This window comes from Nothoprocta perdicaria, unplaced genomic scaffold (assembly GCF_003342845.1).
Source record: "Nothoprocta perdicaria isolate Ctin4 unplaced genomic scaffold, notPer1 scaffold_16, whole genome shotgun sequence".
Classification (NCBI taxonomy): domain Eukaryota; kingdom Metazoa; phylum Chordata; class Aves; order Tinamiformes; family Tinamidae; genus Nothoprocta; species Nothoprocta perdicaria.
This window is the reverse complement of record NW_020454760.1, coordinates 4,878,069-4,949,654: the sequence shown is the minus strand read 5'-3', so window position 1 is coordinate 4,949,654 and position 71,586 is coordinate 4,878,069. Positions and strand designations below refer to the sequence as shown.

General features: G+C 42.1%; 2 protein-coding genes across 4 annotated transcripts in view; one reads left to right on the top strand and one right to left on the bottom strand.

The window, feature by feature from the left end:
• Positions 1-19,527: 19,527 nt before the first annotated feature.
• On the top strand, positions 19,528-49,917 carry EMILIN2 (elastin microfibril interfacer 2). Its single transcript, XM_026035503.1, has 8 exons — positions 19,528-19,640; positions 19,721-19,843; positions 30,841-31,013; positions 33,486-35,420; positions 41,205-41,528; positions 42,055-42,093; positions 46,899-47,033; positions 47,955-49,917. The coding sequence occupies exons 1-8, from the start codon at positions 19,528-19,530 to the stop codon at positions 48,290-48,292; spliced, it is 3,180 nt and encodes a 1,059-aa protein (XP_025891288.1). The 3' UTR covers positions 48,293-49,917.
• An 8,476-nt stretch (positions 49,918-58,393) lies between these two features.
• Positions 58,394-71,586, bottom strand: part of LOC112944104 (phosphatidate phosphatase LPIN2-like) — a 115,961-nt gene continuing 102,768 nt past the window's right edge. For 2 of the 3 annotated variants that reach the window (XM_026035474.1, XM_026035473.1), the window contains exons 8-20: positions 71,320-71,419; positions 70,045-70,232; positions 69,458-69,551; positions 69,082-69,151; positions 68,888-68,977; positions 68,024-68,106; positions 66,352-66,496; positions 65,361-65,509; positions 64,777-64,863; positions 63,161-63,313; positions 62,037-62,151; positions 61,305-61,408; positions 59,743-60,979 (exon numbers count right to left, since the gene is read on the bottom strand). In XM_026035474.1, coding sequence (XP_025891259.1) covers positions 60,835-60,979; positions 61,305-61,408; positions 62,037-62,151; positions 63,161-63,313; positions 64,777-64,863; positions 65,361-65,509; positions 66,352-66,496; positions 68,024-68,106; positions 68,888-68,977; positions 69,082-69,151; positions 69,458-69,551; positions 70,045-70,232; positions 71,320-71,419 — 1,523 coding nt within the window. In that variant the 3' untranslated portion in view covers positions 59,743-60,834. Of the gene's footprint in view, positions 60,980-61,304; positions 61,409-62,036; positions 62,152-63,160; positions 63,314-64,776; positions 64,864-65,360; positions 65,510-66,351; positions 66,497-68,023; positions 68,107-68,887; positions 68,978-69,081; positions 69,152-69,457; positions 69,552-70,044; positions 70,233-71,319; positions 71,420-71,586 lie in introns of all 3 variants that reach the window. The other variant, XM_026035475.1, reaches the window with a different exon arrangement.

Below are 71,586 nucleotides of genomic sequence, written 5' to 3'. Positions count from 1 at the left end.
TAAATTCTGCTTCCAGTTGTCTTCATATTTAGGAAACAAAGCAGGGTAAGATTGAACTTCATAGCACAGAGCAAGTATGATCATTTTCCATGAGGCAACCACCACTGAACATTTTCTCACTTGGTTTGTTTTCACCTGAGAAGATTCAATACAGGATGGTAGAAACTCACATTAGTTTCAGTGCCCTCTTTTCAAAAGTCTATTGTATTTCCTCTCAGAACTGCAAATGCATTTTGCTTACGTAGCAGTAATGGTATCTTTCAGCATCAAGTAGCTATCACCTCCTATTTGGCCTGTTCCTAAAAAGGGTGTATCCAGTGATTTTGACATTCCTGTTACACCAGATCATCTCCCTGGGCAGCAACAGTGATCACTTCTGTTTCATTAAAAAAAAAGAAAAAAGAAAATATATGTAAAAATACACACTCAGAAAAAGATATATTTCAATGAATAATTTCTCTGTTGTAATATTGCCATACACAGGCTCTACCATATCTACCATGGCCATGTAGACCATGTGTAGAATTAGAGGGGAGCTTCTGTGACAACTGGACGTATTTTAGCTGCATCAACGCACTCTTTCTGCCTGTGTTGCCTGTCTTCCCTGCAATGCAATCGGTCCAAGGAACAGAGCGGTCTCAGCTCTAGCAAGCAGAAATTATTTATACATGTGGGCACACACAGTAGCTTTATTTTAAGTAATCTTATGCCTTTAACAGTAATTTTATTTTAAACTGACCTAGACCAATTTTTCAGATATTAGTGGCAATTAAACAAAAGCAAGTGGCCTAATCGAGCATGTTCCCTTGCCAAAAATATTTGTACCACTGGCTTTGGTGGTACGTGGTTTAGGTCTTTGGTTTGTGTTCTTAGAGTTTTCTCACTTTTTTATAGGACTGTCTGTTTACGGAGACTCCAGCGAAATCCATACTCATTATTAATTTGTGCATAGTTATTTTTTAACATGCCGCAATTAACTGTTTATGAGTACAATCTTTATAGTCCTATGTGCATGCACAAAATTAAGCATTCATGTAACATGCAACAGAACTGGGATGTAAAGACGAAGCTTCTTCCTTCGTTTACTAAAATTTCACATATTTTACTGTGCCAAACTATTTGTTTCCCAGCCCCACACAAGATCAGATTATGATTCATATTTTTCACATTTTTCTTTGTTTATGTAATAATGTAGTCCACTAATTCTTGCCCAAAATATATAATATTACCTTCTTTAGCAAGGGAAACTTACATTCTAGATATTTCAAGGACATTTAGTGAGCTCTCATTTCCTAACATCCACTTTCTCTTTATTACTCATCTTATAAATCTGTCAGGCCAAATAAACCATGTCATGCACAAACTGCTGCATTCAACTACTATTTCTAGAAAGGCAAATGACTCTTCCCCCCCCCCTTAACTTAAGAGTTTGGAAGCATAGTGAACTCATTAAGTGACTGTGGGAAACCTTTCACTCAACATTTGCCATAAGAATCTGCTCAAACATTTACTGAACAAGAAACTGGCTAATGGATTTTTAGTGAATTAAAATTTGCTGCTTCGTCTAATGAAAATGGAAATGGCTAAAACTTAGGTTTCTGTGGTAAATAGTTGAAGGTGGCTAGTGAAAACAAGCAACTCAAATTACACATGGCTCCTGCTTTTATCATGTTTTTGTGTTTGGATCCATGAAATGAGAGTACGAAGAAGTGAGATTACTAAAGATTAATCATAACACATATAAACATTCAGGGTGAAGCTGATGAACTGGCACTCTCCATCTTCGTCTTACTTCCAAGAACACGGCTTCTTAGCTCCAAGGATCTTAGCACGTGGCTCTGTCTGCATGGCTGTGCTTTCAGTTGGAAGATCTGGTCTGCTGGGGCTGGAGGAGGTGGTTGTGCAAGAGGAAGATACACACAGCAGAAGACTTTCTTCAGAAACAATGGGGTGAGCAAGTTGCTCAAGAGCTGCTTTTCTTCATCAGAGATGGTTGCAAGGCAGCGGACATCCTGTGAAAGTGAGAAGGGATGAGTAGAAGCCCTTGTAATGTTAGGGACTTTTGGCAAAGTCATGAGAGCAGTTTGAGTAATACTCACTCAGTGCCTGGAAATTAAAGCAGAGCTGCTGTTGAAGTGTACTGCAGACCAGTGCACAGGCAAGAACCCTCATCTGCTGAAATACAGCCTGTCTCTCTTGCAAGAGAGAGGCTTGACAGACAAACCGCCCATTGAGATCTGCCTTTAGCTATAGCAACTTTCTTATCTTCCTGAAGAGGCCTGAAGGGATATAGCACAGCTGATACAGACGCAAACTCCTGCAGCAGCATGGGAAAAATGGAGATGGGTTAGATCAGCTCCTAAGTAGTGGTAATACTAGAGGGTTGTTACATGGGCTTGTCCAAACTTGCAACTAATCATGTTCGCTGGTATTTTAACCACCATTTTGAAGTTTGCAATTACATTCCAAGTGGGGAGTCATCAGATGCCAGAGGCAATTCATTGTCATGCACAGCTTGAAAGAAGGGGAAAAATGTCCTTCTAGAAGTGGGTGGTCAAGCCTGGTCATGCAGCTGGATTCTGAGTAGAGAGATTTTATCTACCTGCAGAAGTCGAGCTAGTCAAGGAGTCGGTGTTAGGGGGTCTGACCCATATGATATCTGACTCTTCTTGTCCTATTTCTACTTCTGCAAATGCTGTGAGGCCACAGGAGTGCTGCGAGAGGGCTGTACTTGTCCAACTACATCAAGCCAAGAGATTTTTACTTTTCCCACTTATCAATCACTTGCAAAAGAGTTTATGATACTCTTATATATCAAACTTTGCCTGTCAGAGGTGCCAAGAGGAATCAAGCACCTATGGCACTGACAATTGGGTCTGAAGATTGGTCATTTGGCGTATTGATTGCTCCTTGAACGCTAGTGTTGCTGGACACTTCCAAGACTGAAGTAGCTTGGGGTTACCAATGAACCGGGCATGGATGCTCCTGACAAGCAGGAGTTCCCCAAGAGGCTCAGCTTTGTGACAGCAATGTCCTGGAATTAGATGATGAAAGCACAGAGAAACCAAAAAGGAAAACTGAAACTGCAGAAAGTAAAATCCCAGCTAATTGTACGGGAAGTGAAAGCTGAACTGAGAGATGGCCATAATCATCAATGAGACAATTACTGTGGTAGAGACATCTATAGACAGACCGTAAACTGTCTCCTCAAAGGGACTCTGACAGCGCAGCTCTGTTTCCCCATCCACAGATAGTCTTGAATTTGGGATTCTAGTGATCACAAGTTATAAAACAGTGGATGCAGTGGATTTTAAACTTATTTATGCTAAAAAACATGACCCAAAAAGTCTTTCATGTGCTACTTTTTTCCCCACTTGTAATCACACAACTTTCCTGAATAACTGAAGGGTCATAGTGGCAGAATCAATTAAAAATAAATGGTGGTGCAATAAGCAGATTTTATTTTGAGAAGGAAAACATTTTTTTAAAAAAATCATATCTCCCTTCTGTTCTTTTATTTATTTATTTATTTATTTGTTTGTTTGTTTATTGTCCCACCTGTCTCCCAGTGGCTCAACTGCCCTTCCCTGAATCACAGTGTGGAAATCTAAGCTCTAGAACATGGAAGCTGGAGTCAATTTTCATGTTGATAACAATATTTTTGAAGTGTGATCAGCAATTCCTAGAAAGAGCTAAATGGACTTGGAAGAAGGGAGATAACCACGAATACGTGCAGGTACATTTCATGCATTGCCCATACTAGCTGTCATATTCTGAAGAAGAATTGCTCCTTAAGTGTTGATGTGCTAATTCTTAAAGTTCTGTAAACACATTTAAAATGTTGATGGGTTGGATTTTTTCTCAAGTGATGCTCTGCTTTCTTTTAGCTTAGAACAGTAATATATGTGACTTGTAAACTGTGTAAAGAAGGATTGGAAACATTATTTTGACCAAATGTGTTGAAGTGCAAATAGTGCACGAACTTTTGAACTCTTTTGCATTCTCTGGGGGTCTGAAGGGTCTCTGCCAGATCTGGGGAAAGACTGAACACAAATGCTTTTGTTACAGTTTTGGCAAATAGCATTTTCTGGAATTAACAAGGTTTATTCATATTTGTTTATACTGCAGCTTTTACACTAGGGATGCTAGTAAGGAAATTCAAAGCTCATTCATACTTCATTACATTGAAACAAGAAGTATATTTTCACAAAGATTGTTTTATTCTTATTTTTGCTTTATTTGAGAGAACTTCTCAAGAGCAGAAACAAGTTTTAATGTGGTCTGCCTGAAACATTTTATATTTTATATCCTATTGCCCTGAACAGATATGAAAAGCAGCATAGCTATAAAACAAGGATATTTGTGACTTATTTGTTTTGGTGTTCATCTTAGCACTTCAAACTGGCTTTCTTGTGAATGGGAGTTCTCTGGTTTCTCTCCAAAAGTTTCCTCTCTGTAGGAGAATAACAGTGACCCTGTCACAACTGTGTGTATTATAGAAACAGGGGGATTTGGGGTCACAGAGTTTGCTGGTTAGCTCTGTTGCCGAGACTGACTGTTCCAGAGATTTTCAAAGAAATGCTGACACATCCACATCGTGAGTCAAGGAGCTGACTATATGGAACATTTTCCACAGTCCTACTTGAAATGTGAACTTTTCCTTCGTTGAAAAACCTTCCTGAATGTGCAGTGATTGCGTATGAAAAATAGTAATGAAAAATATGCCATCTTCCTGGGCAGTAAGAACTGGAAAGAAATCTGGACTTTTTTTTTTCTGAGCTGGCAAAGCAAAGCAAAGCTCAGTGTTCTGCATTATAATCATCTTTTGCCAAACATTTACAATGCAGTTAAAACTTTGGAAATCAGCAAGTTTATTATTTGTAGTTTGTTCTTTTGTTCTCAGCTTTCAGAGGAGTTGCGAATTCCCAAGTCAAAGCTATAACTTTTAAAGTCTGGTCTGCCTTTGGAGCCAATTTACCATCTCTTGTGAGCATGCGGACTGCATATATCTCTTCATTTACAGCAGCTCTTCTGACTCCTGGGAAAGAAGGAAATTTGTAAGAACATTCCTTGGGTTTTAAGCACAGCCCATTATTGCTCTTGGAACACTTTGTCTAAGCAACTACACAAAGAGAGATACAGAGGTAGTCAAGTCTAGTTAGCATTCATTTTGGTGAAAAATGAACAATACCATCTCCAAATCCATAATATCTAGGGCTTTCCATATGCATATTTTTTTTCTGTCAAAAGACCGTTTAAAAAATAAACTGTTTTCTAACTGTGTTTCTCTTCATGTATGTGTGTGTGTATATATATATATATATATATATATATATATATATATATATTACAGATTGACAGAGGCCTTCCTGAGCAGAAAATGCAGATTTCCTACTTAAAAGAAAAAAAGGGAAAAATACAATCTTTAAGATGAAAAAAGTTAAGTTTTATCTTAGGTTTTCATTAGGAAGAAAATTATTTTTCTTTCCCAAACTTGGAAGTTAATTCTGCTGGTATAAATTCTTTCAGGGTGAAAATTAAAAATGTATAAATAAGATTAATTCCTCTAGGTAATGATGCCATGGGCTGCTGTGAGACCTGCTGGTTATTCTGTACCATACTGAAAATCAAGCAACTAGATTTCCATTCTAAGAACATAGTAAGGAAACTGTCTTTTGGTACCTATTTTTGAATACATTATTAGTGATTACAAGTAGATTTGTCATCGACAGTTATAGCTGGAAAATCTGGCTGTTTTTGATGATTTAACTGTTGTTTAGTAAACTGTACTCAAACTTAAGATATTGAAACCTAATGCTCTTTCTCCTTTTTTTTTTTTTTTCCATTTAAAATGTCAGAGAAAGAATCAAGGCTCCAAAAATTGCTGAACAGCATGGGGAGGATTGTATCTTCTTGAATAGCCTCTACCACATAAATGCCTTGGCCAGAGGCTAAAATTACAGTTCATTTAATTTGAATATTCCAAAAGCCTTTATTTTCTTCAGCAGCAAGTCCACAGCGCCTTGTCACATGCTAGTTACTTCTTAAATCACAGCCTGCATCCAGGCTCCCCATCTGAAGTGACTCCCAGGATCTACCAGGCAATGCTGGGGCTGCCAGCAGGTTCTCGGCACAAACTGCCTCCCTGTTTTGCAGCATCAAATGCACTGACTGACTGGAAAAGCAAATAAAACATAGTCTGTGTTGATGTTTTTCTTATTTTCACGGCACCTGACCATTTGTCTCAATAGTAACCAATCCAGTCTGCTAGTGGTCCAGAACACAAAATGGTTATTCTCCATAGATGGATAAATCATGCATTTTCTCAACCATGACTATCTCAACTACAGCACTAACTGCACATGGACACAGCAACTTTTGTACATATTGTTTTTGCTCACTTTCATGGGCTAGGTATGCTTTGCATAGCATGGAAAGTCTAGAAACCCTGAGCCTCCAAAAGGCTCAAGACAGCCCTGTAACTGCAGTTAAGTTTAGTTAAGTTTGGAGTCAAGTTTTGGAGTTAAGTTTAATGAGTGTAACATTTTTTTTATAACCAGCTTTCGCCAATTGCAAAACAGGACCAGACCCTAGAGACAGGCTGCAGAAGAGGGTTGTTTTGTTTCCACCCCTGGATCTGCATCCAACCTATGTTGCAATGGTTGGCTGTGGCCTTTGGTCCTTTTTATTTTCTTTTTAACTATCTAAAAACAAAAGGATCCATGCAAAGGATCCAGGCTTGAATTTTAAGCCGAGTTCCTCACACTTAGAGTCACTAAAGCCTGGAAGCAATTACAAAGACTGAACTGTTACTTGTCTCAAAAAAGTTTCACAAGTCACCAAGAAATGACTCAGACATGATGTGTTGTCCGTAGACCTAAGGGGGGAGGTGAATATATAGAACCAGTTCCCATGGATGGAACTGAGGGGGAAAAAGATGGAAAAGTGTCTCTTATTATGTGTTACAGTAAATCCCTATTCTCTAAGTTATGGAGCCATAACTTGACCCAGATAAATGATGGATTACCTGAGAAAGTTTACACACAAGGAAAACGGAATAATGTCAGTGTATAGGAAGGCTGAATCATAAAACAGCAGAATAAAGAAGTTTGATTCCACAATGGGTTAAAGAATGGGTTCAGCGTGTATAAATACCTCAAGGGAGGCAGTGAGGAGGAGGGGGGCGGCCTCTTTTCAGTGGTGAGCAGGGATAGGACTAGAGGAAATGGCTTCAAACTAGGACTAGAGGAAATGGCTTCAAACTGAAGCATCGGAAGTTCCACAGGAACTTAAGGAAGCATTTCTTCACTGTGAGGGTGACAAAGCACTGGAACAGGCTGCCCAGAGAGGTTGTGGAGTCTCCTTCTTTGGAGATCTTTAAAACCCGCTTGGATGCAGCCCTGTGCCACGTGCTCTAGGTGACCCTGCTTGAGCAGGGGGGTTGGACTCGATGACCTCTGAGGTCCCTTCCAACCTTCGGCATTCTATGATTCTATGATTCTATGATTCTATGAAGGCCACTGTAGTGGGCCCACTACAGTGGATAGTATCTCCCATAGCAAACAGTGTTTTAAGGAGATGTATATTGCCAGCTCCAGCACAGCAACTCCAAAAGACCACTGAAAGTCAGCAGTAGGTGGATAAAGACACTAGGTTACTGCACAGCTTTATCACAGAAACACAGAATCACAGATTGGTTGAGGTTGGAAGAGGCCTCCCTCTAGAGATCATCTAGTCCAACCCCCTGCTCCAGCAGGGACACCCAGAGCACGGGGCACAGGGCGGCATCCAGGTGGGTTTGGAAGATCTCCAGAGAAGGAGACTCCACAACCTCCCTGGGCAGCCTGTGCCAGGGCTCTGTCACCCTCACAATGAAGAAGTTCTTCCTCATATGGAGGTGGAATTTCCTGTGTTTCAATTTGTCCCCATTACCCCTTGTCCTATCACTGGCCATCACTGAAAAGAGTTTGGCCCCTTCCTCCCTACATTATCCCCTCAGGTATTTATACATATTAATCAGATCTCCTCTCAGCCTTTTCTGCTCTAAGCTAAATAGTCCCAGCTCGCTTAGTCTTTCCTCCTAAGACAGATGCTCCATTCCCTTAATCATCTTTGTCACTCTACACTGGACCCTCTCTAGAAGCTCCGCATCCCTCTTACACTGGGGAGCCCAGAAATGAACCCAATTCTCCAGGTGCGGCCTCACTAGAGCTGATTAGAGGGGCAGGATACCCTTCCTTGACCTGATGGCAACACTCATCTGATGCAGCCAGGATCCCATTGGGCTTCTTGGCCACGAAGGCACTGCTGGCTCATGTTAACTTGGTGTCAACCAGGACTTCCAGGTCCCCATCAGCAGAGCTGGTTTCCAGCAGGTCAGCCTCTAATCTGTGCTCATGATAGGGTTTATTCCTCCGCAGATGCAGGACTCTGTTTGAACCCTTTTGAACCTCATGAGGTTCCTCTCTGCCCAGCTCTCCAATCTGTCTTGGTCCCTCTGAATGGCAGCACAGCCCTTTGAATATATCAATTCAAAAATCAGGAATTGGATGAAAAGTTAAGAGACTGAGAATATATATATTTATTTGTACTTGCCTTTTTCCTTTCTGTGTCTGTAGAATGGTTCTGAATCGGGTTTTGGGTCACTCTCTGCAAATGAATGCCAGAAATAGCTGCCTTCCTTATAAAATGATCTAAAGTCCTCAAATAATACTGGAATTCCAGGAACTGGAGCTTTAACGAAGAAGAAAAGTGCATGAGACTCGGCAATACCAAAATAATGTAGAGAGAAATGAAACAGAGAAGTTGTAGAGATCATTTTTTCTGTCTTTCTTTTTTTTTTCTTTTTTTTTGGAAAGGAAGATTGATGAAACAAAATGCATGCCAAAATCTGTAAAAATGATAAAGCATTCTTATATTTAGCACATCAGGATTTCACTGTTATATCTGTAAAGTCTCTTGATCTGATCAGACCTCACTAAAAATAAATGTTTTTCAGAGCAAAAAAGACAACCTGTGCATGAGGCAGTGAAGTTTTGGCTGAACCCGGATGGAGTCAGTGAAGTGGCTCCTCAAAGTTTTTATTGAAAACTAATCTAAACATCTTCAGCTCTACATGATTGATATTCCCAGACATTTGGCATACTTGATACGTGCTAGATACAGATGTGCTTTTACATGAAAGAGGAGTACTGGTGCTAATCTTCTGCAGATAACTATTTGCAGCAAAATTCCATTGTAATTATTTGCAGCAACGTCCTTGACCTCCGATTAGGAAACATCCTAATGGACTTGAAACAATTTATTTTCCACCAGCCAATGAGGCAGTTTAAAAACATCACTTGAGCTATAGCATCTATGATGTTATTAATGTTCCCTTATTAATATATGTTAATGACAAATTTCAGGGAAACAATAGGAAGGAGCTGGTGTGATTGATGAACGGAATGTCTGTCTTCAAGGGACTTATTGTCAGCAACACTGGGAAGTTCTTCCAAACTGAAGGTTTCCAAACTGAAGGTTTTTAAGAAGCAATGAAGTAATGCAATGTCTTACATCAGAGATTGTCTCATATCTCTTCACTTAATTTTGAAAGGAGAGAAAGGATAACTTTTAAAATAGCAATGACAATTGCAAGCTTTTAATTTCTTTTCAAAAGTTTGGGGGGAGAAAGAGCAAACTTCCTACCCTTTCTCTCCTGCTTCTTTCCCACTGCTTTCTTTTACATCCAAGTCACAACAATGTATGTGCTACTGTGTTGAAATACTGGGGGGTTCTGCTGGCACAGTCTAACCACTGCCCAAACTGCAACAGGCCATACTGGTTTATGTACATTAACCATAACTTTATCTACTTTTTTATTTTTCTGACTTTTTTAACGCTATAATTTTGTCACAAAAACTTTTTATAGAACCCAGGCCTTGGCACAAACCTTGAGGCTGTGCAACACTGAAGAAAACAGAGCTCTGACTCTGTCAAGGTCTTTTGACACCACTGTGGAGTACATCACAAGTGACAGGATTCTTTCCTCAATCATTTCTCATTCTAGACCCCACCATATGATTCTGTAAATTAGGAAAGGGAATAAATGGAAGGCCTAACACCAACAAGCAGATAATTAACAATCCCTGACAGAGTTCATCCTAAAGTTTGGTTTAAATTTTAACTGTCATAAAAACACTTTAAATAAAACACTTTACAGGCCTGAAATTCTGCATTCCTAAAAGTAAAAGCGAGTGTTGTAAATAATGCCAGATGCCCTGAACTGAGTCCACAGCTGAGTTCATTCTTGGACACATGCTGCTGTACATAAATTCTTCACATCTTATGTTCTCTGAAGTCAATTCTAAAATCATGAGTTTGCTTCACCACTACTACATGTAGTCCTGTTGTTTACTGAAAATATTATAATCACTTGACCCACCACTTTTCAGGCCATCACACAGCAAACACTGCTCATGCAAAACAATATAAGAGAGACAGTCTCTCTCTTTTTTTTTCTTTTTTTTTTTTTTTTCCAGTGGAAATAGCCTTTTAGGAATAGAAGACAAAATAAAGAGGATAAAAGCCCATGACTGATGAAGACGGCAGCTGGAAGGGTGTTCAGGGAAAAGAATGCGAGGAAATGACATCGCCGTGTGGTTTTGATCTGGGGTGGGAAAAAGAAATTCAGACCTGAGCTGGACTTGAAGCTCTTGTGCCGTCCTATGCAACTTACAGATGGGACGGAGATCTCTGAGGTGCTCTGTACCCTGTTGATCTATTTATCAATATCAATAAATGTTCACTCAGCTAAGCTAGGTTTTTAAGATGCTGAATGGAGTCTGCAGTGGTTATATATGAGATGGTTTAAATATATCAAGCTATTCCTCATTTTCTACTAGCTATGACTATTTATAAGTATATTGCTTGTTAAGAGACGTGTGTAAAGTTCTCTGTCTGCTTCTCCCAGTACTAGAAAGACTCAATAAAGCCATTGACCCATGTACAATTTATTATGTACTTTGGTGACCAAATCATGCCATACTTTTAACCTACCAGATCTGAAGAGAAGTATACACAATGCTATTTAATGAAGCTATCACTGGGATTTTCAAGAGAAGGTAAAAGAGCAAGGCACACAGAGTCTGCAGAGAAAACAGATGTGATGGATGGATCTAAAAGAGATCCGATTGAGACAAATCTCTGGTGCTTAATTTCCAGTTGTCAAAGAGATACAGGCTTTTATCTCCCATGAAAATTGGTTAGAGAGAAGTTCTCACCCACTCTAAAGATGTTATCCCTAGTACACTTAAATTTTTTAGCTGACTAAAACAGGGCACTGTTATCCTCAGCACACTTAGATGCAGCACTGGGAAGCCCAAAGTAGATGGTTTATACAGCTGGATTGACCGACAGACACAAAATTATGATAGAATTTTTTCTCTAGAAAAATTTTGATTAAGCGCAACTTTTGGCAAACACTGTCAAATACAAGAAGATGCAAACTTAGCTTTTCCCAGCTTAATACTTCTGATATATTTGTCTTTGAAGATGCAGGTCACTGCAGTATATACACAGGGTCCGGTACTGGAGCACTCACAGCCACCCATGCCCCAACACACCAGAGGCTTGAGGAACATCAAGCACTTCCTTTTCAGCCCAAACTAATAAAAAGCCATGTTAGAAAGTTTGATGCCATAAGGCAAGTTTGTGAACAACATTTCAAAGGATTTGAGCACATGTTCAAAGCAAGATCCTGCCCTTTCTTGCACTGCTGTACCTGCTACCTCCTCCTTCCACACTTTCCTGCCTCCAGCACCTTTATGTGTCTTTTCCCCATTCTGCTTTCATGAAGCTTGTGTTCATTGCGTTTCCTTCCTTTCTGTCTTCCATTTCTTTTTATTTACATTGCCACATCCTTTGAATCTTTCCAGTGATAAACAGTGAAGGGCAAGCGACTGCAAAGAACCATCAGATACCTCCCGTGGCATTTGATATTATATTAAAACACAGCATGATTTGGCACATATTGGAGCTTCCAGGTTTGTGGAGAAGCTGGCAGCATGTCATTTGCTGCCTGAGTGTGGTTTAGCTGTACTCTCATTCCTTCAGGGAGTAGCTGTATGTGTATTTTACAGATTGGACTACGATAGCCTCACTTGTACATGGGAAGTCCTGCTTATTCAGTGAGCTATTTCCACATAAAAGTATAACAGACTCATCCTATACTTGTAGGGATTTGACAGTGCCATTCCACAGGAAAGTGTCTCTTGGGGACTGAGCAGGGAGAGCAAAACTGTCTCAGTGCCTCACAGGAGGCGAGAAAGGTCCATTGAAAGGACTTGTCCTCCCCCAGGCCACTCTGAAATCTTACACTTTTCATGAGCAAATCACTGTCTGCAGACATGGGAGGTCTCAAAACATCATTTTGCTGTGTTCAACAGCAGCTGCAGATGTTCCATGAGTTGTAGTTTTTGAGATTAAGGACAGCCACATATAATCATCAATGAAAATATAGGACTGGAGGTCACAGATAGAAAGGGGAGTTCTTTTCTTGTCTTCTTTGTATTGATTTTTGCATGTGAGAGTTGCTTTAACTCTAATGGGGGTTTACTGGACAAATAATGAGCAGTATGTGGTACAGGATGGTATGAGCTGGGAAACAGAGAGAAACTAGGGGAGCTGAAGAAATTTGCTCAGTGTCCAAATGGCTGAATGAGAAAAAATGACTTAGCCTACATGAAACCTCTTCTAAAAACATGATGTGAACGTAGAAAGGCATGATGTATTTCAGTTGATGGTCTTCACCTAAGGGTATTTTATTTAAAATATTCCTGGCCTTTTTGTGTTTGGTTAGCTCATTCTTTAAACACATTCTTCTCAGAATGCTAAATCTCCTTTGCAGTTTGTAAGCTGAACAGAAGCTAAATTTGAGCTTGATTTTGAATGTGAAGTAGGTAAGATTTAGAGGAAACATATAGAATGCCTCCTTAAAGCTAGTAGTCACTCTTTTGGCTGGAATATAATTATTTTGCTGGGAGTTACGTTTTCCAAGGAAATTTCAACTGCATGTGAGGAAGAACTTTTACAGTGAGAGTGACAGAGCCCTGGAACAGGCTGCTCAGGGAGGTTGTGGAGTCTCCTTCTCTGGAGGTCTTCAAAACCTGCCAGGATGGGACCCTGTGCCCTGTGCTCTGGGTGTCCCTGCTGGAGCAGGGAGGCTGGACTAGATGAGCTCTAGAGGTGCCTTCCAATCTCAACCATTCTGTGATTCTGTGAAAAAGAGATGTTTTAGATCTCAACTTCATCAAGAATTTCTGCATCTTGTTTTAAGGAAGAGATTCTCATTTTAACTTTGAGTGGACTTATTGCAGTTATAATCAGTTCTTTGAAGTAAAACAATATTTTTTGCACCTAAATTGAAATTATAATGTTTGCACAGAAACTTGCACCTTGTTGGGGTCAATTAACTCATGTAAATTGCTCAGCTAAAACACAAGGGACTTCAACAAGAGGCTGTATAAACTGATAAATTAAGAATTAACGTAAATCTTCAGAATCATCTTGTTTTCTATCAGAAACAGGGTAAGTGTTTAGAAAATGGTTGACATCCTTGTCCCAAAAACTGAAAAGGCATGAGACACTCTCTTTCTCTCCCTTCCAGCCCATCTCTTCAGACAATCTTGCAAGCTGAAATCCGACATATCCAATCTGTCATATCCAATCAGGAGAATTAAGGACACTACGCACCGTGAAACTCTGGGAGCTGCCCTTCATTGCAGGTAAGGATTGCACCGTAATTAAGCAGCTCAAGTCTGTTTTGTATTCTACCAGAAGGAGGAATTGTAAGTATTACACCACTATCAGTGATGAGACAGCACCAGACCTGAGCAACCTGCGTGGCTGTACCCAAGTAGGAAAGTTCTTGGCTTTACAACAAGCATGGTTGTAAGAGTCTTTTTTCCAATAGCAGCAAAAAAACCACACACAGTTTTTGATTCAGTCTTAAGTATATTTCAGCCACTTGTCTGCTGGTTTTCTGAAGGGTCTCTATGCAGGTAGTAGATGTAGCTTTGTGTGGAGCAGTTTGGTTTGTCCTACTTCATGTGCAGGTGACAGTGACAAGAGCTGTGGAAAGAACCAGAGCACAGTCTGTAATCCCCACTGAAATCGCTTGGCACGAATTTCACTACATCAAAGATAAGGAGATGCAAAGCAAAAAGAAATATCTTCCCTCCACCTCAGGTCAAGAAATACTAATCTTCTTGGATCTTCTTTCCCAAGTTCTTGGATCTTCTTTCCCAAGTTCTTTAACTTCTTCCACCTTTGCACATGTGCTGGCAGCTTTGGGTTTTTCACTGAAAAGTCTTGCTCAGCATTAAGGTATTTTCTTATAATCCTCCTCCTATACTCTTATGTCTTCTCTCTACATAGGGTCCAGACTTACCCTGCTGGGAAATCCATGGTAACAGTGGATTCAGTCCTTTAACATTGTATAATAATATTAGAGAGTGCCAACCTTTCCTGTGGAAGCAGCATAGACCTCAATCACTATTTCTCCTCATCATTAGTAAGCAGATATATTTATTCAGTGTAAAGTAGATATGATGTTCCAAATGTGCAAAATACATGTGGTTTACAGCTTCTCAACACTCAAACAAATTACTCTTCCCAGCACAGAATAAAGGATATTGATCTCTGCTATCTTGGGGTTGGACCCTTGAGCAGATCATACTCGTGTGCTCAGATAGCTGCTCCTGGGGGTCTGGTATTTGTTTATGCCATTCTCATGCCAAAACCACAGTTATGACAACAAAGAGCATCAGTTCTAATCCAAACACTTAATGCATGCCACAACTGGGCAATGTTTGGGCTGTTTGTAAAACACTGATTTGCTCTTTGAGTAAGTAAACTTGGTCCACATGTTTTTTCTCAAAAAGGCAATAACACAAAGCAAGCAAGTACGGAGTTGCCAAGCTGCCCACCCATGCACTGAAGCTTCCCCAAGGCCATTCCACGAAGCCCATGACACCGTTGGTACTTGTGTAGGGAAATCAGGTGCTTCAGCTAGGTGACGATGTGGCATTTGTCAGGCTCACGTGGGCTGTTTGTCTGCACCCTCCAAAGCCTCTTGAGTGGATCTCTGCTATATACATGTTTTGTGGAGTTACAAAGTTTTGGTAGCTGCATAACTGTTACAGCCCTCCAAGATGGGGCTCCAGGAAAAGAGAACTACAAATCTCCTGCTTCCCTTTTTCCCTTTGGTTATTTCTTCACTGTGTATTTTCCTGGTATTTCAAAACATCATAATCATATCATAAACCTCACTCTAAGCCTTTCTCTGTTAGCTTGGGCTTTCCTAGAGCTTCTGTTGAGACCTTTCTTTGCTCTCTAATATCAGGAACTCTTTCCAGGAGATACCAGACCTGCTTTGATTCCTGGATGGAGTTAATACAGTGCCAAATGTAAAGCCAGACAACGCACAGCTGTGGGGTGGCTTCTCACACCTGATGGGCGGGTGAGAAGTACTGAAAGACACTCTGCAACACAGATTTCTCGATGAAAGAGCTTTTATTTCTTTATTTTAATTGAAAAAAAGGGCAAAAGGAGTATAAACCTCTCTCTAAAAAAGCGCTCTCCACAGGTACTTGGCATTTTTTTGAGATGATGAATATGAAGAAAAGTAACCAAAAATTCAAAAATATTCATATTGCTGAAACCTACAGAAATTCTGGTGCTTAAGAAAGGTAGCAGCCACTTCATGCACTGTATTATTAAAGACATGTTTCTTTTCTGGAATCCAGAGAGAAATGTGCTCATAGTATTTTTTTTTTATTTATTCTGCCTGTCCACTCTGTGCAATTTTCTCTCTTTGGTGGACACTGACACGTGGCGCTCATCATTTTCCCATCATTATCCTGTTGCTAAGTGTTAAAGTGCAGTTGAATTTTGATGCTGAAAACAAAGCCAAACTGCTTATTAAAAATAGAAAAACTTCAAAACAAAAGGAGAAAAAAATGGACTCATGGACTCATGTCTGTGATCTTTGTGTCTCAGGGACCCTGTGTTACTCACTCCAGTCATCAAGGCCTTTCTCAACCCACTTGCAGATGATTACACACTCTTCTTTGAGGGAGGAGTGGAAGGATATTTTCCATGTAGTGTAAGAATCATCTGCCTTGGGATTTCCATGAGTTTTAGAGATGACAGGATATATCACAGAAAATATTTACAGTATGAGCATCGCCGTCTCCTTGAGAGCAATATTACCCTTAATACACTCTGAAATAAGGCTAGTTACACCCATAGGAAAAATGCAACCATGAACAGAGCTTGAACTGCATGTTCAGTGTGCACCTGAGATGCAAATCCTTTTGGCAAAGTCATTTTTTTTTGTTGCTCTGGTTGTTGCTGAATTAGCTGATATCATAGGCCCAGTGTGAATATTGTGGGTGTTGAAGTCAACACTAAAGTTTTGCCCAAATTCATCCATTCCTAGTTAGCTCAATGCCTTTTATTGCAAGTTATCCCCTACTGTTACTGAGCCTTCCTGAACCATCACATATACACGCATAAAACTTTCCTCTTTTGGGTACTGTTTAAGTTCCCACAGAGCTCTGTTTCAGTAAGGAGCAGCAAATGATCCTGCAGGATTTTATTTTTCAATAATATAATTCATTTTAAATGAAACAAATTCCAAAACATGCCACACCTTGTCATGGAAGAGGTCCCACATAACATTTTAAAGTAATGGCAGCATATATTATTAAAGTCATATTTCACAACATTTACAACACAGTTGACTGAGACAATAAGAGGAGTTGGTATATTAGAAAACAGAAGAGAGACTTTCTTGAAGATTTCTTGAAGCTTTTTTGAGTAAATTAATTTTTTCAAGGATAAAGATCTGAAGTTACACACTTATCCCATCTCTTTATCTACCATATCCAAAAGGTTGTAATGACCCTCTGGTCTAGTAATGCCCCATTTTATGTTTGTTCATGTAATTGAGTCTTCAATTTGCAAGTTAGAAGTGTGCCCTCATGGTAGATATGAAGCAACACCTCCATTATCTTCCCTCCCCAAGATAAGAGCTCAGTGTTTTTTATATAAAAACTTCTGTTGTTTCATATTGATCTTGTTTAAATAAACCCTTTAATTTTTGCAACATACAGTCATTCTCAAGACAGGCATGACCTCAGCCTTTCATTATTTAATGACTTTCTCTTTGTGGGATAACATACAGCTCTTCCATATTGCTCCTCACTCTTGAAAGGGGGCCAACTTCTAGAGTTGCTTGACTGCTGAGGAGTGAGGAAGGGAAGAAAGAGTCTCCATTATTTCTTTTTAGGGACTGAATTTTATTCTTGCTTGCCTCAGGCTGGAGAAACTCCAGATGAGTTCTGCTGGCACAAATGCTGAAGCCTGAACATCATGCTATCTCAAATGCAAACAGTGGCACAGCAAATTGTTTTAACCTTTGTCTGCAGCATAATTTCATAGAGAGGATGTTGCCCTCTTCAAAATAGCTCCAGAGCTGTTGGGAGGATGCTAATTTTTCAGGTGAAACAGGGCAGACTGAAGTGACAGTAATAATCACAGATTTTCCCTTTAGTACTTATCACCAGTGAAGTGTTCCTAAGCATCTCTAATTAGATGCATTTCTCTTGGGGGCTCCTGAGGGCAGAAAGCTTTAGTGTATGTTTCCAATGAGGCAATTACTAAAAAATTAGGCTGAAATCATAATTTTAACTGTTTCTGAGGCTCCTTTTCCTGTCAGACTCAGAGGATGAGTGAGCACTGTATTTGAATGCGACTGCCTGTAAGATTGGCAGATGAAATCTGCCTATCTAGGCAGGTCTGGGCAGATAACTAGATGACTAGAGCAGAAGAACAGATATGGATCTGCTGCCTACTTTGCTCGGGGGAAACCTTGAGAGCCAAAGAAGCTGCTGTGGCCAAGGGAGGCCCTGAGGCATGTGCGCAGGGTTGGGACCCAACATGCTCAGCAGTAAGTCTCCCATCTACTCAGTGGTAGCTATGTGACCTCTTGACTCTCCATCCAAGCGATTTCTTTTCCTTTTCCTCTGGCATTGTCCATATCTCCCATTTTTGCTGAGTCTAGGCCTGGTGGCTCTGAGGACTTGACTTGCAGACACAGTGGCTATGCTGGTATAAGGGGCTCCTATGTGTCCACCATGCACTTCTCTTGCAACATGCCGTCCTGATGGACTCCTTAAGTCTCCATCCATGTGGTAGCCTGGGTCATGGTACTGGTCTGAGGTTCAACACATGTGCAAAAGAGTTGGTTGCTCTTTTTAAAAAGAGTTGTTCCCTGTTGCAGCCAGCAGCACCGTCTGAATAACTGATGCAGCATCACATCAAGCTATCGTTGCTGTGAAGATAACCAGGGCCTGCAGCAGGATGAGGACAAGCACAAGCAGAAGCACAGTACAGAGACAGGCTCTGCCTCTAAAACTTTATGGGAACATGTCTGTGGGATGGCCCAATCTCTCCAAAAGAAGTAGAGCTGATGAGGACAGATGGTCCTGTGCAGTGGTCTATACAGTACTGGCACCTGTTACAGACTACCTTGCACAGGTAATCTAGTCAAGGATTGGAATTAATTTTGATACCTGAGTGAATTCAAACATTCAGTGCTCTCTCTCTGCCCAGTGAAGGACATTTCTTAGAAAGGATGGCTTTGAGTAAAAGAAGTTTTTCTCAATATTTAAGTGCTATGATGACGTTTTGTGCCCACAGAGGTGAGTCTGGATGCTCTCCCTGGTGCTATGGTGCACGGCATGGGATGCAGGGTGCTCAATGTCTGTCAGGAGCTCCACTGATGCCAGGGAGCTTGCCTGGTTTAACATAAACCTAACCAGGTTTTTATTAGCACAAGAGTTTTGAAAGGGTAAGAAAAGGCGGAGGAGCATAAACTGGGATATGAGGTAGAGATTTTCCTTGGGAAGGTGCTGTTCCTCCTCTTGCTCGTTGTGCGCGGGCAGTATCTCTGGAGGCATCTGGCCCAGGTATGGCGCTAGACTGAGGCTCACTCTGGTTTATTCAAGGCGAAACAAGAACACGAGGAGTGACGGAGCTCCTGGTGTGGGCAGGACATGGGCACAAAGGGTAATGGCCCGGGCTGTGCAGCTTCCATGAGCTGTTAGGAAGGGGAACAACAGCGAGGACCCTCCATGGGAGGCCGGGGGAAGCACCAGCGGGGCGACCCACGCTGCTCCCGACCTCCCCCCACGCGTTTCCTCCACGGAAGGAAACGATCAGAGATGGTGACGGGTCCGTGCTGCGGGGTCCGAGCCCCGGGGGCGGCTCTGGGCGGCGGGGCTGCAGGGAGCGGCCGGGCCGGGCCGGGCCAGGCCGGGCCGGGCCGCGGGGAAGGAGGGAGCGGGGGTTGCGCTGAGGGCGGAGGGCGGGAGCGGGCGGGGGGCACTTGCGTCAGGGCGGGCCGGCGGCGCCAGGGCGGGCGCTGGGACGGAGGGACAGACGGCGGGAGCGGCCGGCGGGGAAGGAGGCAGCGGGCGCCCCATGGAGCTGCGCCCGGGCGCCTGGGCGCTGCCGCCGCTGCTGCTGGCGCTGGGCGCCGGGCTGGCCCAGGGCACCCCGCACCTGCGCCACGGCCGCCCGGGCGCCCGCGGCAGGTCGGTGTCGCCGGGGCGGGGGGCGCGCGGGGGGCGCGCGGGGCGCGGGGGGGCTCACGGCGCCGCTCTCGTCCCCGCAGGAACTGGTGCGCCTACATCGTGACGAGGAACGTGACTTGCTCCGTGCTGGACGGGACGGAGAGCTACGTGCAGGCCCAGTACCAGTGCGCCCACAACCAGTTCCCGTGCCAGCCCGTGCCCGTGTGAGTAGCCCGCGACACCCCGAGGGACGTCTGTGCCCGTGGGGCGAGGCGGAGAAGTGCCCTGCGGCGCGAGACAGCGCGCGGCTCCTGCGTGGCCAGGTCCCTCGGGCCCGCCAGGCTTGGGCGCGCGTGCCCGCGGAGCTCGACGCCCGGCGGGTGCCCAGGGCTGTCGAGGCGGGCGCTGCGCACGCGGGGGCACGTGCGTCTGCGCGGCGCGCTGGGCTCTGCCGCGGAGAGCAGCCCACGCAGACGCCTTGCGGTGCGGCCGCTCTTGGCGTGGGGTAGCGGGAGCCACCCGTGGGATTTGGGCTTGGCGGGACGAGCCCGAGCTGGCCGTGTGTGATCCGGGAGTCGGGGAAGCGCTGGGTAATCCTGGAGTAAAACACCCCTCTCCTCAGTCTCCCCACTTGGGAGGTAGAAGTTGTGCTTTTGTGTCGTTGTTGGTAAGCTGCAGATGATTCAGGCTCTGGGTGGAACTGCTCCTCCAGCGGTCAGGGGAAGGATGCCCATGTGCTTTGGTGGGATTAGGCTGCAGCTCGGACTGAGGGGATTGTTATACAAGGAAAACCAGATTTTATTTGGCTGTGTGAAAGGGAGGATGTGGCTGGTGCTGCTGGGTCCTGGGTGCTGCTGCAGTAGACCGCGTGCATTGACCCAGCGCCCTGGGTTCTGGGACGATCCGTATTGGGCGTTTGACATCTGAATGCTTTGGTTTTTGTTTGATTATTTGTATTTTGCCAAAAGATAACATTTTTATACTGGTATACATAAGCATGGGAATTACGAAAGGCAGCAGAGAGCTGAGCAGTCGCTGTGTGATTTCCCTGGCTGCTCTTTTGTGTTTGAGCACCGAGCTGGCCCGCTTGGAGCTGTGGCCGAGGCTGGAGGCTGCGCAGGCCGTGTCCCTGCTGGGATGTGGAGCCTCTGCTCCGGAGCTGCGCAGCTGGGCGCTCACAGTACCTAAATCAGCAGGTTTTAAGGTAAAGAACTGAAGGGCTGGTAAAGCAGGGGCTTCCTGGAGCCTGAGTATATCTGATTGTGATACTGAAGAAGCTGGAAAGATGTTGCTGCTGGCTGGGGAAATTCCTGACCTGAAAGCTGCTCAAGTTGGTGAGAATTTTGGCAGGCGTCAGAACGGGAAGCCGCGCGCGAGCAGGGGTCGGACTGGATGACCTCCAGGAGTCACATACCTGCTAAATTATCTTCTGAGTCTATGAAACGTCACTGTGCTCTGCTTGTTCCTATGCTCTTCCTAAACATCTGGATTTGGGTGTTGTCAGAGGGAGGATATAGGACCATCTGCAGATTTGGACTCGCCCTCCTATTGTGGCCAAGCTCATGTTCCTTCTCTGTTCTTTGAGGATGCAATTAGATCCTTATCACAAGCTTTTGTTTCCTGAATTTGCCTTGCTTGGGTGAACGTAAATATTTTTTTCTTGATAACCTGAATGGCAATCACAAAATATTTCCTCATTTTCAATACAAAAATATGGAGTGCCTATTACAGCAGCAACTGATTAACCCTGAAAGCAGCTTGAATATCTTTAAGCAGATCATTACTATGTCCAAAGCTCTCTCTTTATGGGTTGTGACTTTTATTTTTAAGTCTGTTGCTGCAGTATACACATTTTCTTTGTAGCAGAGTAGGAAGAGGAACTTACATAAACAGTATGAAGTGTGAGGTCCCAATCCTGCAAATCCCTAAGCAGCAGGAGAAACTCTATTCACATGAAAAGTGCAGTATAAAAAAAAGTGTAAAAACTGTAAAATAGCAATATCTGTTTAAATGCATTTGTTAGCTAACAAAAATTTTGTTAGGACAACAATAGGACAAGAAAGCACTATAACAAAAAACAAAGAAATGATTATGAGGTCTTCTCTGTAGTTTTTTTTCTCTTTAGTTTTTTTTTTTCTCTTTATAAATTTGCATAGAGAAGTAAAAATGAAATAAATAGTAGATAGTCTTTGGAATAAACTGCAGCCTCTGTGTTGTCTGCTTCTGATACCATTGGTTTATCTATGAGGCCCTTCTGCTGTTGAATCACAGAATGTAGGATTCATTTTTTAAAAGATTGAGATTTGGGAAGTTACTACACTAGGGTATCATTATTTAACATTTTTATGGGTGTTTGGACTCAGTTGTGTGTTTTGTCACTAGAAAGTTAGTCAATACTGTGGCTGATTAAGATGTCAAGGGTAAATGTGAGTTAAAGTGTGGCTGTTAGAAAGAGAGGGAGTAAGAAGAGAAAGAAGGGCACTTTGAAGTGTTTTCCCTTTGAACTACAGGGTGTTCCTGATTTATTTTTCTTAATATTTGACCAGTTAGGGAGGAAGAAACTTTGTTGTTAGTAGGAGGTAGGAATGAAAGATACTTACACAAAAATCGTAATGCGTTTACTCACTAGAAAGAATGGTATGTTTGGAAAACTTAATAGTTTTGTAAATCACAGACTTCTTCCCTCTTCTAGTCATTCATTACCTTTCTGTGCATTCTCACGAATAGTTCAGTAATTTAAGTAGGTTGATGGAAAAATGTAGTGTCCTGTCAGCCAGATCCTATGCACTCTTGAGGGCTGAGATCAAGGACCCAGTGGCCATCCCTTGGCGAGTGTGGTCACTGTGGGCTGGGATGTTGTTTGCTTTGCCTCTTCTCATGTGGAGTGTGCTGGGACCCCGGCTGTAGGTGAGGTGCTCCAGTCCATGGGCCAGTGCTTTTGTGCAAACCTGTTTGCACTAGTGAACTTTAATTAATAAGCTGGCCTGAACAGGAAGAGCTGAAGCACAGGAATGCGTTCTGGTTTTCCGGTTTTGCCACGGAGCAGGGAAGCAAGACTTCCCTCTCCTGCGGAGGAATGGGGAAGAAAACTCCAGGTATTAAATCAAATATAGAAAAAATCTGGCTGGGAGGAGCCTCTGGAGGCTGTCTAATCCGCTCACCCTGCCCCCAGCACACAGCAGAGCTGCCTTCAAAGTTGGCTCAAGTTGCTCAGGGTCCTGATGAAAGGATGTTTATCACTTCCCCCGATTCCAGTAACAGCCTCCGTTAATGCTACCCGTGTGAGTGAAGACATGTGTGAGCCCAAGTGCAGGACACGTCAGGTCACCTGTGAGGGAGAGCTCTTGAAGGGTTTTCATGATTTAGTGTGAGCTTCTCAACATTTGCAGTCGACACATTATCAGCAATCCAATTATTTTATTAGATTGCAAGTACTTAGAAAACAGCCAGGAAAGAGAAAAGTGAATCAATAGCTAAATTAGCAAGCCTCTCCAAATTGCACAATATTTTCCAGCTTCTTGTCATATGATACTTTCAAATGACCAGAAATAAACCTGCTCCCAAACTAGTCATGGTTTCAAACCTCCATCAGTGCCAACTGGAAGATGTAAGGTAGAAGACTCAAATACCTTTAGGGACTGTTAATCCTCATTTTCTGTGATCATAAATGTTGGGGTAGGTGACAACACCCTGCTTTTAATCATCAGTGTGCAAAGTGTGTTAACAAAATTATGCTGAGTATGATTTCTGCTGAACCCTCATGTACCTTTCAACCCTTGAGCAGTCCCACTGGCCTCTTCTGTGGGAAGATTAAGCGGTGGAAATGAGGCATGCAAAGCGGTGTCAGATGCTCAGCACAGGGCTGGATCAAGCCTAAGACACACAAGTCAGTACAGGATCAGGGTTTGGGTTTGCCTCTGGCTTCTGGCAAGGCCTATCTCATAAGAAAATCTGTAATAGACAAAAAGATGAAGGGAAGGTGAGGGCTGTTTCACGTTTCCCTTCCAAATATCTAGAAAGATCTTTGGGATATTTTTCCTTTTTTTCTGCTTTAAGTTAGTTTTTAGGGTTTTTTTTTTTCTTTTGGATTCTTTTTTTTTGTGTGAAACAAAATCCCTTTGTACAAGCTCCAGCTCGCTGACTGCATAAGAAGTTTAGCCTAAGGGATGGTGCATTGAAAGCAGTAAGGAAACTTAAACAACTTCAGAACATACTTGAGTTTCCTGGAGTGCTTGTTTGATAATCTTTGAATGCCTGCTGGGTGTGGTGAACTTTCTGGGCTGTCTCCTTTGCTTGAAATTAGGCATCTCTTTCTTCACACACTGAAAACAACACCGTCCCTTTCTTCTCTGTGAATTGGACAGGGAATTTTTATTTTGTGCATCATTCAGAGTTTGTTGTCATAGGTCAGAAAAAAAAGACAAACTCTTCTTCAAGTTTATTATTTATCAGTATAAATAATTTTCGTCTGTATGTTTTTCTGAGAGAAATTACATTGAGAAATGTGTGACCTGGGGCCATGGGGCCTCTCTTGTTAAGCACTAAACTGTTGCCAAGATAACAAATTGGGATCCTAGGATGCTGCTGGCCTGTTTCAGACTTGTTATCTCATAAATCACCTAAATAACCAAGGACTATTCTGCACCATTAGAAGGTGGGCAGTGCCTGTTTCACATGTCGCAGGTTGTTACTCCTTTCCCTCCGTGGTCCTAAGGACATCAGATCTTTTATGTTCATGTCTTGTCTTTCTTTTCTGCTCCAGTTCAGTTCTGACCAGGTCTCCTGCACAGCACCAGCTCTCCTGTGCTGGGATTCCAGCTAATTCCACACACTGGCTTTTGCATTCATGGAAACACCATGTGTGTGTTTATTTTGCTTTCTGTGCATGTTCCCCACTATTCTGTGCCCAGTGGCTCTTTCTCAGAACATTCCTAGAAATAAGCTTATTTCTTGCGCGGGGGAAACAGAAGAGATACTAGTGGAGCTGTTTCTCAGGAGCAGTGCTCTGCTCCTCAGCGGTCTTTTACAGAGCTGTAAGGTGAGAAATTTGTGCCCCACTGCTGGGAGAAGCAGGTGTGGAAGTTGTTAACACAACCTGTTCCCGGGTCCTTTCCTTGTATCGTCGCTGTTAGACCACATCACAGTGCTGCTCTATGCAATTTTCCTGCAGTCTTTTTGAAATAAATGTATTTTCAGCCCTCTCCTATCCCATTTTAGTTTGTGTTTTGTGGGATCTTACGGTTGATCTGTCAGCTTGTGGTTGACTGGTGTTTATCTTACTGGTGATAAACGGAAAGATAAAACCATGTAAGAATTACAAGACTGGAAATTCCAATAGCAAAGCTACATACTGTGTTCAGCGTTAAAGAGAACCATAAGAGAAAATGGGGACAATAACCTGATTTTGATAGCCTGATTCCCTGCTCCTTCCTGTGGTGTTGGCTATTGGGGTAACAGTTTTCTTCAGGAATGGAGGGAAGCAACTTTCCTTCCTTGGTCTCGAAGTGCTGATGTTACAGGAGTGGAGTCAGAGGAAGGGATACAACTTGGTGGTGCTGAGTTTCTGCACACCAGCAGCTTCCTCCAGACTGAAGGCAGTCTCTTCTGCTGTTGTGCTTCTGGGGTGGCGTGCAGGGAGAAAGTACTTGGTCCGTAACAGCCATTCTTGTTCCATGACACAATGAGTAAAACTGCAGCATTTTGGTACTCTGGTACTGCAGCATTCTTTGCAGGGAGGTGCCTGGGTGGGTTCCCTGTTGTGTGGACAACACGCGTTGCATTCCAGGATACACTTGTGTAATGCTCTAACTTGTTCTCCTGCCCTCCTCCAGTTTCAGTTCCTATAAATGCTCTTAGCTTATAGCACTTCTCAATTTGTGTTTTAGCTCTAGAGTCCAATTGGTGCTCATCTATATGGTGCATTCTTTATTTTCGTGCCTGTCCTACCAAAAGGATCCTTACGTGCCCGTTCCTGCTGCCTAGAGAAGCTCACCCTCCTTGGCAGGATGTGAGAGTGGAGGTCGTCATAACTGCAGAAATGCCTCAGAATGATGTTATCCACAGCACAGAGTTTTGAAACGCTTTCCGCTTGCTTTTGGTAATGTGCACTTAAGATCTGATTAATATATATATGTTATATATATTATATATATATATAATATATATGTATTTTTTATATATATATATATATAAAATATATATATTATATTAATATATATACCTGATCATTGGACTGCACGGGAAAGTCAATGGCAGTTTTTCGAAGGAAAACTAATGTGTTCCCTAGCCCTAGCTCCCGTTGCCAAAAGGAAACCATCCTTCTCTCTGCAAAAAGTTTGGAGGCCAAAATTCCATCCAAAGCAAGAGTAGCAGTAGTGGAAAGATAAGACTTTCTTGTAAAAAACAGCTTGAGGTCTTTAATGTCAGACTTAAATCAGAAAGTATTTTGTATTTATTAGGAATCTTTCATAATAGCTTTTTCTTACTATAGTTTTTCATTTGGATTTATTACTGATTTTACAGCTTTCTTAGGGAGTGAAGAGGATGAGGCGAACCCCTTTTCAGTAATGGCCAGTGACAGGACTAGAGGAAAGGGCCAAACTGAAGCACCAAAAGTTCCTCAGGAACTTAAGGAAAAAATTCTTGACAGTGAGGGTGACAGAGCCCTGGCACAGGCTGCCCAGAGAGGTTGTGGAGTCTCCTTCTGTGGAGACACTGAAAACCCACTTGGACACAATCCTGTGCTAGGTGACCCTGCATCACAGAATCACAGAATCACAGAATATTAAAGGTTGGAAGGGAGCTCTAGAGATCATCCAGTCCAACCTTCCTGCTCAAGCAGGCACACTTACAGCATGTGGCACAGGGCGGCATCCAGGCCGGTTTTGAAGACCTCCAGAGAAGGAGACTCCACAACCTCCCTGGGCAGCCTGTTCCACTGCTCTGTCACCCTCACAGGAAAGAAGTTCCTCCTCACCTGGAGATGGAACTTCCTGTGTTTCAGCTTATGCCCATTTCCCCTTGTCCTATCGCTGGCCACCAATGAAAAGAGCTTGTCCCCTTCTTCCCTGCATTCTCCCTTCATGAACTTATACATGTTAATCAGATCCCCTCTCAGCCTTCTCTTCTCCTGAGAAAACAGGCCCAGCTCACTCAGTCTCTCAAATGTGCATGTGGTGGAGGGTTGGACTACATGACCTCTAGAGGTCCCTTCCAACCTTAAGGATTCTATGATGATTCTATGATTCTTTCACTGAACACCTAGACTTTTGCTGCACTAATCTGTCCCTGTGAAAGCATGTTTTTATCATAAACTCTTAATTAAAGTTCAATAAGGACTTTTTTTTTTCCCTAAAATTATGCTCACTTGTGAATTAGAACACAAGATAACTGTCAATGCTGCAGGGCAGCAGCAAGGTGTTATCAAAGAGCAAAATCCTGAAGCAGGATTTAGCTCCCCTAGCTTCAGTGGTCTGATGTGCACAGGGATGTGTGTGAACACTCAGTGGTAGTCAGTGGTGGGGTGCCAATACAGGGTGGTGTGTCCAGCATGATGTTTAGTTAATCAGATGTAGATAATTGAGGAATGAGCTGCAACGCTGGTTAGACTCCACTGGTTGTGGTGTCTATGTTACTGCTGGACATAACGGAAATACAGTCATCTAGTGTCAGTGCTCACCCTGCAGGCATCTGAATTTCAAGTGTGCTGAATCCCACTAGTCCAGTCAATTGCTGAAGTCTCCTAGTCACTGTGTGAGATAAATGGCTCCATTAGGTGCATTTTCAGTGGAAGTTTTTGCAGAATAAAAATAATTGCTCAAAATACGATTGCCTTTAATTATAACCTATAGGTGGCATTCTGGGGTTTTGTTGGTGATGTTTTTTTTGTGTGTTCCTCCTGCACTCCCACTGCTCAACTCTTGGAGATTTGGGTGATTGGGACATGCAAGACCTTGGGACCTTATTGGGACCTTATGGCATGTGCAAAAGGATCTACATTCCATAAAAGCATTATATAGTGAGGATTAATTAGCTTGCATTCAGTAAGATCAGGGTTCACAGACAGCTGAAGTTACGGGACCCGTCCAAGTGGCTCTAGAATATTGAGCCAAGTTGTAAGTTTTGCACTCAGAATAAACACAGTGCCCTGCTTATTTAGGCACACGTGCTGCTTCTGCCATCCCTTGCTCTCAGTGAGGATGTGGTGGTGCTTATCTCTTGCATTTCCCTAAAGGTCAGATGCTAGAATTCAGTTACACAACTGAGCCATGTGTTTTCCCATCAGTTTCACCCAAATGTTTCTGATTTGTGTTATCGTTATTAGGTGACGTTCCAAATAGCAGTGTTAACTGTTTCCTTCTGTGGCTTAGCACTAAGAGAAAATTATAATACATTCCCAAGTCAAAACGTTTAGCACTTGTAGCAAACATGCATTTTTAATTAAACATTTTTGAAAGGTTGAAAGAAAAACACTTTTTTGTCATAGAAGAAGAATATTTGAAAACTATTGGCACATTGTACATGTTTATTTTATGTCACTTATGAAATATACAGTTATTACGCGTAGAGTTTTAATAGTGCATTGGTGTTCCAAATTTGTTTTCTCGTCATTTGGCCAGCACGTTAAATTCATAGTGAAAGTAGCAGGCATTGGTGGTTATAATCCTGCAATGGAAAGACTCCTAAAAATATAACTTTTTTTTTTTTTTTTTTGGTGAGGAAAGATTTTAGACTGTTGAAATCAGTCGTCTTTGTTCCAGCTTTTTAGAAGAATGACTTCATTTGTGTTATTTAGCTCAACAACTCATATGACCATCTCAGACTAGAAGTTTGCACAAAGATGAGTGAATGAGCACAATGGCTTATCTTTTTAACCTCATCAGGAAAAAAATACTATCTTTGAGACAGTTGTAAAATAATTGTAATTTCTTTTTGTGGAGGCAAAAATAGCCTGAACTACATTATAGTCCAGTATATACAGATAGTAAAGGGGAAACTTTGAAACTTCTGTGAATCTCTTTGACTAAAGTTTCTTTGTTGTGTGCCTGTGTAAGGAATCACATCGACGTGATAAAACATCAGAAACAGCCATGTGTTCTTCTGCCCAGTATGGAGAGACAACAGTTTAGTGGCATTTTTGTTTACATTGCGTGCCTTGTGTGTGTTCTGACGGGAAATGTGAACGACTGAGTGGTTTTATTCAAACTATGCTGCAAATGTTACTAAGCACTTATTTTGTTGTATATTCTGGTAGTTCTCAATCCTGTGTTATTTAAATACTAAGTACTATAGGATATTTTTAAGTTATGCTCCCTAAAAATAAGTCATGTTTTGCTTTGTTTTGTCTAAATTGAAACAAGAATATAATAGTTTTAGACTGTTGAGTCCTAGCAAAATTGTGGAAGTCTGCTGCTCCTTCTTTCAATTACACTTACCTGAGTTTTGAAGTCATTTGAAGGTGACCACATTGACCAAGGTGCCTATAGAGGAGGTGTGCAAAGAGAAATTCATCAAAAATGACAGATATGGCACAAGCAAAGTCCTCATCCTGCTTGAGTGAAGAAGTGTGTATTTTGGGTAAAAGTTTTTTTTTTCTCCTTCTATAAAGTTCCATTTAGCTATATCTTTTAATGGTGAAAATAGGCAGAATAACTTAAGAAAAGAAATTGACCCCAGAAGTGCAGAAGGGAACACGCACCAAGTTTAGAGCAGTCAAGTGCCTTATGGAAACCAGGAAAGTCTGTATGCTATTTCCAGCATCTGAAAATTGATTGTTCAAAGTCTGTATTTCAGTTATATGCGAGAGGGATTGTAATGACTCATAAACCACTTCAGTACACTAAAACATCCAGCTATTCCTGTCACTCCTCTGACTCCAGCAACTAGTTCAAAGGAAAGGAATCATACCCAGTAACCTGCGCAAGACGTGGCTCAATACTTCAGATAAGGGAGGAGGAAAAGGAAGTTCTTGGGTGGCCGGGATGTTGTCCTTTCCAACAGCACTTTTTTCAATGCATTCATTTATTTATTTTTAAAGCACTTGACCTTGGGATTTCTGTGCTTCACATTTGTAAGCAGGATTTGACAGATGTTACAGTGAAAATTGTAAAAGTAATTACGAGTCTGAGTGCGCTCTACAGCTGTTTCATATATCCTATTTTGAGCGTGCAAAAAAATAAATAAGAAAGATTAGTTCATAATTAGAACTCTAGTTCTAATCTGAAATAGTTTAAGAAAAAAAGACCTGGAACTGCAGTAGGTTTCTAGTTTTCTTTACAGTAGGGAATTCAAATTAAACCTGGGAATTTTTTTTTTTTTTGCTTTTATTGAATATGTGTTCCAAATATACCAATTTATAGAACTCAAGTGACAGATATATATTATGTACACTTTCCTTACCTCTCAACTTGAAATGAATTATTTCCTAAACTGTGCCTGTTTTCATAACAACTTTTGTTATGGTGTAGTAGGATTTCATATCGTACGGCTGTAGTTGAATATGCCATATATGATACAAGGAAAGTTATGGGAGAAGCTTTGATTAAAGCAGTAGATTCAAAATTAGCTTGTCATTTATTGACTTGTGAGTGGTTAATCAGTGGTTAAGTTAATTAACAGAAGGTTATGTGTATGAAACATGCATACATGCCTAGGTTTGACCTGAAGATCCTCTTCACCATTATTGGGATGGCGAAGCCAGGATGAGTTTGTTCTTTGATTAGTCTTAGTCTTTCATCTGACTCCTTTCATGTTTTTATCTGACTCGTGCTCTCAAAGTTTCTTCTGTTGCTGGGGTGTCCTTCCTCGTGTTGACTGCCCCGCGCATACAGGGTTTGAGGAATGTTCTAAGTGGAGACTGTAGAAAGACAAGTGGGATGAAGTAGGCAGAAGTGATTTTGATGTCAACGATGCGGCTGAGTTTGTGATGAAAAGTAGTCAGTTAGAAGAAAAAAGGTCCTGAAGATACAGAGTGATATTTGCACTGGTAGCTACTGTTGCTCTGGGTGCGATGAGATGAACCTTCTCTGCCCACAACACATCTTCAGTCAAACAGCAAAGCCCCCATAGCCGTGGCCGTGTTTGCTCTCTCTGACGTGGCTGTGTGGAGTGCTGGTAACTTCAAAGCTAGACAAAAACATGTGTTCTTTTGATGTTTGAAGCTTAATCAAAATAGCAGCATAGGTTACAGATCATTTAAAATACAGCCTTTTTCTCTTGGCAGGTACCGAGTGAGCTTCAGGCCTCGACGTACAGTTGCATACAAAACTGTAACAGAGCTGGAATGGAGGTGTTGTCCTGGGTACAGAGGTGCAGACTGCAAAGAAGGCCCCGAGCAGCCCAACAGTGCCCGTCATCCCACAAAACCGGCAAAAGCTGTTGTGAAGAAAGGCTTGGGTAACGTTTTGTTTGAATTTTGGTATGCATGACCATGTCTGGTTTCTTCTCTTGTCATTTTAAAATATAAGAACCAACATGGTTTAGGTGCAAAAACCATATGCAAGATGCTGCAGAGTTGAGAAAATCTAAGTCCGGGAACAGTTGTGATACAGGGAATTTCACAAGGAGTGGGTTGGTGGGTGGCCATAAATAGCACCTGGCTATCAATGTTTCAGGAAAAACTTTGTGTTAAGGTGGTTTATTTTAAGAATTTACACTTTTTTGTTTGTGGTTTCCCAAATGTACAGCAAAAAGATACATTTGAGAGAAACTGTCACTAAAAAGAAAAAAAAAATAGGTACAAGTTGTAATGATATATGATGCTGCCACTAGCACCTCGTGATGTGATAGTACCTTAATCAGTGAACGATCTTTGTGCAAGAAACTGCCTTCTGAAAGGGTAAGAGGAGGGCAGTTGCTGCAATCTTGTGCCTTTTCCCAGTTGAAAATGCTTCCTTTTGAAGGGTTTTTTCACCTCTCAGATTCCTGTTGTACGTAGCGCTTGATCAGTTTTCCACTGTAGTTTTTGTGTAGGGTGAATTGGAACCGCGGAGATGGCTCTAAAACAGCCTTAGGGAGGCTACAGAAGCTTGAGAAATAGACCCTTTACATATTTTTTAGTTCATCTAAAATACTATATCCAATAGATGGTACAAAATTTTTGTTGTATCTTTACATAACTGGCACACTATGTCTGAACATTTTTCATGATCTGACTAAAACCCCATAAGAACTGCACAGCAATGCAAAACCAGGCAAATGTCTATGTCGTAGCTACAACTACAGTAGCTGCAGTGTGTGTGGGTAAGTGTCTTTATTAAATCAACACAGGTCACACTGCCAATCTTGAATAGTTAACATTGTGACTTCCTAACTTCTTTTTAATGTCTTCAAGCTGAAATCCAGTTTAAGGAAGCTTCCAGCTGTATCTCCCTCACACAGTGCCTCAACTCTTTAACGTGTATCCAGCATTCATAGCTAGGTACACCAGTGGTAAAAGGATTTTCTCAAAAAATAGAACTATTAACAGCACTCCAACATAGTTTAGTGATAATCTGAACCAAGATCAGATTTTCTTACCCTGATCTTCTTCCTTTCATCTGAGACAGCCCTTCTAATGCTAGAAGCTTGTGTCTCTTTTCTGACCTAGCTAAAGATGTGTATTTCCTTCTTTGCTTCTGCTTCTTAATGGCATTTGTTTTGCTTTTATTTATATTTGCAATAGTATCCCTTAACTGTGCAAAGCTCTCTGATTTATAAACCGAATAAAAGATGGCATGCAAAATCAAAATTAGGATAATACCTGACATATGAAGTTTATCCACTTGTGCATAATGGCAAGGATACATAGGAGTATTTATACATAGAAAATATTTGTATGGTGTACACATTAAAATGACATTTAAGTTGGTTAAACTAAGTAGTAATCTGTTCACTTCATAAGAAGTATGATTTATATGAGATCATCATTTCAGATCACAGTCATTACTTTGACTTAACAATGCCTTGTTACTGCGTCAGAGAGTCCTTGAAAATAGGTTGGAAAGATTTTACAAGGCCAGTTTATCCATCCTATGCAGTAAGATCAGCCCTATCTCCTCTACTCCTTGCACCTGTTTGCCTGTCCTCCAGTGGTGGCAATTCTGCTGCTGCTCTGCATTGTCCTCTGATCTTTCACTTTTTACATCTCCCCTTTCCAGCTTCGCCTTGACTTGCAGCCAAGGCACTGCCACTGAAAAAATGGATTGGAAGGATGGTTTCAACCTTATTAACTGATTATTATGTTAATTAAAAAATAAATTTCAGGCAGAAATTTGCTCTTTCCTTTTTTGTTTTCACTAAAGGAGATAGTGCCAGTGCTGTTACCATCTAATCATTTCGCATGTGCAAAGCTTATGCTTTTATACATATTTATTTTAAAAAGTCTGAAATAATCGGGTATTTCTAAAACCAGTGTGTTAATCGTAGTATTCTTGAGAACCCAGTCTATTATATGTTTTTTTATACCAGTTCAGGAAAATATTGGAGCACAAACCTGCTTTATACATGTAAATGATTGCTACTGAAGTCCTACTGAAGGTAGGAATTCGGGAGCAGAACATGCTAAATTATTATTTATAAAGATGCAGTGGCTCTGAGGCAATTATACTGTGTTGTATAAGGGTATATAATGACTTATACATACTATAACTTAGATTCATATTTGAATAGGGAGGGTTTCTGCTTGCTTGTTTATTACTTGCCATTGTAGTATCCTGTCAGAAATTGGCCTCTGAAACTTTATTTTGGAGTTACTTGATAAACTATGAAAACAAGAATTAAAAAAAGGGACGAACATTATACATGTAAAGTAAAATTAGCCTTGACTGACCAAAATGGATACCATTAAGAATACTGATATACAGATTTTGTGTTATTTCTTTGAAACAGATGCAGAGCCAACAGAAGTACCAGAACCTCCACCATATGAGAAGAAAATGCAGTTTATTGAGGAAGAGTTATTCAGACTTACACGGTCAGTTCTTGACCTTCAGTCCTCCTTGGCAGGTGTGAATGAAAACCTAAAGCTGACAGTGCAGGAAGATGCCAGTAAGATGCTGGTCACTTGGCTGAACAATCTTTATGACCGCCCAGGGCCTGATAGTGCAGTTGGTGGTGAGACAGACACTATTCGTCTGCCTGGACTTTTCAACGGTAAAGACCAAAAAGACCCTTTTATTGATTTTGAAATGGAAGATATCAAGTCGGAGCTAGCTGAGGTCAAAGAAGCTTTGAAGATCAGGAATGACCAATTGGAAGAATTGAATGGAAAAGTAAAAGGCTATGAAGGACAATTGAAACAACTGCAGGAGGCAGCACAGGGACCTACAATAACACTGCCTAGTGACAATATATACAAGGACTATATAGACTCAAAATTTGAGTCACTCAGACAGGAAGTACTGGAGGGATTTGAAAAGAAAATGGCAGATCTGAAGAACTCCTGTGAATACAAACTTCAGGATATCCAGCAGCAATGTGATGACAATGAAAATAACTGTTTAGGAATAATTGATGTTATAAAAGGAAAGGAAAATGATTTGAGGAAAGAAATAAATACTCTTCGAACTCAGATTCCATCAAACCAGTCCAGCTGTTGCAAAGAGGGTAGTAGAAGTGACTATGACCAGTGGATAAGAGATTTAGACAGGAAGATCGATAGAGTTGCGGAAGCACACAGGATCTTGAATGTCAGGATAGATAATGAAATCAGTCGATTGTCAACTCCAGATTTAGAAGACATGTTTGGTGAGAGACTAGAGGAACTAGATGCCAGGATGAACATTACAGAGCGAAATGCTGAGGAACATTGCTTTTACATTGAAGAAACTCTCCGAGGCACTATAGCTGCTGAAGTAGACGAATTGAGGGACTTGTTTGACCAGAAGCTACGGGCACTGGAAGACAGACTTGGTGGCACTATTTTTGAAATTGCTAATACCACAGACCCAGATGGAATATATATGAGTCCCGGGCCTATCCTGCCCAGTGACTCTGGATTTGTGAATGAACAGTTTACTGCAGAGATGAATCTCCTGAGGAACAAATTACTGTCTCTTGAACACCTTTGTGGGCAGAAATGCCAGTCTGCACCACGAGGTGCAGAGGATCTTCAGAAAGAGATAGCAAACTATAGCAACAAATACAACCTCTTGCTTTTGAAAACACAGGACAACTCCGTTCTTCTGCAGTCTTTAAATGGCTCTTTAAATGAGAAACTTAACTTAATTAAGGGTAACCAACGTGACATCCAGAAAATGCAGAGAGACTTGCGTGTGTTCCGGTATAGTCTGAATGTCATGGATAAGGATATGAAAAATCTTCAAGGTGGCTTAAGTGACTGCAAGGAGCAACTTCTGGGTGTCAATTCCACCTGTAGAAAAACACAACGGGGCGTCTCTCGAAAAATCGATCAAATGCAGAGGACACTTGCAAATCAAACTGCTCATGCTAACGATAATTGCTGTATTGAAGTGAAAGACAGACTGGAGCAATTAAACGACCAGGTCTTGAATGATCTTAGCAAGTGTAAGGAGAAGACCCAGGGTATCCAGGAGGGTGTTTCAGATGTGGATAGCAGAGTCTCCCGTGTTGAAAAGGTTTGTGGCAGGCTGGACTCCGTCTCAGGTAGCTTGGAGAGGATAAAAGAAGGTCTGAATAAGCACGTGAGCAGCTTATGGAACTGCATCCGTGAGATGAATGGAACTGTAACATCCCATTCCAAAGATATTTCTGGCCTCAAAAATTCTGTCCAGCGATTTTACAGTCAGGTCTCTAAAATCACCACAGACATTGAAGACATGATGAAAAATCAGCCTGGCACAAGTAAGTGTTTTTTTTTTTTTCCTTTTCCTTTTTTAATGACTTCTTTGTTTTCTGCTAACGTTTTTTGAATCATTTGCAGAGGAACTGAAACAGGGAGGAAGAAAATTGTATTACACAGGTACCCTAGTTTTGACTCTGCTCTAGAAAAATATAGATGACTGCTATTAAAAGTATTTCAAAAATAAAAGGTGAAGGAAAACATATTTATGGATTGTGAATTTAAAATTAATTTTAAATAATTATCTGTGGGTGTTATTCAAGTTAATTGTCTTTGATTTCCTTTTGTTTGTTTTGTTTTGCTGTGTGAAATTATTTCTGATTTCTCAGGAGATTGAAAAGTAAATGGAGCAAACTGAAGGAATCCAAATCTATGATAATGACTATTCCTATAAGATGAGTCCTCTAAATTTTGTTCTTAATTAATGAATTAATTATTATAATTCAGCACCTACTCTTTGATTGAGGATTTTCACAAACAGCCTCTTGGCAAATCTTGCTGTAGCAAATTAAGATTTTTCCTTCATAGCCCTGCCAGAGGTTTGTGTTCCCACCACCCCACATAGTTGGCAATTTTTCACACCCTCCCTGGGAGTATTTTCACACGCCAACCACTTAACGTGTTCGCTCAAATCTACCTTCACAGATGGTTTAAGGTTTGCGTTAGTGCTCCTGAGAAGCAGAGACGCTTTCCCTTTGGCTCTCACCGCTGTGAGATGGTAGCGCCTTGCAAAGAGCACGGCGGGGATGTGGAGACACTGGTGAACATTGCCGTGATGCTGCAGACGCCTCATCTGGTGCCACTCAGCCTCCTCTGATGAGACCTTTTTTGAAAGGTTTAACAGAGGGAAGATGGGTTCCTGTTTCTCTTACTGTGATTGAAAGACAGAGGAAATAGAGTTTGAAATTGAACTTCGTTTCAAATAGAAATTCAGTTTGAAATTGAACTCTTTGGTTAGTTGTGAAACACAGAATATGATTCTATTCTAAATTCTGTATACCCATGAGATAAATTTGACATAACAAGAATTACTGTCTCAAAAGTGAGGTAGATTTCTTTTGCTGGAAAGAACATCGCAGGCTTTGGTTTCTTTGACATTTTATACCTTTAAGCAAAGTCTATTAAGGATGAGAAATTTTGGGCTGGCCAGCCCTCTATTGATTCCTGGATGCAGTTGGGAAGAATTTGCTTTTAAAGGGCAGCATGAATTCAGTTATTAAGAGAGCAGCAGGAAAGAGGCCAATTTCTGTGATTGGCCCCAGATCAGAAAAAGCGGTGCTGAGTGAAAACCTTGTGGGTTCTTGCAGCTGCCGCGGCTGAGGGAGATCTGATACATTGCTGTGAGGGGTCCTGCTTCCACAAAGAAGTTATATGGCTTGAAGGATCTGAAAATGATTTCTGAGTGGAAGAAAATGCTTCATACTCTGAGGCAGAGTCCTGAAAGCCTGTGATAGGTGTGTTTGCTTTGTGTAGTTAGTCGTTACAACCCAACATGTTGCAGTACTTGCCTCAAAATCCTTCTGAGCTAAGCAGCTTTTGTCCTACATTAAAAAAACAAACAAACAAACCAGCAACAAAAACAGCATTTCTCTTCCTTTAAGATAAGTGAATGGGAACGGAGCAAACCCATAATTCTCAGACATTTCCTTTGGTGAAATCTTGACTCTGCTCAGGGTTAGGACTTCACCCATAGATCTTGCAAAAACAGACCCATTAAAATGCAGTATAATGTATTTGCGTAATCCTATTTCTCATCCATCTCACCCTCAAAAGAATTGCACTAGGGACTGATATTGGGGAGGGAGCCAAGGCACACAGTAATCTTCCTCCTGCTATTCAAGGCAGGTGTCCCAGCAGCCTCATGGGTGGTGTTTATCAGCCCCTGCCACAGCCTCGCAGAGCCGGAGCGTGCCTAGGTTTCCACGGCATAATTTGATTTGAAGACAGAGCTCTCCATCCACTGTCAGTTTTTAGGAACCTTGGGAAAAGTCTCCGCTGTTGGATTCCAGATACACAAGCATTCCCCGAACTCCACTTTCTGCTCCGCAGTACTCGTGGCCTCCCAAGGATTCATAACGCACATACTTAGGTCCCAGAATGTTTCCAATTAAAATAACACTGTCTAGCGGAGCAGCCTGTGTAGGTTTTGATAGTTGGAGTTCCAGGAAGCTTTTGGCAAGATCACCTTTTTTTTTGGAAGTAACTTGGGAGCCCCTTTCTGTGTGTTGGGTAGGGCTCGCTCTGTTTTTATGTCCTGCTTGGGGTCAGTGTTAGTGGTGCACAAAAGGTCTGTCCTTGGCTGTGAGAATTGTGTCCAGGATTTAAATTCATGATCCATGTGGCTGCAGCGTCTTCCCCAGCACCTGTATTATCTGAAATGGAGCTTTTTGATTCAGGTTGTAGCTCAGCATTGGATTTCATAGGCAGTATTTGCCAACGTATCGTAGCATTCACATGAGGTCATTTGACCCGGCGAGGGCTGTAACAGAAACAAGTTACTACTTACACAGTTGTTTGGAGGCAATAACGTAAGGAGTTACTGCAGGAATTATAATACAGAATTTTACCAAGCAGTCCAAGTCCGACGTATTATAAACCTGAGCACAGTCAGAAGAGCCTGAAGTCAAGAATGTGGCTGTATTTTCCTCAGATTTTATTATGAATGTATTTTAGATCTGAGATTATGATAAGTGACTCAGTCCAAACTCGAGTGATGGGTTAGTGAATAATTGTATGTCCCATAGATACAAGCCTAAAGGTCAAGACCTTATTTTATTACTTAGATGAAGGTAATGCAACTTCATACATCAGTAGAAAAGGTGGCAGGGTTGTTCTGTTATCTATAAAAGTCACTATATAATTTCCTGCCTATTCACAGAGATTCATTAGGTCTTTCTGTAGCTGGAAGAAGCACGGTCTGTGGCCAGATACTGTGCTGGGACTGCAGTTTGGTTGTGAGGATTTGACAGAAACTACAAATCCTTTGGAAATTACCTGTGTAGAAGCGTTTCAAGAATAAAGGCTAAATGCTGTCTGCTGAAGTTGCACTTTAAGAAAACAAATGTCTGTTCTAAATAACAGCATTTTAAAGGGCAGCATAAAATCTTTATGTTGTAGTGCCAGTAAGAAAGGGCCATGTAGCTGCTTCGTGTGGCCTCCCCTCTAGCTCGTACAAAACAGCACTGTGTATGTGAGCTACCGGGTTTCTTTCGCCTCTGCAGGAACATTCGGGTCGTGTCTTTGGGGCTTCCCGGGAGCGCCCGCGCTGGCTCCGTCCCCTCCTGGGCTGCTTTGTGCAGTGTCTCTGTACATGCCCCAGTGTCTCTATGCATGAGCCTGTGGTCACCACAGAGCCCCAGAGAGCCGCCTCGGTGCTGCCTGCGGGCTCTTGCAAAGTAATTTTTTCTTCAGTGGAGTTTAAAACGGCCTTGCTAAGCAAATAGATTAAAATTATTTTTAAGAGGGGAAGGGGAACAAAAGAATTATTATTTTAAGCTCAAAACCTTTTATTCTCTATATAAGTTTCTGAGCGGCCTCCGAGAGCAGAAGAGCAGATAATAGAGAATATTCTGTGTGACCGGATAGCTTAAGCTTCCAGTTATATCAATGATGATAAACAGAGCAGTGAGAGGACAGCTGCTGAAGATAGTGTCATGGTTCTCAGCTATATAATGATCTAAATGCTGCTGTTTGTTTGCTTGCCCAGCTCTTTTTTTTTGTTACAGCAGGAAAGATATCTGTTTTGTAAGCGCCTTGGCAAAGCTTCAGCAGGTCCAGCTAAACGCAACCCAGGCTTCATCAGCGATTCATTTTTTCTCATTGCTTCCCTGAATTGAAAACACATGTTAAGTAATTCAGTGTCGAGATAGGGTGGCTCTGGTGTTACCTTCTTTGTCTAGTGATTTAATAGTCAGTAGAAGAGACCAAAAAGACAAGCAGAAGGGGCGGATCAGATCCCGTTCAACTCAGGCACACATTTGATTATTGGCACTTTAATATAAGCTTTATGCAGATAAATTTAGTTTTAGCTTTATGTAGGTGTAGTAGATATATTGGAATTTCAAGAAAAAAAAGTGAATTTAATTAAAATACTGATGTTGTGTGCAAGGAGGCAATTCACACAGGATTCAAGATTTTCATTGTTATTTAAGGGTTCAGAAAAACAAGCACATCTTCAATTTCTCTGTGTCTGTCCAAGTCATTGCATTAATAAAGCAGTTTAAGTGACAAGAGAAATGGCAAGTACAAGCATACCAAGATAAGAGAATATTAAGCTAATATCTGTTTTGAGGAAGCTTAATCAAAAGATTTCAGCTGAATAACAGCAGGTCTACATCTATGTACTGTGGACAGAAGATGTCTCGTTGAAATAAATAGAACAGCTCTGCTGGACTGAAGAATCAACTAAACTTGATTTTTAATTCTGGGATGCTTACAGAAGGAATTCTAATGTTAGTCTGTAGGAGGTGAACATTTCATTTTGTAGTCCTGTGTCTTGGGGTAGAGTTGCTTAGAAAGTTGCAGTGCACCTCTGCGGTGCGTAACTTGTCTGAGTTTCAATTCTTGTGATGGTTCAGAACAGCCAGCAAACAGGACGGCTTCATTCTCAGTGCTGAGGCTTGGGCCAGTGGTCTCCACACTGCATCACAGCCAGTGGATCACAGCAAACATCTCTGGAATGACCATTTGCTTCAGATCCATTTGCAAGAAGACAGTGGTCCAGAAACCTTCACTTCCATCTCTATGTCTAAAGATATATTTCAGTCTCAAAATGCACCCAAAATAACCAGTGCTGATTTAGAAAGGGTTTTTATTATTGTTATTGTTGTTATTGTTGTTATTGTTATTGTTATTATTTAATATGGTGTCTGGAATGGGCATTTAGACAGGTTCATTCTTATTACATATGAAAATTTTGTCATTGTACCTGATGAAATCATTTGTAAATTTCTACTAGTTTAGGCATAACCTCACAGTTAGGAGGACTTTTCATCCTTAGCTTTCATCTAGAGCTACATTTTTATGAATATGTTGTAATTCCCATAAAGAGGCTTGAACTGGACCAGATATACAAGTGTAACCATGTCAGCAGTGCTCAACACTGACGTCAGATGCGTTGGCTGGAAGAGTTCTTTAGTGGTATCTCTTCCATTTAGACAATAAGGATCTTTCTGGTAAATTTTATCCTACGCTTCTGCCTTTATTGTCAGAAAATATTTGTAATGGAAGTACTTGGAATTTAAAATTCTTTACTTTTCAAAGTAGGGGGAAAAGTCTAACTCTGTGTTCATTTCCTCCATTATTTTCCCCTGTGGGAGCCTTTTTCTTTTTTATCATCATGCTAAAAGATCATATATGAGTGAGAGCTATGAGAGGAAGAGGAGGTCAAAAGAATTAAAACAAAGGCAGCAGGAATAGGAGCATGAACAGCATGAAACCAAGGTGAAGGCAGTGGCAGTAGCCAGCACTGAGCACTGGTTCAGGGCTATAGTTGGTGAACGTCCGCAGGTTATTTCGGCCACTGTTTGTCCTGTCTGCTGGAGCTTCTCCAAGTTGTTTTCCCTGCTTGCCCAGTGCCACACTCCAAGGAAGAGGGAAATGTGTAGCATTACAGGAGAGAACACAGTTTCTCCAGCACAGTCCTTGATCTGAGGGGAAAAATGGCCTTGCATCAAGACTTGCTTTATTTTACAGGATTTGTATCTTTTACATAAACTGCACAAATCTATCTCATGCTCTTTTAGGCGAATAACTCCGTATCTTTCCTCTTCTTCACGCGCTTCCAGGGCAATCAGGAACACCCCGGCAGCTCCTGCCACCGAGACCCCCCGTGCAGCCCCATCCCGGCATCTCGCTGCTGCCGTCGCGGCCCAGGACGCAGCCGCCGCGGCAGCGCATCCCGCTGCAGCCGAGACCTGCCCCGCGGCCCTCGCTGCCGGGCTCGGCCGGGGTGCCGCTGCTGCCGGGCACAACGGGAGTCATCTTGGAGACCGGCGAGGCGGGGCCTCCCGGCACCGTGGCCATGTCGGGAAGAGGACGGCTCGGGAGCGTGGATGGCCAGGCGGGTCACAGCACCATGCCCTCTGCTGAGGGATATGCTGGAGCACCAGGTAGGAGAGTTAAATTAAGCCACACCTAAGGGTAACTGTGAACGATGTGCCAGGTCCTGCTGGGGGGTGGAACTGAGTTTTGCCGTGCTCTGCCAGTCACCTTTGCCTTTGGTGGACACCCGTTCTAGCTATTTCAGCTTGGAAGAGCCTTATGGCAGAGGTGACCTGCAAATGGCCCTTCGCAGCTGGCTGCAGTAATGGGAACACGTTCGAGGCTGCACAAAGCATGAGCTCAACAGAGGTGATACAAAATCCTTGGTAACTCCAACAGTCTTTGCCACTAGGGAAATTTAAATGGTCTTTTCTTACCATAGTACTCACAGGAAGCCTGGTATGTTGTAATATGAGTTTGGTTTGCTTTGCCATGACCACACTAGTTTTAACACTAATCTGGGCATTTCATTAGAGATGTTGAGTGAGTTCTATCTGGTAAAAAAAGTCTTTTTTTTTAAGAGGTCTGCACTGATATTTTCTCCTAATGTACTCCATTGTGCCCTGTGTAACACCCGCAACTTTTGCTTTGTAGGATATCCAAAGTTATCTCCTCCTACCACAGACTCACAAGGTAAGGTAGTTGTTTTATCACACAGATATCTAATGTTTATTTTGGTCCCTAGAAAATCCTGGCTGAGAGAACAAAGCGTTGTTTTTTGTATTTAGGCTTGGAGAAAAATCTGACACATTTTTGCTAAACCTAAGCATTAAAGCACAGGCTGTGTCTTTTGAAAACATGGTGGGGTTCTTTTTGAGATTTAGAGAAATAGTTTGTTTTGGATTATTGTTACTTAAAACAAAACAAAACAAAACCCCAAGAGATTTGTATTTTGCAAATGTCGAGACACTTTTTTACAATGCAAATATATATATTTCCGATTACTTTAGTATTTCTCTCGTAAAAAAATTAAAAGGCCAAAACTAAGACTGAAGCGCTTTACTACCTGGGCTAATAAGTGACTTGGTCCTGTTTGTGGGAGAATTTCTGGCTTTGTTGGATTTATGGCAGGCAAGGGATATTGACTTCAGTGAAATTGAGAGTGCCCCTGTTGTAAGACACAGTTTAAAGAGATCTAAAATGGAGTTAGTTAGACTGCTTGTTTGATTGTTTGTAATTCTGCTACTATCACAACTCACTCATATACATGAATAATAAACAGCTATAAATCTTGGGTGGGACTAGTTAGCCTTGATAAATAGGTTTATTGGCTGCTACCTGCCTACAACCTCATACCCAAGATATTATCAAACCTTGGGGAATGGTATCCTATATCAAAGTGGATATTTCCACACTCTTCAAAACAGATGATTTCATCTAAATTAGTTTGAGGAATATCGGAAAGAGATGAAAATAAAACAGTAGTACTTTATGACAATCAAAAACTTGCCTTGGGAGTTTGTTTGATGGCCCTAACAATGGCAGAAACAGGTCATGAAGACTGATCTGGGGATTGGCAATAAAATCTGTAAAGATTTTATACTGTAATTCTGATATTTGCACTTACTAATTAAAAATCACAGCCTTAAAGCAGTGTTAGCATTAGAGGGTTGTGGTGGTGAGAACAAGAAACAGTAGGTTAGGCTTCTGGAAAAGGATGAGACATAAAGAAAACATTAATTTATCTTAATGACAACAAAGCCAATATAAATGTCTAGATTTCTGTGATAAGTGTATTTCCTGGGGGATTTATTTTCTTCCTTTTCATGCTATCTATTGCAATTTATAGGCAACACTAATAACTTTATGCTAACGCTGTGTGCAACACAGTAATGCTGTGGGAGGCAGGGTGTGGTGACCAGGGTGTGCTTGTTTTGCTTGGTGGAACTTGTTGTAAGAAATGAGTATCATCTGAGGCCTGCAGTGAGGCAGACTTACCCAAGGAGCCCCTTTTCCTTATCAGGGACACTAAAGACATATATAAATAAGAGATACCTTTTATTTACCTCATAAAGTACCTCCCAAAATGCCTGGCAAACCCAGATGTCTGATACAGTCAAAGAAATGGGAGGTGAGTGTATTCCAGTGGACACCAGCCCTGGCCATTATGTCATGACTACCCGTGAGCAGCAGCTAAAGAGCATTTTGAGGCAGGAACAGCAGCTAATGGCACAGTGAAAATTAACAGTTGAAGACAGGAAGGTTTTTCTCTTACTAGAGGAGGAAATTAGGGTTAGATAAAAGATCAGTGGATTTTTAATGCCAGCTAGAGCAAGACGACAGTTTATAATGTCTTTGTGAGTCTTCACACAGTACATTTTGTGATACTGAATTTATAATTTGAAAGAATATCGGACCTCCTTGTACTGTGCGTCTGAAATAAGAAGTCTCTGTTATTTCATCGGCTTTCTAAATACTGTCTTTCATTTCTGTTTCTGAATAGCTTCTGTTGTGTAAGAGCGTTTCTGAGGAAGAAGTTAAGGGCTCCAGAGCTGTCCTCTGGGATTAAACTAGCCCACTTTAATCCTGTCCTCAAACACTAAGGCCCACTTTGCATATTTTCTATACCAAAGAATATCTTCTAAGCTTTTCAGATTCATTAGCTATCTATTCATGTGCATCTTGCAATCTAACTTCCAGTTGCAGTTAAAAGTTGTGTTTTGCTGCTCTTCACATGAAGAATCTCACTTTACATGAGTAGGAGCCCACTCCTTTTTAGGCCTACTCAGCCTAAAAAGCCTGAGTAGGAGGCAGGTCTTCTTTCAGGTAGGAACAGGCAGGTTATCAGCAGAAGGCCCTGTTAACGAACAGACTCGGCAGAAAAGCAGCGTGACTCCAGGGCTGTAAGTTGACAGCGCGCTGAGCGAGGCAGCGAGTGTCCGTGTGGGACATGGTGGCCGCGGACATGGCGGCCGCGGCAGAGCCTGCCCCGAGCGGGGCCGTGGCCGTGGGCACCGCCCCGCGCTGCCGCCAGCAGGGGCCCCACGTGCCTCTGGAAAACGAGGCCGGCCGCGTCGCGCTCAGGAGTTAGTGATGAAAGAAGGCAGGCAGGGGTAGAAGCATATTGAACTGGTGGTATTCTTCAGCCTTTTCACCCAAAGGTGAAAAAAATATATGTGTTTTTTTTTACTCACAGAAACGGTAAAGCTAGCAAAATGTTTTATTTTAGAATAATAGTTGAATCTTCCATGAGACTTTTGGCTGTGTAGCATTTCCATCATTGGAACTGTGTGTGTCGTTCCCAGCTTTTAAATCCTTTAAAACAGTTCCTCTTGATTTCTGTAACTCCACAAGAGCAGACGCTGAAAGGGGATGTTCCCCAGCCAGCACCTTGCCTGCAGAAGCTGGACTTGGATCTTTGCATGAAGAAATGTGTTTGCAGGTGGGAACACGTATGGGAAGGTGGGTTCACCTCTCTACCAAGCGCTGCAGAAGTGCTGCTGGGAGCTCTTGGAAGGACTTGTGAAAGCTGTAGAAAGGCACCGTTACACCTAGAAACATGGGGATGGGCAAGAAGGTAGATACGTCCTTCCTGCGCCTCCCTCTGGTCCCCACTAAATCAATCCCCCGGGGTATTTAAGAGGTGATTCGTATTTCTCTTTTGGACTAACACGGGTCAAACTGAGCCGATATGGCTGAAGGCCGTCTGCAGAAGGCTGCAGATCTGAAGCCGTTCCAGCTGCGAGCTCTTTGTTCATGTGCTTAGTGCAGGTGCAGGAAAACCTCAGGGAAGGCTGGGCGAGCCAGGGCAGGAGCTGCTCTGTATCCCAGCGCAGAACCAGCCAAGAGGAAGGGCAGCGAAACCTGCGGGGTGAGAGAAACCTTTCTGGGCAAGACAGCAGAACGGCTGCTGAGGCGCCTGTTCAGTCGCTCTGGCTCCCAAGGGGAGCTGAGAAGGCAAAGAGACTATCTGCAAGTTGTGAGGTGTTGGAGGTGGTAGAGCTTTTCAGAAGCCCCTTAGATGGATGTTCCTTTCATTTGTTTTGGTCCTCTTGAATAGTAATTTAGCTCACAGGAGCGCTTGCACATACACTGGGAGGTAGGAACAGTGAAAAGGCTTTTGCCTCTTTTCTGGGCCTGAGACAAATACTAAGGCAATTTCCAAAGAAACACTGAGCAGCTGGCTAGCAGCCCCTGAGGGAAATTATGGTGGTTACCTCATGGTTATGAATGCCTGAAGTTACAGGTATCTTCTCCTCCCACCCTCATCTCCACCTTGACGCCACATCAAGTTAGTCGAAAAAAACACCACTTGTTTATCCATCTTTTAGATGAAGTTTTGTCATTTTTAAATTATATTTATACATGATATAACCTGAATTGGACATTGGTACCACTGTCTGCTCATTGGTGTGTTGGATTAAGGGAAAGCGGAAACCAAACATTTCTTTAAGAAAGTCAGAACAAGAAGCAGGATGGAGAGCCTGGAAAAGACAAGGATTGGAGTTGGAGAATGGGAAGAGCAGCTGGGGACAACTTGAAGTCCTATTTGCCTAATCAAAGCAGCAAGAGCCGACTGCTTCAAGCGGCGTTCCTACCTTGGGAAGAGCATTTGGAGGGAAGGAGGCTAAAGGGAGACTAATGAGTGGTTGGTCACTACAGACTTGCTGTTATATCCATCTGTTAAAAGCAAAACTTGAATACATTTTGTCCTAATAGTCATTCTTTTTGGGTCTGTCCAGCACAAGCAGTTTATAGTCCCTACCTGCTTATTAGCTAAGCACTGAAGTGCCTGGTTAACCTGCTGAAAAAACAAGCAAACAAATAAAATTGAGGACAAATAAAATTCTCCCAAAGGAGAAGAGTAAAAGAGAAAAAAAAGGAAAAAAAAAAAACCCCACATTCTAGTCATGGTTCCTCTTGATTGAAAATTAAAATGCTTTTATTTGTAGCTGTTTTTTTGTACCCTTCATAGCAAAGGTAGGATTTCCTAAGGTGTCTGCAGCTTGTCTTTAAAATGCATTTGAAACATACCTAGAAAAGTTGGCAGGAGCTGTGAACCTTTAGGGCTTCTTTTGCCATTGCAATAATAACCAAGAGCAGAGATCTACTAGGGCTGCTTGGATCCTGAAGAAAGTCCACAGAAATAAAAGGTGTTGAATGCAGCGAGGCTGGTGTTTCCACTTTTAGCATTTAGAAGCCATGTTACCTTTTCCTTAGAGGGAAAGGAAGGCTCTGGTAGGTGGAACTAGAAGCACTGGCTCCTGTGCCAGAGCTGGGAGCCTGTGCCCAAGGGGGGAATTTCACAGCCCTTGGTCTGTTTGTGGTAAGACAGCTGGGACCTGGGCGTATTCTGCTCATTTCAGCACCCCTGAGCGGGGGACGGGGCTAGTCTGAGTGGAGTAGATGTAGGAACAGGGATGCTGGACTACAAACCAGTGGGAAAGGCTGTCCCGTCATCCCGATGTAACCCTAAGTCATGTCCTTGTCCATTCCAGGACCTGCTGCAGCTGTGCCCTCCCTGGTGTCCTTTTCTGCTGGGCTCACACAGAAGCCTTTCTCCAGTGATGTTGGTGTGGTTCATTTTAACAAAGTGCTCGTGAACGACGGCGACTATTACAATCCCAACACAGGTAACAGCCCAAGAGTGGGTCCACTGAGATGCCAGCTGGGCAACAGCATGGCTGACTAATGGTTGGTGCTATCGCAGATCTTGCTGGTGCATTGAACAAAAAAACCCACACAAGTCCCTCTAAACAGGTTCACCTGAGTAAAAGCTTCCTGTGGGTATAGACAGACTTGCACTCAGTGTTAGTCTCTGCGCACCCAGCCAGCAGAGCTGGTTCTGCATTTCACCCCACCTCAGGCCAGTGGGCCCAGCTTGCAGAGACAAGGCCCTGGCTCTTGCTAACCTGCTTCCATGCAACTTGGCCAGCCAGGTGGTCTTGGGGAGGGAGGGAGTGAGCTGGCTGCAGGGGAGCAGCAGGTGGGTGTAGGTACCTCCCTCTGCTCAAGTAGGCTTTAAAACAACAGCAGCAGCTGATCTTTTGTGGGATCTATGCAAGCATGAAATTCTCTGTGCAACAGAAAGAGGTCAATACAGCCTTAAGCCATGCGCCTGTAGTGTGACCACCTGTGCCTATGCCTACACCTAGCTCGTCTCCAGCTTCCTGCTTGTGCCACACACTCCTATATAAACCACCCTTCATGCACCCCCAGACACGTCTGAGCTTTCTTGACCGGGCTACTGTTTAAACCTTAGGGCTGTGTGGGAACTAGCAAAGCTGTCTGTGACTTTGGCATCAGTGTTGTTGCAGTATGAGCAGTTTACACAGCCTGAAATACTGGTGTTGCCAGTTGCTCAGAGCACCCCTTTGCCCTCACGACTGCTGTCAATGGTCAGTGGTGCAATATCAAGTATCGAGTACTTTGTGTATGAAGCAAAGGGTTGTTTTATGCAGATATAATTTGATTTGTTGTCGTTCTTGGAGCAGTGTTGTCTCTCCATTTTGAATGGATCAGAAGAGCTCACCCTCTCCTTCTCTCCCGTGCAGGCATTTTTACATCGCCGTACGAAGGGCGCTACCTGATCACGGCCGTGCTGGCTCCCGAGAGGGACGAGTACGTTGAGGCCGTGCTGTCCGTCTCCAACGCAAGCGTCGCTCAGCTCCACACTGCAGGGTACAGAAGGGAACTGCTGGAGTATCACAAACCCTACTCGGGCAAACGGACATGTGGGGGTCCCGGGACGTTCCACCTTGTTCTTCACCTCAAGGCAGGAGATGAAGTAAACGTTGTTGTGACAGGAGGCAAACTGGCCTACACAGACTCTGATGAAATGTACTCCACTTTTAGTGGAGTTCTCCTTTATCCTTCCATTTCTCATGTCTAGGTGTATCTTCAACAAGAGAGAAGGGTAAGATATTCAGAAGAAATTAAGTGTAATAAAATCCAAAGCTTTAATATATTCAGTTTATATATTTGATTTCAGTGATGGGTTTATGGTCTGCACTGAGGCCTTTTCCTCTTCCCATTTCCAGAAGTAGCAACAAAAGACATGTTTTTGTAGCTAAACTAACCCCTTCCTCAAGTCACTGGTCATCCGTGCAGCAGAACAACTATCAACTATCCCAGTAAATTCTTTTCCAGCGTGCTTTGCTATTCCCTAGCAAACTGGCTTTTGCAGTCTTTTCCCCAGCATGTCATTGCCGGTTTCCCTAGTGTACTAAAGTTTACATTCTCACTGAAGTTTACAACTCCATCATCAACTATTTTCACATTCTCAATAAAGCAGGGATGAGAAAGTAAGCGTTTATCAGATGTAGTTGGTGACTTCTGAGTCCTTATGTCATTTAGTAGGTTGGGTCAAATACATTCACATAAGCAATTCACTCAAGACAGCTGCTACCTATGGCAGGGCAAAGCAAAATGATACTCCTCTACATTTTTCTTTTTCCTCTTAAGGGCCAAATGCCATGTTATGGCATTTATGGGGCAAGATGGGGCCCATATGGGGCTCATTCCAGGCAATTGAAAGCAGCTGTGCAAGAAAAGAGCTTACCCTGACTCAGGTTTGCCCTGGACAGATGTGAGTGTAAGGCACAGTTGCTACTACTGAAAGACTGTGAGTGGTTATTTTCATTTGATGGTATGGTGGAAAGTCAGCCAAATATGTTGCCCTTGATATTCAGGCTTGGTGTTAAAGATTAAATTCAGTTCTAGAACAAGGCAGATCTGAAAAATCTGAACTGTCCATGCTAATCAAAAAAAGCACCTGCAACTTGAAATATATTTTGTATTTTTTAAAGCTTTTTTTAAAGAATCTACAGTTGTTGGTTTTGAAACTTTTACAGTATATGCATTAAAAGGGAAGATCTATTGCATCACCGTAGACAAAGCAGGGGAAAGATGGGTGATGTAGGAAAGCAGACGTTTTAGCCAACACTCTCAAAAGCACAGAACACCCGTCTGTGCCACATCATTTTTAGCAGCCTCCTGTATCACTGCTTGTAAGTGACGTTTGTTTAAACATTCGGTATCCCCTTACATGCATGGAGCAACTTTTGTCTCAAACAGATGTCTTGAACAGATAAATAGCGTCCCACCAAATGTTTCTCATTCCACCACTGGTAGCAAAGCCAACATTTTGGCTCTCTAAATCTGCTAATGTTTCTCCCTTTTGTGGCTGAGAAAGGTCCAGCCATGCTTCACTGAGGACTGTCCCGGTGTCATCTATATATTCTTGTATAAAACTGGTGGGTTTTATAGTCTGTCCATGCTGCAGAGAGTTGTATTTATCTTAGCGGTTTGAAGTCTGTTTTCCTTCTTACAAATCCAGAACAGATGGTTTGTAGCCTCAGAACAAGCAATTCTTTTAGGTGAAGGCAGAACTCCCCATGCTATAAGCAGCAGAATACATTTAGCTCCAGCCTTTCCCATCTGAGGAGGTCAAATAAATACTAACGCCTTTGTTGCGTAGTTTGGAATTGATACTCCCTAATAACTTAGTTTCCAGGCAATGAGATGGGGCCTTCCCACAACAAACTATCACATCCTGAAAGCTGAGCTCCCTCTGAGAAAAGCAGACAGGAAAAGCTTCCTCTGCACAGCGGAGCTCTGAGTCAGCCCCGTGGCAGCTCGCGCTGCGCCGGGGCAGGGAGCACAGGATGTTCCCTTCTTTGGGAGGCCATTTTCGGAGCATTTTCAGAAGATCTCTTTGCACTTGATCTTCAGGAAACTCAGTGATCAGCAAAAGCTAGGACCGCATGTATTTTGCAGCAGGAAGGCTGTCCTACAGGAGCTGCTCCCAGCCGGTAGCCTGAGGCCCACAGCAAACGGGCACCGCACGGGCTCTAAGAGGAGACTCCCCCGTTTCCCTTCCCTGCGGATCTGGCTTGGTCTGTGCTGCAGCTTGAGGGGCTGTCGTACATTTGCGTGTAGACCCTGAGATTCAGAGCTCTCAGTTTTCTTTCACCTCATATTCAGCCCCAGGCCACTGCCTTTGTAGATATTGAAATTAAGAGGATGGGGTAGACTTTCTTCTGCTTTTTTTCTGGAGGAAGTCGGCTATACCAACCATATTTTTTAACATTTTTGTACAGAAATCTGAGAGGTTCTTTCAGGATAGTTTTTGCACTTTTTTCTTTTTTCTTCCTTTTTTTTTTTGCTCAGACTCTCTGCAAGGAAGCTCTGCGCTCTAAGAAGTTGGCTCCAGGCTCCGTATGACTCAAATGTTGTCACATTATTGTTCCCTGTTCTAAAGATGACTCATGGAAACAAACAAAGTGAGATGAGTGCTTAGGGAGACCTAGCTGGCAAAAATGAGTCTTTTTTTCCCCCTCCAAATAAGATATTTTAAGAACCAGTGGTGAGAAGTTTAGTGTTAGAGTTAACAAAAATTGGATCATCTAATTCTTACCTAACTACCCCTTCTAAATCCAGCCCACAGCTTCACACGTCCTGTTCTGTTAATCAGATGGGGCCATTTCTGTTTCTAGAAAGTTTCTCCTTGTACCCAGGATCTGCTGCAGAGGACGTGGAGATTGTTTGAGCTTTTATGACACAACATAACTGGTATTTATTTATACACAGATATAAAGCATTTCCTAAGCTAGATCACCCTGTAGCAGCAAAACCCAGTGTAGGAGGCATATTTAGAGGACGTTTTAGAGCTTTTAGGGATAGCGTGCCATCCCCCATCTCTAGCAGCACAGTGGCTGAATCTTGGACAAGGAAGCACTGTGCTGAACTCCTGCCTTTCCTGCGGGAGACTTGAACCATAATTTCCATTTCTTTGGAAATTTTTGTAACTGAAGTTCCTCCTGATGAAGCTTTTCACCGGAAGTTTCATCAAGCCTAGAAGGCTGCAACTCTGTACCTCCTGAATGCCAAAGGGAGACAGGAGCTGAGTCTCAGTTCCTGATTAAAGAGTGCTCAGATAAAATGTTCATGAAAGCAGCAAGTGGAAGCAGACATGTGCACAAACTCACTAGATATTTGTTCCATGCAAAACAGAACAGCTTCAGAGGAAGAAGTGAGAGCCCTGCTCTAGAGCACCCCTGGAAGGACCTCCGTGTAGCTTAAGTGAGAATCAGCAACAGAACAAAGAAATAGGTGCATTGAAGGGAATGTTTTGCAGTTTGTTTATGAATTTGACTACCACATCCAAGAACATCAACCACCTCAGGTAGGAAGCATCTCCAAACCAAGAATGGCTCAAAAAAGCCCTGCAGGTGGGAGCTCTAAAACAGGTACACTGCATGTTTCATAGATACACTTTGTAGGAAACAGAGTGAGATTTAATTGCCTGACTTGTTAACCAAGGTAGTTTTGCAGTGCACTATATGAGGATTGTGAGATTCTTAGCCAAATCAAATGTACAAAACAGTATCAGTCGTTTCAGGTGCTGCTATTTCAGGTCAAAACAGGAAGGAAGCCGAGCCATGCGAGCCGAAGCTGTGCAGATGTCTGTGCTGGGCAGCACATCTTTAGCACACACAAGTGGGGCTCTCGGGGAGAGCAGAGCGATCCACAGCAGCAGAGTCCCCAAGACAGAACCATCTGTAAAGCAGGTAAATCAAAGACCCAGATCGTTAGCCACAGAGCTTGTGAAGACAAGCCTGCATGCAGGCAGCCAGAGAGATGCTGCTCCAGCTAAACATGAATGAAGTGTCCTAGAGCAGGTAAGGGGAACGGCAAGATCAGGCAGCAGAGAGATGTAAAACCTACAATGTCGCCAGGAAAGCTTGGAGCAAAGCAGCAATGTCAATTTTTACTGCAGAATATATGAACTACCTCATTATTCAAAATTACTATGTAGACTTAAGACATAATGGAGACATTACCCAAGGCATTGAGGATTTCACGTGCTCTTCAGCCACATGTCCTCTCAATATCCCCCTGGTTACTTGCAGCAAGTTTGTGCAATTTAGCTGAGAGGGGCTGTAGTTAACTTGGTGGAGCCATTCAAGAAAAGCACAAATGGTCTAGGAAATGCAGCACGCTGTACACATAGGAAGGCAGTTTGAAACAAAATGCAATAGTATATAAATATATATAACCACACCACCACTACTGCTTACAAAGGCTGAGAACACAAGGAAAAGAGCTCCCCAGGAGCAACCAGGAGATTCAAATCTCTGTTGAATGGTTTCCTCTAGATGCTATATAGAGCAGTTGAAATCAAGTTGTATCTGTTGACAAAATCAGGCTACACTTCTGAGCGCAGTTATGGCTGGGCACACCTCTCACCAACCTCCTCCCCGTTACGCACACGGGCACTGTACGGACACTTGATGGGCAGGTAGGTTCTGGTGCTCTTTGTCCCCAAATACTGGCATGAAGTTTAACTCACCGAGTTATCAGGACTATCTGAGGCTACCTGCTGTCACCACAAGAAAGACTTGCACTTGAGCCAGCATCAAACCTCCTGCAATGTGCCCTGCAGACATTACACAGGAGGCAGCAGAACAGCTCTGCCAACCCTTTGCTGTTTGAGACATTGCAAAGAACATCCTCTAACATGTTACTCCATAAGCAGGTTGTGTCATTTACTAATTTGGCTATCTTTACTGTGGTTAAATGGGAATGGTACTGTAATTTTTCAGCACAGACAAATGCATTTGAGAGTATGCTTTGTGTGTGTGTGTATATACATATTAAATATATATGCATACGCCTCCACATACATAAATATCCAGAAACGTGAGAAAAACTGTTTGAAAACAACTGCAAATATTAATAAAGCCTATTTGTTGTAATGTCTTGATGCTCCTTTGCTTTTCAGGGAACAGAGTAGCACCATAAACTGTTATCTTTCCTTTTCCCACTGTTAGAAACATCAATTTCTGGCTTCTAATCAAGCTTGCACGTGCATTTTAAGTGAGGGAGGAGAGAGAAAGAAAAGGGGGGGATAGGAATGGAAGACAGGAAAAGATTACAAAGAAGCCATAAAGAGCACAGGCTCTCAGGGCTGGGCTGAGATACCCAGGCCACCAGGTCACAGTACTGTGCACAGCACTGATTTTTACAAGGGAGAGACGCTGTCCATTGCACACAGTCATTTTTGCACCTGAATCATCAGCACAGTGACAACGTGGCCCCCCTTCCTACGAACAGGTTGAAGGTCCCCAGCTTGTTTCAGAGCTCAGCACCCCATATTTCCTGCTATTTACTCTTTAAAGCAGAACGTTGCTGTGCAAGGTGAAAGCCTAGGCAAAACTCTCTCTGGCACATTTCCTTGCAAGAAAAGGCTTTTCGCAGCACTCGTGGAGCGGCTCAGTGTTGCCTGCGCTTACCTCAACGCACAGCTGTGCTCAGCTCAGAGCTCTCCCGGTGGAAGCCACTAAGTCCTTGCTTCCATGGAGCTCAACCTCAGGCCCCCACAGCAGAGCTGCCCCAGATGTTTGGCAGGGAGGTCCTCATGTCCCACCCCAGTGTCCCTGTGTCCATAAGAATGCGGAGGGGACAGTTCAGAGCAGGTCCCAGGCACCTCCAGCCATTAGTAAGGGTGCAATTTGCTGCTCTCTGTCTTCTGACTGAGAAGTCCTGCCCCTGCGGCACGGGGCGGCCTGCGCAGCCACCGGGCCCTGCCCAGGCCTCTCTCCCGAGGGGCCAGCGCGGCGCAGGCCCAGCGCCTGGCCCTCCGCTGCGACAGGCGCGGCGGCTCCCCAGCGCTGCAGCGCCGCACACGCAGCCTCCGCTACAGGTGGAGCGACAGGGCACTCGTAAATGCTGCCTTCCATGAAAGAAAATTTCTGCTTCCATCAGACAAAGTGCCCGTTCTGGGAAACTGTGACCCCAGCTGGCTGGAACAGGGGCTACAGGGCAAAGAGGAAAGGACAGACTCCTCCTCTCACACCACAGGAGCTGCCTGTGCTGCTGTCCTCAGAGTGAAAGATGTGGGAGCAAAGTATTGGGACTTCCAGGCAGGCAAGCCCATGGTGAGCTTATCCTCCTCGCGCTCTTCCCCCACCTCATAGCCCACAACCCTTTAGCCCAAGACAGACTTGACTGGGAAGACAAGGCACTCAAGAAGGGAGGTGCTTCATCTAAGGCCCCCAACAAGTGGACCAGGCACCCAGAAGCTTCTGAAGGAGCTTTAGAGAGAGAAATAGTAGAAGCCCTGATCCTCTACACACCTAAGAGTGGCTGCTCCAAGCAGGAAAAGACTACAGCTGGGTTTACTCTTAGGCAAGAGGAGTGCAGGAGAAACAGCAGCCACTCAGACCATGTTTCTGCAATGAGCCTGAACAGTGGGCAGTTATAGGACGTATCACGCATGTTGCTGGCACTGGCCCCGTTGCTCGCTGCCTGAAGAGTGACTTGAGAGACCTGCACGTGAGAAAGGGGTAAAGGCCCTGGGGAAACATGATGCACCTGGACACCTGCAAGGAGAGCAGTGCTAAGAGGTGTGCGTCAGTCCACATCAGTTGATCCCAAGTCTCTTCCTTGTGCTTATCGGGGACTAGGTGAACATATTCAGCAGGACATACCTGCAAGCTTGATTACTTCCCTGAAATGCCTGGACACCACTGCATGCAGCATGGGGAATAAACAGGAGGAAGTGTGGGCTCAGCTCAGGAAGTGTGAGGTAGATAAGTGGATGGGGAGTTGGATTAAGAACTGGCTAAATGGTAGAGCTCAGAGTGGTAGTCAGTGGCGCAGAGTCTAGTTGGAGGCCTGTAGTTAGTGGTGTCCCCAGGGGTCAGTCCTCAGTCCAGTCCTGTTCAACTTATTCATCCGTGACCTGAATGAAGGGCTGGAGTGCTCCCTCAGCAAGTTTGCTGATGATACCAAACTGTGAGGAGTAGTTGATGCCCCAGAGGGCTGAGCTGCCATCCAGAGGGACCTGGACAGACTGGACAACCGGGCGGAGAGAAACCTCATGAAGTTCAACAGGGGCAAATGCAAGGTCTAGCACTTGGGGAGGAATAAGCCCAGGCACCAGTACAGGCTGGGGACTGACCTTCTGGAGAGCAGTTCTGCAGAGAAGGACCTGGGCGTCATGGTGGATGACAAGGCAGCAGTGTGCCCTGGTGGCCAAGAAGGCCAACGGGATCCTGGGGTGCATTAAGAAGAGCGTCTCCAGGAGGTCGAGGGAGGTGATCGTCCCCCTATACACAGCCCTGGTGAGGCCACATACTGGAGACTGTGTCCAGTTCTGGGCTCCCCAGTACAAGAGGGATGTGGAGCTGCTGGAGAGAGTCCAGCGCAGGGCTACAAGGATGATCAGGGACCTAGAACATCTGCCATATGAGCAAAGGCTGAGGGAGCTGGGCCTGTTCAGCCTGGAGAAGAGAAGGTTGATCGGGATCTGATCAGTGTCTATAAATACCTCAAGGGAGGCAGTGAGGAGGATGAGGCTGGCCTCTTTCTAGTGGTAGGCACTGACAAGACTGCAGGAAGCAGCCACAAACTAAAGTACCAGAAGTTCCCCAGGAACTTAAGGAAAACTTTCCTGACAGCGCCCTGGAACAGGCTGCCCAGAGAGGTTGTGGAGTCTCCTTCTCTGGAGACACTGAAAACCCGCTTGGATGCAATCCTGTGCTCTAGGTGTGCAGGAGGTTAGACTGGATGATCTCTAAAGGTCCCTTCCAACCTTAATCATTCTATGATTCTATAAGTCCATTTGTTTATTGCCCTTGTTTATTTTTGAAAAGGTTGTTTTTTTCCTGCAAAATCCCATTTTGTCAGAAAAGTTCGATTTGGGATGAAGAATCGAGATACATTTGGGCCAAACTGCATTTGTGTGCATTGTAGAAAGATGCACAGGGATAATACGCACACACCAAGGCATCCTTAGATTAGGCACTTACAGAAAATTCTGGTGTCAAGCACATCAAGAGTGAAATGTTATCAGAAATCACTTCAAGATGTTCTGATCTGAGCCAGATGAGATGATTTGCTCTTAAAAAAAGAAATATAGTATCACCTGATTGTGGTAAAGACTGGACAACCACGTGCACCTTCACAGCTTGGTTAAGTTGCCACATTGACCATGTATCCCGTACAGGAGAGCGAGAACGGCACAGGAGAAAGTGACAGCTTCCACAGCCATCACCACCAACAAATTAGCACCATCGTGCTGCCTTGAAAGAAGAAGTTAACTTGAATGGAATTGAGATAAAACTATTAGACTTCCAAGCGCAAGGTTTCTTTCAAGATTGATACGTCCTTAATACATATAATTGATATATACTCTATAGATATGTGCGCCTATAACCTTTGGGCATCTGTGAGCTGATCGACCGCTTTGAAGTGACCTCTAGAGACCCTCTAGTCCAAAGCTCAAGCATGGTGAAATGATGCTCTATTATCTAATTTAAGTTTGATTTTTGGTTGTTTGTACACAATATTGGCATTGGCCCACCATGCAAGTCTGGTAAGAGCAACTAATTGTATCAACAGTCCTTAAGAAACAATGGAGTGTGGAAGGAAGCAAGTGTCCCAGTCCTGAGCAAAGCAACTTAGGTTCTGTTTAAAAGATGAATAGAATTTAAACAAACATGTACTTACTATATTAGTAATGAAAAACTCTTAGAGCACAAACTGATGAAAATCTTTAGTTTAAGTTTGTTTATTGTGGTAACATTGTTCTGAACATCAATAAACAGTGCACCAAAGTGTGGGTTACTGCACCCAAGATAGTCCAGTATCAACAGAAACAACTGTATTGGTATGGTCACAGATTTGACAATTTGAAACACACCACCTTATTAGTGATTGGGTTGTCCAACAATCAAGTATTCCACACATTCAACATAAACGTAACTTTTGCTTGGAAATCATTAACACTGTAAAAAAAAAAATCTGTTCAGCAGGATTTAACTTTGGAAACTAAGACTTTTTTTTTTTTTTTTAAGTCAAAGTGACACCTTAAAGGCATCTCAACATCACTTTGCATTTTTGATGTTTTCATTACGAATTTGCACTACAGTCATTTAAAACAACTCTCATTCATCTGAGAGCATTTTCTACATGACTTGTATGAAATATTAACATGAGATCTCCTTTCATCCCTTCTGGCTTTACCATTAGCTGATTCAGAGGTTGCTTCAAAAGTTCCATAATTGAGTTGACACAAGTGTTAAATGTTTCCAGTTGGGAAAAGAAGGAAAAAAAAACTTCTAAAGGAAAAAGGCTTTTAAAGGAATATTCTGATGACAGGAAGCATGAGCCAAGGCTGCACATGCAAGTGGATCCCATTAAGGCTGAAAGCCCAACCTTTCCTGAAGTGCAGGTACAAGTATGGTAGAGCAAAACAGGAAAAAAATCCATGCAGGCATGTTTACCACTTGTATAGAAAAGATTAAATCGCTAACCCTTAACTGCAGAAATGGGCAATGTTTAAGTGACGAACGTGACTTGAACTGCAACGTTCCTCATCTCCCCCAGATCCGTATCACTGCCTCGACTCCCGACGCGGTTCCAGTGCCACGAGGATCTGCATCTTCAACAACACAGTCTCAATGTGTATGCGCCCACAGACAGATACACTTAGAAGTTCCTCTTTCATAGAAAGAATGATTTAGCTTGTGCTAATTCTAAGGAAGGACAGCACAACTTGTTTTTAAACATTACTTTCAGGCCACCTCTCTTGACTACGGTGACAAAGAAAAGCTAACACGTTTTTCTTATCTACCCCACTTCATATTAATGTTGCAGCACAAGCCTGTGGTTTCATTGCAATGAGATGTCTTTTCCAGAGCCCATAAAGTACCTGGGCATCCAAATGACGTAGGTATGCAATGACAGGAACGGTGCTCCCCCAATTCTGTCCCCTTCACAAGAGTTAAATAATCTGAACAAAGCTTCAAATAGAAGTCGTTTCCATATTAAAGACAAAAAAAACCCCATATTTGTATTAGAAAAAAAACTTAATACTTTTGCACTTTATCAAAAAAAAAAAAAAAAAAAAGCTGTTACTGAGAGATTGGAAAAACAAACTTTTTAACTAAGTAGCTTTTTGGAAATCCCTATAATGCAAAAATAAAGAGTTTAGCAGAATGGGGAGCTCTCTACAACCACATAACCCTGTAATCCACACCAGCTTAAACGATATGCATGGTATCACACGATTGCATGTGATATTAACTTTCACACTGTTCAGATACCCAAGTCCCCACTGTAAAATCTCTGGTTTATCTAGAGCAATCTGAAAGAATAAGCAGAATTCAACTTGAGAAAAAAATAATCGAGTTAGGAAAAAGAATGAAGAAAGATGCAGTCAAAACTTGGTAATAACCTGTCCAAAATATTTAAGCCACTTAAAAAGCCCAAATCTCATTGGTTTTCAAAGCTCTTAGTGATCATGAAAACTTCATTTTTTTTTCTATTAAGAACACCTACGGAACACAAAGTAAGAAGAGAAATGAAAAAGCACCCGGAATGACATTTTTAAGCTTCTGCCAGGGCAAAAGAGGACTCTGCGGGAGGACGAGAGGCTCCGAGGGGAGCTGAGTGCTACAAAATGCAGTGAAGGGCTGGGCAGAGGGGCGGCCCAGGCGAGCGCAGCGCCCAGGGCAGGCACGAGGCCGCCCCGCAACTCCCCACAACGCCTGGCACTCAGTTACAGCCAGGGACGTCTCCCACCAACTTTGCCAGTCGCTCACTCCTTGGAAAGGCAGACTCCGCTCACCCCCCATTCCTTACTTCATGCTGCGTGGACACAGCGATGCACTGAAGCTTTGGAACGGAGGAACTAAAACACAACGTCATTAACTGATGATGCAGGAGCGGCCTCTCAAGCAGGTCACTGGCGCTGGCTGCTGGCACCTCGGGGCCACTCAGTAAGGGCTGCTCGGCACCGCAGAGAAGAGCTTCCGCGGGTGGGGAACCGCTCTGGGCGCAGAGGCTGCGGGTGGTGAAGAACAGGCACCACGAGCACCCGCTCCCCCCTGCCCAGCACAGGGATCTGGGCAGCCGCCCCGGCACCGCCTTTGGCGCACGGGTGGCGGGCACTGGGTGCTGCGCAGGGCCGAGCGCCGCCCGCCAGGAGCTGCCCCGAACGGTTTGGGGTGCTGCCCCAAACGGGCTGCGCGGGAGCTGAGCGACAAGGAAGGCTGGGGCGGTCACAGGAAGCCCAAGCCTGAGAGATGTCCGGGATCCTTAAACCCTCCAGGCTGAAAACACAGATTCTCCTCATAGATTTGACCAAAGGAAGTTAAATGTACTTAAAGAGAGGAGCTTTTTGCCTTCCAGTACTTTTAAAGAGAGAAGTACTAGGTGACTTTACAGCTGATAAATACTAGACTTGGAATGCAGTTTGTTTACAGGCTCTGATCTGAACCTGAGGAATGACCAGCATAACACTCACAAATTACTCAAAAGGAGAAAAAAACCCCAAAGCTTCATTCTGCTCTGCAGCATTTAAACCATTCTCATACCTAGAATCTCACTATTGTGCTGCACGTCCTTCCAGCTACTGAAAACCTGCAGTACAGTATTCTGGAAAGACCTGCACTAGATAATTAAAAAATTAAATACATCATTTTCTTAGTATTACAATTCCCTGAATATAATCTGTACATAGTTTTTACTGGCCTACACAGCATACAAGCACAATGCATCTCCGTGCTGAAAAGTAAAATAAAAACGCCAGTTCCCCGACCCTTAAAGAACTCTTCAAGATTTCTCTTGATCAAAATATAACATAAACCAGCGCAGCCCGGGAACAACAGCAGCCACACGAGTACCTGAAGACAACTCTCATTGTAACGAGCGCGGGAAGTGGTCTATGCTCTGCATGTTTAAAAAAGTCAGCAAAGTTTGTCTGAGCATGAACTGTACAAGCGCAGGCTTGGACACGGGGAAAAAGGCATATTTACATTTAAAGAGGAAATTTATGTCTTCAGAGCCTATCAGGCTGTTAATGTTTACACATTTTCTGTATTTGCTGGAGAAAGAGCACATTGTTCTTTGCTTCTGGCTCCTTTATAACGGGCCTAATTATCCATCTGAACATTAGACCGTGTTTTTTATTAATAGGTCTGACATTATATTTGGCAGTTTCTATATCCTTTTTGGCTTCTTCTTAAAAAATATACTATTAAGACTAATACAAAAGTTTATGCTTACAATAAGGTCTGTACTGATGAAAATGCAAAGTCATAGTTTACCTCAGCATTGACTTGTCATGAAACACCAGGGTGCCACTATCAGCGTGGACAGGCTGACCCCCAAGTGCCTCGGAGCAGCAACATAAAGACAAGCGCGTTAGGAAAACAAAACAAAAACCCCACAAAACCACATCAAAAAAAGAATGTTAGCAGCTTTGCATTTTCTTTGTCTCAAACCGACAGTTAAAGTGATTTCTTTACTTAGACTTGTGGTACCCAGTATATAAATTAGCATCTTCATTAAGGAAGCTCTTCACCTCAACAGCTGAGGTTGAATGGCTGACATGAAACCACACTGCTAGGAGAGGGGTGCTTCTCAGACTAGGTCTTCCATGTTCAGGTCAGGAAGAGGTTCTCTCCAGTAGCAGAAGGAGCTGAATTCTGGGCACGGAAAGGCAGAACTCTGTTCTTTATTAAGTAATGGGAACACATGTTCCACAAGCTCACTTAGTCTGAAATACCTATATTAAAAGAGAAAAAAGACCATTATTCCACTGTCTAGTCACTGCTCAGCTGTAGCCAAGAAGAGCTTTAGAAGTCTTGTCCAGAAATCTACAGTCAATAAGGCAGCACTACTGCAAAAGCAATTTTAAATTTTATTTTGCCAATTTACTTTTCTTTTTGAAAAGCTACAGCTAAGTATTCAAAGCAGAAAGTCTATGGCAAATAAAGTATTCAAATTTTGTAATAGAAGATCATAAGAAATTGCCATGGTCACAGTGACAATTATTTTCTAATCTCCCTCCTAAATACTTTTGCTAACTAAAATAACAAACATAATCTTACGAGGATTTGTTTCCCTTGGTCCGTTCCTGGATCAGTTCACCCTTTGGGTTCACAGTAAATATTCTACAGTCTGGAACTCCCACTTGCATGTAGGCAAACACATCCTGCAAAAAGCATGGGCAGAAGAAGAAAATGAGCGAAAGCACAGAAGAAAATCATTAGAAATCATTAGTCTGCTTTGACATTTCCTTACTGAACACAATGTCTTGAAGGAATGAGAAAACCGATATAAAAGCTGATTCACAAGAATACAGCAAAACTGTCCCTTGAAAACCAAACATTCCCTCCCCCACCCCTTCCTTCTCTCTTCCTCTGTTCCCTCACCGAATCCCTTGAGTCTTGTTCCCAAACTTGGTACCACAAACATGCACAAAATCTGTACCACACAATTCCTTGGGACAATACTCACAAGTCTTCTCTTAGGAATATCCCTTCCCACTAACTCAATTACAATAGCACTGAGCTACATAGAAATGAGAATTGTATAATAAAAAAAAAGTACAAAAACAATTCAAATAAATAATCACAGGCTATAAAGCTATCAAACAGGCTGAAAAAGAAGGAGGAAAGGTGTTACATATTGAATAAAATCTTGAGAATATTTTGCACATAAATGGTCGCATTAGCTTTTACTTAGGGTATTCAAACAGACACTATAAGAAAATCCAATTTCTTTTGCATCTCAAGTACTTCATGCATTTTAACCCTTCAGTTAGAAAGGGACAGACTTACATTAGGCCTGTTTCCAAAAGCAGCATAGAAAGGTTGTTTACTGGGAGCAAACAAATTCTTGATATCATTCAAACATTCGATTTTGAACTTTTCAGGCTTCTTTTCTATTACTTCCCTAAAATAAAATGTGAACAGGCACATTCTAAATCACGAATTGATACTGGGCATCCTCCTTCCCCTGTTAATCTGCTATTTGTATCCTCATTGCTTCCTGTTGCTAGTTACAGACATTGGTAAACAGTTTTTCAAGATACAAGAGTCAATGAAATACGCTCTGTTTTCCAACATTGGTGATAAAATAGATGACTAAACAAATTAACAAACATTCCAGGTTCACTAATGTAGTTTGGGAGCAGCTTTGTTGTACATGGCCACCTGAGCCAAGAGTAGCAGACTGGATGGAGCAGGCGGCAGCCTGCTACATCTCCGCCCTGCCCAACTGCCCGTGTAAGGATCATGATGATCACAGGATGACCCTAATGGAAGCTGATGTCATCATCAATCAGTTCGTTTTTGTTTTGCTAAAACCAAATGATCAACTCCCCTACTCCTCAAGCCAGAGAGAGTTTTGCACTACTAGTTCTTCCCATCAGAATTTCCAAAATTGTGTCAAATCATAACTAAGCTCCACCTTGCTCTGCAATATTTATGTATGAAGCACTCCCAAAATTCAAAGATCATTCAGTATTTCCTCAGCTTCTCCCTCAACATACACCACCTTCTGTAGCAGCACTGCACTACAATCTTGCAACTGTATTTTAAAAGAAAAAATGTACCAAAATACCTTTTACTAGTTACTAATAGTCACTAGTGAGGGTTTGAAGGAATTATGAAAATAGACAAAGAGTCTATGACTTTGTATTTTGCAGTCACTTTAAACAAAAGTATACTATGTACGAAACCCAGAAGAAACAGTAGCTTAGAAATGATTCCCGAATGGACATCAAGTCTCATTAGCAAATCTAGCACAGGGGCAGAATGTTACAAGTACCATTCTGCCCATTAGACTGTACCATTAGACTGTACAAAGTCTAATTCAGCATTTTAACAAAATTTAAGCTGCTTCTTTTATTTATTTTTTTGTTGTGTCCCTATCCTGAGGGCAAGGAATGCCACATGCTTACCTATGAAAGGCAGAGAACAAACTGCTGGGGGACAACATGAGAGGACCCCTCGGGAGAATCGTTCCTTTGTCATTCACCCAGTGCAGATACCCTCTGGTCATATCCGCCATCCCAATGGCACGAGCAGAGCAGTACAGAAACTTGTAGCCATTTCTAGAAAAGAAATTCCAATTTAGTTCATATTCCTGCTGAAAATATTCCTTGCCAAGAAAAATACTCTGTTTTGACATTGTGCAGATGCACCCATTTAGGTAATAGCTTGCTGTGGTGAGCTGCACAAGCATATAGAAAAAGATGACTGTTCCTGATTGGAAAGGAGTCATATAGGAGTCTAAATACACGAGTTGAAATGAAGTCCGAGAACTGTAAGCAGGAAAAAGAACAAAGATGATACCAGTAAGATGACACTATTTGATGGACTAGATTGTGCAAAAACAGGGAGTCTAAATCACTTGAGAGGCAAGTGTTTAATCATATTCTTCACACATAATAGTGGATGTCAGAACTGCAGCGCTGGTTGTTCGTTTTCAGGTTGCTGTCAGAATTTGCAGCTCTTACTGAAGGAAGCAAAACAAGGAGCACTCATCAAGTCCCTAAACAAATCCCACAGACTATGTAAGTTCATTTGTTATACAGGACTGTACACAGCTTATACATAGACAAAAGCTTGGAAACTTTACGTACATTTTCAAGCAGATAATTCCAAGACTACCTTTTATGCACCAAAACAGAGAGGAGATCTGAGCTATATTTAACAAATGATTCCAACAGCCAACATAGTTTTCATAAAAGAAAGCCTTCTAAGCATCAAATCAAAAAAAACCCTATCATTTTAATTGGATTACTAAATATTTAAACAGTTGATCGCTTGTTGTTCTCAGCAACAAGTACTAGTTCTGTCATCAAAATGTTTTTGAAAAGAAAGCTTGCTAAGCAAAGGACCAAATCCCAAGCTCGAGGAACAAAATGCATATTTATTCTGCACCAATTTCCGATGGATTAGCATTACAAAGCCAGATGCCCTTGGGCAGGCAGGGCACTCATCAGGGTTCACCATGCTTTGAAAGGAAAGGTGCAGTTCCTGCTGCGGGAAGGGGGTCTCTGCTGCTTCCCACTTACCAGGCCCCAGGCTGAGGGTGTGCATTGACCAGGCCACACCAGGGAAGGTGAAACTGCTGTTTTGCTGGGTTACTTCTCTACTGTTTTACTGAGTTGTGTCATCTTAGCACACCTGAACTGGCACCAAATAAGTAACTGGAAACTGGATTCGGGCCATCCACTTTCCCTCTATGGCAGTGGCAAGTCATAATTAGGCTTGTTTCAGAACACGAAATCATATCCTAAAGCATATTCGCTTGAGTTTGGGTCTGCATACATATTGGACCATATTTCTAGAAGGCTTTATGAGCAACCTGAATTGTTGGCAATAAACATACCCGTAGCAGTTTCAAAAACTCCTATCTTGTGAATGTCAAACAGTCCACGTTCCACCAGTTAGGCTGATGAACTGTAATACACTGAATAATTATCAACAGCAATCCAATTAGCCACTAATTGGCACATTCCAAAACAAAAGAAAAAACAAAACCCAGCTGCTTCATAGGTTGGATACATACTCGTTTATAGAATGATAAAGTTTTGCAATGCCCTGATGAGTCCAGTCCTTGCCAAGCTGTGGGAGGATCTGCCCTAAAGCATCAGACCTAGAAGCAAAACCAGAGAGAGCTGAAATGAAATACACAAGCTTTGTTAAAGGCAACTAGCAAGGAACATAGGATTTACAATGAATATTTACAGAAATATTATTAAAGAAAGCCCCAGATGTTTCCACAGAGAATCAGTAACCAGCCTAGACTGTGCAACCAGTAAGGTCATAGGGCATAACTCAGTTTCCAAGTTAACCTATAGCTGTTAAACCTAGAGAAGTCTCCCCAAAAGGCAAGCACTAGTACAGTAAACATTAACATCTTGCATTATTCTTTTAAAATGCTCTTTCTAGCTTACTGTAAATATGAGTACAAACTAAAATCAAAGCAGCAAGCATCTTTTACAACTTTTATTAAGCATTCTTTTGCATTTTTCTAAATCAAGTTTCTTTGCCTGCTATCAAAAGGAAGAAAAATAATGAAGGAAAATAAGATGTCAAATACAAAGAAAAGGAAAAAAAGGAAAGGGAAAGGAAAACCACAATGGTACTTACTTGGTTATTGTTCCATCAATGTCCGATATGATGATTTTGTCATTCCAGTTCCAGAGATATATTGTTCCCGCACACCGACAGGTCCCTTGATACTGAGTTGTAATACTAAATACCACATCGTTAGGGCCATCTCTGAGCTTCAGCTTTGCCTTTCAAATAAATCAAAATAATTAAAAATATAAATCGCCTTCATTTTAGAATTTCTGACTTGCAGAAGAGCTACAGAAAATGGCTCAAATGTTCTTCCTCAACCACCTCGAATAACTGGTCAAAAAGTGAGTCATGGCCTGCTGTGGAGTCTGGGTTCACACGTTTGCTCTAACTTCCATGCCTGCTTAGAGCAGCACTGACTAGTAATGCCAGAATACATTACAGGATGCAACACAGGATGCCCTACTCTGCCACTTGAATTCTTACTATTAAAGCAGACTTAAGAGTATTAGCAAAGCAGGAGTTGCACAGGGTCAGCACGCACACAAACCAAGCATGCAATTCTATTTCTGGCTTGGTGGGTGTTTTTTCAAAACTCTTTCCTGATAAAGGAGATAACGTATTTAGGCTGCCACAAAACTAATTTGCAAGTTAGACTGAAATGAATAAACTGCACAGCAATGTAGAGCAACATATGTTATTAAGGTATCCGAATTATAGAAGGCCACAACATCACTTTTTGACAGATAGAAGCTTAATTATAGAAATTTGTAAGAAATTATCATTTCTTATTCAAACATAGAATTACGATTCTTAAAAGCAAAAACAAATAGTAAAAAAATAAACAATTCTTCCTTGCAACTGCCCACTCTGGCACCAGAGAAGGAGAATGCTTTAAAGAGACACCCCTCATTTATTGCAATACCAAAAAACTGAACTGCTAACTGACTTTTGCCTTTGTGAAATGTGTTTACGTGTTGCTTAAGAAGAAAAAAATCCAACTTTTGGAATTAAACAGAGAGCAGAATTATGAAACTATGTTCAACTTTGTACCACTTACTATTTGGTCCGAAGACAGTCTGAGTGACTTCTTATAAGATGGAGTGTTCCCATGTGTTGGAAGCTCCACTGGGACAGAATCTATTTTCAGGGATTCTTTCAATTCCTGTGATGTTTCATCACTAGAAGAATCATCCTCCGCAGGTCTAACATTACATCAAACAGAAAAGATGGAAGGTATATTAAACTCTTCTTTAGTGGTTTAACATTTGTATGCTCTTATGCAAGATTGAGAGACTGCGTGAGCTGGGCCTGTTCAGCTTGGAGAAGGGAAGGCCGAGAGGGGATCTGATTAACATGTACAAATACATGAAGGGAGATTGTAGGGAGGAGGGGGCCAACCTTTTCTCTCTGGTGGCCAGTGACAGGACAAGGGGTAATGGGTGCAAGCTGAAACACAGGCAGTTCCATCTCCATGTGAAGAAGAACTTCTTTCCTGTGAGGGTGACAGAGCCCTGGCACAGGCTGCCCAGGGAGGCTGTGGAGTCTCCTTCTCTGGAGGTCTTCCAAACCCGCCTGGATGCCGCCCTGTGCCCCGTGCTCTGGGTGTGCCTGATTGAACAGGAAGGTGGGACTAGATGATCTCTAGAGGTCCCTTCCAACCTTCTGTGAAATTTCTGTGAAATAAAGATTAATTTTTCCTAACATAAAGGACTCCATGTGAGCTTGACAGTTCAAACAAATGAAGTCCACGGTCTAGTGAAAGCCCAGGTAAAGCTAGAACATGCCAAGAAGCAAGTCAGACTTTTTGTGCAAACTGCTACTGGCAGAACTCTAGAGACTAGTACGCGCACTCGAGTTGTATCCGCACAATGGGTTTAGTAGAGACACAAGGGGATACAGAAAAAGCAACAGTATTTTACTTAAAATTAAAAAAAAAAAAAAAAAAAAAAAAACACCCAAGCCAGTTACTACCTAATTTGAACTGGGGGGCTGATATGTTAGTGGAGGAGCTCACATTTCAGGGTTATCACAGACATATTTCCCTGCTAATTATAGAGATTTCATGGTTAAAAGCATATAGTTTCTCTCAAGTAATCAATCACAATATAAACCATTTCTTAAATCTTTAATGCATTGACAACACTCCCAAGTATCCTTGTAAAATCATGGGAGAATCTGACTATGCACAGTTTTGTGCTAGATACTTCTAGTTTTCAGCTACAATCTTGGGCAACTCATGCAGAGTAATTAAAGTCATTTTATTGTTTCAATTACTTCATGTTAAAAAAAATAGCAGATGGTTCAAGTTATTCAAACAATATTAGGATTTTACCAAAAAAAAAAAAGAGAGAGAGAGAGAAAGAAACAATAGCTCAGAAACAGTCCCACTATGTTTAATAAATTACAGAGTAGTGGTTTGCTGCTAAAGGTTACCATATATGTCTTTATTGCTCTGTCAATTAGGTTAAAATTTAAGAAGTAAACACAATAGGATTTAGACAATAATTGTAGTGTACTTGTAAGTTTCTGCACTGTTTACTGTACATTTTTTTCCTGAATTGTTTGCCAAAGACATCTGCTTTCTGTTCAATAGCTCACAGAAAAACATTTCTTCCCACAATAAATTTCTACTTGATTCATTAAAAAAAAAAAAAAAAAAAAAAAAAAGAGCAGAGAGGAAAAAAAAGAGACTATTCAATCCACAAAACAGTGTTCAGACAGGAACACACCTACTATTAACTTGCTCTTTTATAGTTGCTGGCAGCTCATTTGCTCTCTGTGTCTCCGATTTCCCTTCCTTTGCCTCTGGTATCTAAAACAACATGATAATAAAGAACATATTGCCATTTTAACAATCTTTAACTGATCCAAGAAAATCAATAGTTCACATACAATCAAATTGCTATTAGTATAGACTATAGACTATTAAGTGCTCAGAAATGTTTATTCAATTATTTAATAGGAGCATTCTTAGAAAGAAATAATCTATTAAAGCTTTTCATTTTTCCAGGAAACAGAACTTTGCAGGCCAGACATTATGAAGGGCTAGTTTAAGATGACAAACTTGGCATTAAGGGGCTGTCAACTGAACACCTCTGACTTCATAAATTCTAGCTGTCACACTCTACATAGGATTGTTTATTCTTTACAGTAAAGAATAAGCTCACTCAGATGCCCACTCAAGCTTTGGATTAAGTTCAATTTAAAATGGGATACCTGAGTATAATATCAATTACACTGCACAGCACCTCCTTTTCATTCCTAAAACACACTGCAGTGACTGAAGAGTAGCTCTGACCATGCTTATGAATTAGAAGGAAGGATCTTAATAACACTGTGCAATAACTAAACTTGTAAACTGATTCAAAATGCTTTGAATCAGTTTTGTTCGTTTGAACCACCTGGTTAGTGAATAAAGAGTGGTATTTGAGACTTTAAATAAATAAATATAGCTAACTACAACACTGAATAACTTGCAGCTGGCAGGAAGAGACAGAAAGCTACATGAGAAGCATTATAAGGCACTGCAGACCCATTTTCTTTTTCCTCTTTCAAGGGCCAAGTGAACCCAAATCAAAGCAGCCTTCAATTACCTGTTTAGTCATGCTCTCTCTCTTGCGCCAGAACCACCACCTTCCAGACTTCTTTGGCATTTTTTCTTTGACCCAAGACTCAACTGTAGCCTGAAAATATTTAGTTTAATATAGATGTGTTTTTAATTTGCATGGAAAATAAAGGCAGAATTATTCATTATATGCAAAATGTTCAAAAAAAGAAGTCTATTTACCTTGGGCAAACTTTTCTGAAACACCTGCAAACTCAGAATCATTGGAGCAGCCAATGCCCAGTTATAATACCTGTTTTAAAACATGTTATTGATAACACATTAAAAATGTTGAAAAGATGTAAATTAGTGTGCAAAATACCCTTAATGAAAACACGTCTATTTGACGGACAACTAAAGTTTGCTGCAAGCAATTGGTATTATTAGTGGTAAATGCTGCAAAATCTTGCTTCAATCAAACTAAATCTAATGTAGAACTACAGTTTAAAAATCCTTCTCTGTAAGATCAAAAAGCTGTTCCATCAAAAGCCCAAATCACTTAAACAGATTTTCCTTAAAGAGCATTTTGCAAAATCATTATATTATGTAGAGGATTTACCTGTTATAAATCCGTATGACCAGGTTCGGATTGTCTATGAGTCCTGGATTTTCAGCAAATTCATGATAGGTAATAATATGTTCCATGAACTTTTCTGCAATAGAAATAATTTGTTTTAATTAAAAATAATAACTGTGCCCAAGAAGTCTGATTAGCTGGTATCAAGGAAAATATCTTCCCAGTATTCAGAGTTTTTGCTGTTCTTGCATTAGATAAGTTGGGTTCATATGACCTACCTGTTACCTCCTGACACAACGAGTGTCTCACACCACTTATTTGCTTCAACTATCAGAGTAATAAGACGTAAGAGATTAAGAGGAGGTAGGAAATCATTTAGTACCTAGCCTGCACAAAGAGAGCTGTACTTATCTAAGCAAGTTTACTTCAAAATTAATATGGCAACATTAAAAACTCTGCTTGGCAAATATTTATGAATTTTATATCACAAATTATTTTATTCTACTGGTGGATACAGAAAAATCAGTTTGCTAATTCTAAGGTAAATTTTCCTTAGGTGGAACTCAAGAGTATTTAAGTCACTAATTTGTCTGAGCTTCAGTGCCATTTATTCTGAGCTTTTTACATACCTTTAGAAATCTCTCCATTTTCATTGAGACCTCCACAGAGCGACAGAGTGACATCAGGCAAGTCCATAGCAGAATCTGACAGGCACTCTGTGCCACTATCAGCAGCAGCACTTCCCACCGACTGTGGGGACTGGGAACCAGAAAGGGTATCGGACTCCGGCCACTGCCTGAAGCCTGGGTCGGAATCGCTACAGAAAAGAGATCCATGTTTTCCATATGTATCTCACTTAAGAATAAACATATACATTTTATACTGTAGAATGTAGTGTACAATGAATTACTTAAAAAAAAAACCCAGCTTGCTGCAGGATTCAAGTATTACACGATTTTACGACTTAAAAAAAAAAGCCCATATATTTCTTAATACCGTAAGACTGAAAGTATCCAGTTCTCCTCCTCCTAATAGTCATCTAAATTAATTAGATTGCTCTTGTCTGCAACAAAACTGGATTTAAATGGAGGAAAGACCCTCTACATTCTACTGTCCCAGAACAATACCATGCTCCTCAATCATAATCAGAACACTATACAATAAGGATGAAGGAAAGAAGACAGTGCTTTCTGTTTTTAGAATGCAGTGTACTTGAAAAAAACACAAGGCAAAAGACCCTTTTAAATAATAACACCATGCTGTCATTTAAGATTACAGTCAGTTATGAGATTTGGGATAATTAGTAAAAAATTTATTAATCAATCTATAGCAATACATTCAGTAAGAAAATATTTTTTTTACAGTTAATTTCTCCTGTTTCTATCAGTTTTCCCACCCTTTTACATATAAGGTAAAAGTTTACGACTTAATTTTAACTAAACCAATAGAATCTGGACACTTTTCATTTTTACAAAGATCTTCCCAGACAGTTATTCTGCTGGGGAATATTTTCAGAGTATAGAATGTTTTCATTTCATGAAAATATAAAAATGTGAAACATTAGACTTGACTGCCTTACAAGAAAATCTTGAGGACTTTTCTGGTTTTTGTTTGTCTCTTTTGATGTTTAAAAAAAGAAGCTGGAAATGATGTACAGGGTGCGCAAAAAACATCAGTGTGCAAAAAAACAGCAATATGGGAAAAAAAGGATTATATAATAGAAGTATAATTTAAACCTTCCCCTCCCTACATAGAACCAGTAGTTCTATGAAGACAGAAATCTCTCAGTAAGGATCTTCCATATGATATTTAAGTGTATGAACACTTAAATCACACATGTAATAATTTATGAAGTTCAACAGCAATACTAGTCTAAAATCCATAGAATCTCAATTCAGAATTACCTTTTGGGAAAGTAAAGTGCTGCAACTTCAGGCTCCAAGGCCTTTAGGTCATCCAGGTAGATATCATCAGGCCCCTGATGATGACTTCGCTTGTGCACCCCTGTAGATTTTACAAAATTAAGATTACTGGAAGAACCTATCCAGACACATTAAACAGAAATACAATTGTGGAAAACTCAGATTTACTCATAGCACTTATAACTTTCAGAGTTTAACTACAGTTCCAGTCAGGTAATACTTTAAATAGGAAAGCTATAGTTCTATTTT

Bases quoted from the DNA above. Each gene is read 5' to 3' on its own strand.
- EMILIN2 (XM_026035503.1), top strand. From the start codon at position 19,528: ATGGAGCTGCGCCCGGGCGCCTGGGCGCTGCCGCCGCTGCTGCTGGCG. The intron at 19,844-30,840 runs GTGAGTAGCCCG...TTCTCTTGGCAG, and splicing joins CCGTGCCAGCCCGTGCCCGT to GTACCGAGTGAGCTTCAGGC. The intron at 35,421-41,204 runs GTAAGTGTTTTT...ACGCGCTTCCAG, and splicing joins GAAAAATCAGCCTGGCACAA to GGCAATCAGGAACACCCCGG.